This window comes from Engystomops pustulosus, chromosome 6 (assembly GCF_040894005.1).
Source record: "Engystomops pustulosus chromosome 6, aEngPut4.maternal, whole genome shotgun sequence".
NCBI classification, from domain to species: Eukaryota; Metazoa; Chordata; class Amphibia; order Anura; family Leptodactylidae; genus Engystomops; species Engystomops pustulosus.
In genome coordinates, this window is record NC_092416.1 from 79,684,157 (window position 1) to 79,756,245 (window position 72,089).

At 41.1% G+C, this 72,089-nt stretch overlaps 1 protein-coding gene and 1 pseudogene across 1 annotated transcript; one reads left to right on the forward strand and one right to left on the reverse strand.

Annotated features, from left to right (window-relative positions):
• Nucleotides 1-10,617: 10,617 nt before the first annotated feature.
• ADAMTS15 (ADAM metallopeptidase with thrombospondin type 1 motif 15) lies at nt 10,618-43,741 on the forward strand. The gene is made up of 8 exons (XM_072156733.1): nt 10,618-12,041; nt 28,924-29,056; nt 32,686-32,853; nt 34,145-34,428; nt 37,503-37,680; nt 38,392-38,567; nt 39,251-39,426; nt 40,002-43,741. The coding sequence occupies exons 1-8, from the start codon at nt 11,079-11,081 to the stop codon at nt 40,741-40,743; spliced, it is 2,820 nt and encodes a 939-aa protein (XP_072012834.1). The 5' UTR covers nt 10,618-11,078; the 3' UTR covers nt 40,744-43,741.
• Nucleotides 43,742-47,964: 4,223 nt separating this feature from the next.
• Nucleotides 47,965-57,938, reverse strand: LOC140065943 (kinesin-like protein KIF22-A; annotated as a pseudogene).
• Nucleotides 57,939-72,089: the final 14,151 nt, after the last annotated feature.

Here is a 72,089-nt window from a genome sequence, read left to right on the forward strand (position 1 = left end):
CACTAGAGACGGAGAGAATAGGGGCCTCATTCTTACTAACGGTTGGAGCATGCATCTTGCTAGTATGGCATAGTTCAAAAAATTGGGCTACAAATATGGAAAAGGGTATAGATTCGTAATATCTAATATACATTGTACCAAGATAATCTCATTCTATTTCTCAACCCTTTCTATAGCTCGGTCAAATCATCTGATTGGCTTTTTTTGAAAATATACACCTACAAACACAACACTAAGCCAATTTTATCCAAAAATATACAAAATCTTTATTACATTTCATTAAAAATTACATATTCCATAAAGGGGGAAGGGGGGTGGGGGATACAGGTGGATGGTGAGGATGTCACACAGGAATAATTAAAAACATAGGCGACTGGGAGAGTGATAAATGTTAAGACAAGGTAATCATACAGTTCATACAAAGATACTGTATATGGCAACGAACATGCACAAAGTGCTAACAAAAAATTGTTCAGGCTGACATTGCAGCCTTTTAAATGCATAAAGTGCTCAGTGCATGTACAAATATTGCAATGTAAACATACCCATGTTTTAATTGTATCTCCCGTCTGCCGTGGATGGATTCCCTGACGCGCGTTTCGGCGCTAGCCTTCGTCTGGGGGTATGAAACGCGCGTCGGGGAATCCATCCACGGCAGACGGGAGATACAATTAAAACATGGGTATGTTTACATTGCAATATTTGTACATGCACTGAGCACTTTATACATTTAAAAGGCTGCAATGTCAGCCTGAACAATTTTTTGTTAGCACTTTGTGCATGTTCGTTGCCATTTTATGCATTTAAAAGGCTGCAATGTCAGCCTGAACAATTTTTTGTTAGCACTTTGTGCATGTTCGTTGCCATATATCTTTGTATGAACTGTATGATTACCTCTAATCCCATGTGATATGATGTCTTAACATTTATCACTCTCCCAGTCGCCTATGTTTTTAATTATTCCTGTGTGACATCCTCACCATCCGCCTGTATCCCCCACCCCCCTTCCCCCTTTGTGGAATATGTAATTTTTAATGAAATGTAATAAAGATTTTGTATATTTTTGGCTAAAATTGGCTTAGTGTTGTGTTTGTAGGTGTATAGTATGGCATAGTTGCAAATTCCTGAGCACAGCACAAGGCTATCTCCAGCACTCCCATTTACTATCTAAGTGAGTACAGGAGATTTCCTTGCATCGTGCTTGCCAATTACCAATACTTCAATACAATTCGATGGAGAGGTAGGGTGCAATCAGGGTGATTAGACAATGGGACTCCTGTCCAGCATTTGGATTCTCATTGATCAGCTTGTTATCCCCTATCCTGTGGTTATCTTGTTAACTCATTTAATCATTTCAACTAGAGATGGGCGAATTTGTTTAAATTCAGTTCGACCCAATTCGCCAAATTTTTCGAAAAAATTTTGATTTTACCCGAATTGAATCATGACGAATCACGTTAAAAAACAGGTATTTCCTGGCTTCAGAGAGCCTGTAGGGTGTTATAAAATGTTGTGCCATGCTCAAATATACATAGGGAGCGTGGTTTGGTCTTCAAACAATGCTGTATTTTAGTATGACACACAGATGACAGCCGCCGCTCTTAGAATCGCTTCACTCTTCAATTCCATGGGCACTTACGGGGGCCAACTTCACCAAATAAGTGAAGCGGGAGCGCAGCCTGACAAGGTACTGTCTGTGCCAGCTCGCAAGGACTGAGCTGGGGGCCAAGATCCCAATATAACATCAAAGAGTGCACTCTTTTTACACTAACATCAGATGATTCCATAGATTACAACAGAACCTGTTCTGTTAAACGTGGATACATGTAGAAACCCCCCAAAGGATTGAAGAGGTTTTCGGAAGTAATTTTGCATTGGCGTCACTGATCATTTTCCCCTTCTTTTCATCCATCAGTGTCTGCTTTCAATCGGTCAATAATCCGTCAGTGTTGCTAAAGCCACAAACAAACAGGAGTGGATCCAAAACAGAGATGACCAGTAAATGGGATATTTGCATGTCTTCTGTGTTCTGTATCCACTCCAGCTTCTGGCTATCAACCCTGAGGCTTTTTATTCTTTCTGACAGATGAAATGAAGGGAAAAACCAAACACAGTGGCAACGTCATAGAGTGGTGTAGGGTGAAAACGGCATTATGGAAACCACAGGGTGTTCCAGGGAAACAGCAGTCAGTTGGAAGCAGGCCACAGAGTGGCACAGTGACAAATTATGGGGGTGGCAGAAACATGGTAGGCCACAGAGTGGCACAAATACAGAGTGTGGAGGTGGCAGCAACATGGTAAGCCACAGAGTGGCAGAATGTCGAAGTTTGAAACGAATTTGAAGTTGAAATTTTACAGACGCCACATGCATCCTCCATTACATTTTTCCTGAAAATGTCATGTCTTTGCCAAAAAAGAACTGCAGAGGTGGCACCAGCAGCAGCATGAGGTCAGAGAGTGAAGAAAGTTGCTCATTAATTACTCCAAACTTAAGCTGCTGCTGATGGAGCTGCTACTGTTCCTACCCCCCCATCTCCCCACAGTAGCCATGGCAGTAGTACATGAGCGTTCACTGCCAGGTATCCCCTGGTCAGACCTGACAAAGGATGGAAATGGCAGCGGCCAACTGTCTTTTCAGTATTTCTTCATAGTACACCAGTTGTTTCTCCCTGAAAAAAAGTCACCCATTTTTGACCGGTAGCAAGGGTCCAAGAGGGTGGAGAGCCAAAACTTATCCCTATGCCAGATGTAGACAATTCATCTGTCACTGGCTAGGCAAAGCAGCATGCTGCTGGCCATCTGCGCAAGGGACTCTGAGAGACTCCCGGCCTCCATCTCCACTATATACTGCCACGGTGCTTCTGGGTCATCTGCCTTGTCTTCTACCTCCTTCAGATGCTACTGCTCCTCCTCTCTTGTCACTTGAGTGGAAAAACCACTGATCCAATGTCCTCCTCCTCCACCTCAGCCCCCACCGGACTCATGTGGCCATGAGATGTAGTCCCCACTTTTCCAGTGCCCTGACCAGACAGATTTTGCAGCATGAGTTCCAGGACATGAAGCAGTGGAATGACGTTATTCATCCGGCAGTCGTGCTGACTGACAAATAACGTGGCCTCATCAAAGCACGGCAGGGTTACAAAGTTACACAGGGGAGTACTCCGGTCTGCTTGCATCATCAAAAAATCATTAATGGCTTTTCTCTGTTCATACAGGCGGTCTAACATATGAAGGCTGGAATTCCAATGGGTTGAAACATCGCATATCAGACTATGTTGGGGAAGGCTGCTCTGCCGCTGCAACTCGAGGAGGGTGTGCTTGGCTTTGTAAGAATGGCTTAAGTGCATGCACAGTTTCCTGGCCATTTTTAGAATGTCTTGCAGATGGGTGAAAGACTTGAGGAACCTCTTGACAACCAGATTGAACACATGCGCCGTGCAGGGCATATGGGCCATCCCTCCTTGTTGCAGCGCGGACACAGTGTTCCTCCCATTGTCTGTCACCATGGTTCTGATTTTCAGTTGTTGCTGCGAAAGCCACAGATTGATTTCTTGTTGCATGACACGGAACAGTTCCTCCCCTGTGTGACTTTGTTCGCCCAGGCAAACCAGGTGTAGAACTGCGTGATACATCTGTGCCCTGCACATGTGGTATGATGGAGCAGCACTTTGACTTCTGGAGGCTGAGGTGGTGGTGGAGAAGGAGTAGGCGGCGGACACTGCACATGAGCAGCAGTTTGACAATGTGGAGGAGAAAGTGGAGTCTCTTGTTCAAGTTGTTGGTGTGGCTGGGTGGGAAGCACATTCACCCAGTGGGCCGTAAAGGACATGTACTGGCCCTGACTGTAGTTACAGAACCACATGTCCGCACTGCCGTTCACATTTGAAGAAACCGATAAGCTCAAGGACTGGCCCACCTTCTGTTCTACATATTTGTGAAGGACTGTTACTGCCTTTTTGGAAAAAAAAATTCAGCTTGGAACTCTCCACCACGATTTGGCACAAGCCATTAGTTTTCTGAAGGGCGAAGAGTCCACGACTTGGAAGGGGAGAGCAGTACCAACAACTTGGACAGGAACACGGTCAGCTTCTGTACCTTAGGATGGCCGGACCAGGAGATGACGTCAAAGACAAAAAGCTCCCTTTGGCAGAGGTGCTGGAGCCTTGATTGGCTGAAATGGCATGTGTGCAACTAGGTGCTGCTGTTGCTGTGGTGGCAGGATGGACCTCCATATCTGTTCCACGTTTCTTCCAGGACTTTGGATGGTGAGGCAGCATGTGTTGACCCAGGGCTGTGGTGCCAACGTTAGCTCCCTGGCCACGCTTCACTTTCTGCCCGCAGATTCTACATATACACACCCTTGGCTCCTCTGTTGTCTTAACAAAAAACTGCCACACTGCCGAGTTGGTGATTTTACTGCCAACACTCTGCACTGAGTGACTACTAACGCCACTGCCTCACTGAGCCCGTGTGCCACTTCTTACTAGGAGCTGCAATGCGGGTTTGTACCCCGCGGTCGTTTGGCGCCTGTCCTCGAACTGCTGCCACCTTGCTAACTCACGGCCACAGTAGCAACTTGCTGCCTGCTTTGCTGCCTGACACGCAAGCTAACACCCTCTTCTCCTGAAGATGATGATGAATCCCTGGCTTCACCCGACTCCCAAGTGTGATCGGCTACATCACTATCGATTTGTGTTTCCCTGTCACTGCTATTCTCCTCAATAGTCTCAGTATGCACAGCCCGACTACTTGCAAGTGTAACATAACCTCCCGTGCCACTCTCCACATCTGTACTTTCTCGCCTACTGCACAAAGCAGTGGATGTCTGCCCACCTCTTCACTGCCAAGCAGCTGCTGACTGTCCTCAAGGAGTTCGTCCTCGCTGTATAGTGGCGCTGAACCCAGACCACCTAGTAGATCTCTGGCTGAGTGAAATGAACAGGACAGAGGCTGGTTGAGGACAGGTAAGCACCGCTGACCTGCTCCTGGGCCATGCCAACTAAGGGTTGTATCTGACGAACGCACGGACTCTTGGCTGGGGTTGTCAGATGTCATCTGGGAGGAAGTGGATGACCTAGTCAACCAATCGACAACCTTTGGGTTGTTTATCAACAAACAGGCCAGTTCTGGCCTCACATATCACCCCTGCCATGACGTCCCCTTACTGTGTTGCGACCTGTGCCTGCTCCACCTGCCACCTCTCTGTCTGACATTGATTAATCAACTATGTTGATTGGACACAGATCTGCTTTATCTACCAAAAAAACTTGAAATTTGGGGGATACAGAAGCACAAGAACTGACACCCTGGAATATGAGCAGAAATCACAATAGAAATTATGTGGATTTTACACAGAATTCTTTCTTATTTACTTCAGCAACAAAATAGAACTGCTATTTGGGGTATACAGATCCCCCAAAATGGACACCCTGGGATTGGAACAAAAATCACTACAGCACAGTACATTACAAGCAGCTAGACACTGGAGACAGCACATGCAGAGTGAAATGCAGCGATTGGAAATGGCTGCCTGTTTTTATAGGGTTGTGTGACATCACATAAGCCTGCCGGTCGCTGATTGGCTTGCAGGTCTTCACATGTGATTAAGGGTGTTCTTTTCTTCTTCCCAGAGTTCTCTGCCCCATGTAACATGTTGTGCCCGCGCCCATTATGGTTAAGTTTTCCTGAAATTCTAACCAAATTCCGATTCGTTAGAATCGATTCGCCCATCCCTAATTTCAATCTCATAACTCAAATATTTTTCTTATGAATTTAACGGATCAATTTTTTTCAGAAAGAGGATGCAAAAACATCCATTTGAAATAGCTATCAACTTCTTAATGCTTGTCACCTTGCTTGAAAATGTCATTCAGTCTACAGGCAATTACAAAGAGTGAGAGCTGAACAGGCTTAGAAATGAGAAAACACTTTGAATGTTTTTGTTTTACATTTCTGCATATGATATTAAACATCTTGTCATTATAAGGACCTACAGGAAATCATCATGAAAATGAAGGTCACAACCACCAGAATTGGGACAGAATTGGGGTAATGTTCTTCTATATACTTGAAGGTTCATCATTATACAGAAAAAAAGATTGCTGCATTCAAATGACCTGAAAAGAATCACAATCAACAAAATCTAGGCCAAAATGCAAAAGCAGTTTGTTAAAATCAAATACACCCTTAATAATCCCATGGGATTAATAGGTTAAGATGTACTTGGTAAATTGATTGTCAGTAAGTATAATTATCTTGCATTGTTCTTGCCTGGAACATTCAGGAAGGCATCAAATATGCCTTAGAAAAGCAATTGTTGCTGCTTATGAATCTAGAAAGGTTTATACAGTATTTCAAACTATTTGTCCATGATGCTACAGTCAGAAAGAATATCTCAAGTTGAAAACATTTAAGATTTTGCGGTAGTTTTGCACATGGCTTCTAATTTTTGGCTTTGGCATTTTTAGAATCTGTTGTGTTGTGTTTGAGGGTATAGCCACCTAATTTTAAAGAGAACCTTTTATCAGGACACACATTTCACCTAATGACAGGTTCACATAGACTTTTTAATACTTTTAAATACTGGCTAATACTTGTAAATACAGCTAATTTCTAATCTGCTTTATAAATAACATAACTGCTTCCACTCTATCAAGTAGATGAAAGTACACCTGGCTCCCTGCCAGCAAACTGTATAAAGTCATGGGATATCTGAGTCTCTGTATCATCACAGTTATCTCCTCACTGGTCTTCTAGCTCTACCTCCTTCCTTTATGCAGCTGTTAGCTGACCCTATGCTCCAAGCAAATCTCTGCTTACATCTGCAGGAGGTGGGGGGAAGGGGGAAGATAACGATGATGACGACTTAAATACCCCCATCTAGATGCCAGGTATAGAATTGCCAGGTATAGAATTGAGTGGAGCCAGTAATATTAATTATAAAAGAAGACAGATGAATAGTATTAAAAATGCTATGTGAACCTGTCATTAGGTGAAAATATGTGATCCTTTAAGAACTTCTGAGGAACAGATATTTGTTATTATCTTCTGATACATAAAACCATAGAAGCTTATAAAATTTCTTTTTCTCATGATTACAGTTTTGTATCAAAAGATTTTGTTCATCTTAAATATCCATTAATTATTTTCTCTCTTAAAGGAAACCTACCACTTGTAGTGGCAGGTTTCCGATGGCAATACCGAGCACCAGCTCAGGGTGAGCTGGTGCCGGAGCTTATTCTAGTTAGTGTTTTAAACCGCGATACCGCGGTTTAAAACACTAACTAGAATAAGCTCCGGCACCAGCTCACCCTGAGCTGGTGCTCGGTATTGCCATCGGAAACCTGCCACTACAAGTGGTAGGTTTCCTTTAACACTGTCCCTATGACTGGATTGATTTTCCAGTGTTTCAATATTTATACTGAAATATGAAAAAGTGTACTAAATCTTTTCCCTTAAAAATTATATTAATCTGTTCACATTCTCCTCTTTAACATTCTGATTGCAGATATGACTAAATTATTATTGGAGAAGGTTTTCCTTGATCTACAGTCATGTGATGTCACACAGGTGCACGGCTCATTATAACACACAGCTGTGATTACTATCTATGACATAATGAGCCATGCACCTGTGTGACTATGGACAGATTAATGCCCATTGCAATCGAACATACACTGGAGATCAAAATTAGTGAACACATCATTTCCTAAATTTCAAGATCAGTTTGTAGTGCTATGTTAATATATACTAACATGTGTAAAATAACTGCATTTTAAGCTTATTTTATAAATTGTATATATTTTAAAGCACATAGTAAAAATTTAAATGAGGTAATTGTAAAAGAACACTGATCAAATTTGGGTGCAGCCACATATGGCGTTTGTATTGCGTTCACAAGAGCAATGCTGGAGCGGGGCTCGGCCCGATGGCATATGTATTTCCACAGAAGTGCTTGGAATCAGTAACCAGCATCCATGTTTTACATTGTTACCGATCTCATGTGATCTCATATGTCTGCAGCAGGTTGTTATGGTGGATATTTTGTTCATTTTCAAGAGGGGTCTGGCGTCTTTCTAGAGAACAAAAATATCACAAATTATGGGGAAAAACATTTTATTGGACTTTATGGACCTGGGTCTTTTTCCAACCTTATCTACTATGATACTATGATGATATTGCTGAGCCCATTAATTGGCTGCAATGGTAACAGGTTAGTACAGAAGGTTAGTACTGTTTGTGATTAATCCCTCTCTGTCCATATTTATTTTTTTGTGTTTAAAGAAACACAGCAGTATCCCAATAATATAGCTTTTTTAAGTTTGAATAATTTTGCTGAATAAAAACGCATTTGAAGAAAAATCACTTGTTATTGCATTGCCATCTTCTAAGAGGTGTAACAATTAGATTTTGTGTTAAATGAGCTGTATTAAGGCTTATTTTTTGCATAATGAGTTGTACTTTTTAGTGGAATCATTGTGGTGTAAATGTTACTCTTTGAGTCGATTTCTTTACATGTTTTTTTTTTATTTTTTTCATTGTGTTCACTATACATGTTTAGTAATGTTTTTATTTTATTGTACGGGTTGTTAGTGACGTGGCAGTATGTTTTATGTGTGTTTGCGTTGCAATTTTTACTTTTATTTTTACTTGTAGGAGGTTGGCAATTTATTGGGCTTTCAGAGGACTTTTATTACAATTTGTATAATTTTTTTTATTATTATTATTTATTTTTATTTTTTAATTTTTTTTACATTTTTTTACTGTCCCACTCTGAACAACCAATCATTGGATCACTTGTTTAAAGTAATACACTGCGATGCTGATATATGGCAGTGTTTTACAGAGTCAGCCTATACAGATGCATAAGCTGACACATATTGACTGTATTGACCGTGGCACCTATAGGATTAAACAGTTGGGATTGCGGCTATCCCGATCAAAGCTGTTACAGCGGGAGCCCACCTGTCGCATTCAGACGCAATTCAGCATTCAGCCGCAATGCTGTAACTGCTGACCGCAATGTAAGACTAAAATGTACGTCCAGGTGCACATACTAGACGCCGACCTGGAGGTACATTTTTGTCCAGGATTGTTAAAAGGTTAAGTACTGTCCTAAACCCTAATCAATGTTTACCTTATCCTAAAATACTTTCTAAGTTATACTTTATCTAATTTGCTAATTATCATCAGTTGCTAAAATCATGTTTAACCCATCATCTGATTTACATGTCTTATACTTGAGTAACATTCTGAACTACGGAATGCTGCTTGTGCTTGTTGCATTGCCGTTCCATTGTAAGGAGGTGCTGACTTATCTAGTTTTTTACAAATGAAATCCAGAGCTGCAGTCATAATTCTGGTGGTTTTATGAGAACAGAGCACTGTGGAAACTTTTAAGACAACCTCACAGCTAGAGTTCAGCGTTTAGGTCACATGACCTGTCAGTGAAGTGTGGATAATAAGGATTTAATTGTAATTCCAGCCCTGGGACTAAAACCCTGTTCCATACAAAGATTAACAAAATAACAAAAAGTTTTACAATTTTTTTTACAATTAAATAAATTAAATAGTTCAGGTGAAAAATGTTTGTAATACTGTACATTATTTTTTATATATATTGTATTATAATATTTTGTGTTCGTTCCCTAGCTTTTTGCATTTATCCCTTCAGTGTGGCAGAACTGGCAATTACTCAACCCCCGGAACAATGAGTAGATGCCCTCACCCCCCCCCCCCCCCCAATGAGGGCAGCAGGGGTTGCACAATATATGGAAGAGGGATGGCAGAGGGCACTATATTAAGAGCAACAGGGCACCCACTATATAAAAAGAAGGGGGGCACTATACATGGAGGAGTAGCTGGGGCCACAGTTTTTGGAGGAGGAGGGGGTCACAATTTATGGAGGGGAGTACAGAAGATAAGGTAGATGGCATTATATTAAGAGGATAACAGTAAAGGGGGATAGGATTCTACTCTATGGCAATGCTAGGGATAAGGGGCAAATGACAAATTAAGCCCTGTTACATTTGTACATGAAGACAAAAATATAATCCAATTCTTAATAAATAAAATTGTGGCAGGAGTGTTTGCTAATCATACTTTAAAGCACAATGGTGACACGACACGCATAATAATGTGACATGACTGTAGCACTGGCCACTTTAAATTTACAGTCATCCTTTGATCACATCTTTCAGGCTGGATTTCCATGTTCAGGTTCTTGCATGCAGTTATTGAAGCAACAAGCAGCCTAGTGACACAAATAGGAGTCAAACTTCCCTTTTGTACATTCTCTACTTTTTTGATCCAGACACGGTTTTAGCTTCAAAGACTGCAACTAAGGAAATGTGTGCACAAACCATACAAGTCGATCAGCAGGACTATAAGAAGTTCTGCCCTCTTCTGATCAACCATCTCCAGAAAGACTGTGACTGTAAGAGAGGACATGACACTGGCTCAGCTATCACATACCCCTGGGGGACATCCGGCAATCATCCTCTCACACATTGCAGATTCCATTGCTGGGAAATGTCCTGCAACTCTCTAACTCCAATGTCAGGTCTAATCACTGCAGAGGGAGAAAAAGCCTCGAAATTCTGCCAGTGCATGAACATTGAGCGGGGAGAGGGAGGGAGAGAACAGCTGCTCCTTAACAGATGATGTAGTTTGCTGGCTCTTTAAACCCTGCCGGCTATGGAGAGGGAGGCAGTGTATATGTGTGTTATAATGAGTGAAGGCAAGTCCAATGAGTTCTTACAGCACCTCCCAGAAAAGAAAAAAAGTGTTTGCATGGGGCAGCGATGTATATAAAGCCGTCCAAGAGGTTGATGCTGCATGTGAGCTGACAGGTAGCACAGCAAAGAGAGGTAGGGACAAAGTGCAGCCTGAACAGCTGCACAGCCCTCTCAGGCACCCGGTGAATGGGCACCACTGGATAAACTTCACATATTGCTTTTTTAATCTTATTGGGTTTTGCAATTTGGCAGTTCTGTGTCCATGGATTTCTGATCTGCCTTTTCCCCTTTAAGTAGACTATTTTCAGTTTTTTGGTTCCTGGTGAATGAGTCACAGTCACCATGAACACACATCTGGCTGTCACCTTGCTGTTTGTCCTGGATTTCAATCTTCTAAGTACTACTCTGTGCACTTCTTTTGACGGGGTCCTCGTCACCCCAAAAAGGCTGGATCCTGATATAAATGGACGGCACTACTTTAAGGAGGGAAATGAACAGACTAAAGACTCAGGAGTGATTTTCCAGATTTCTGCTTTCCATGAGGATTTCTACCTGAATTTGAGCCCTGATTCACAGTTTATTGCACCAGCTTTTTCCATGCATTACCCTGGCACTCTTCCCAAACCATCACCTAGTGTTAGACATTGTTTCTACTCTGGTGATGTCAATTCTGACCGGGATTCCTTTGCAGCACTGAGCCTCTGTGGAGGACTCCGCGGTGCTTTTGGCTACCAAGGGGTGGAGTATTTTATCAGCCCTTTGAGAAATAGCACTTTGGACCAGTTTCCAGGTAATCAACAGGGGCCGCACCTGCTACAGAAAAGGAGAGCATTGTTTCCAACATCAGACACCACATACAGGTGTGGGGTTGGCTCAGCATTAAACCATGGCATCCTGGATGCTCTTCAGCGATACAAAGTTTCCAAGCACCGCAAAGGTCATGTCAATGGTACAAGGTCCCGGGGTGGTCACCGCTCTAGGCGCTTTGCCTCTATAACAAGATATGTGGAAACATTGATTGTGGCTGATGAGTCCATGCTCAAGTTCCATGGAGATGACCTACAGCACTATTTGCTCACCTTAATGGCAACAGCAGCCAGGTTGTACCGCCATCCTAGTATCCAGAACCCCATAAACATTGTAGTAGTAAAGTTCATGGTTCTGACAGATGATGGGAAAGGTCCAAAAGTGACCACCAATGCAGCGATGACCCTGAGAAGCTTTTGTGCCTGGCAGAGGAAATGGAACAAAGTGAGTGACAAGCACCCTGAGTACTGGGACACGGCCATCCTCTTCACCAAGCAGGTGAGTACACAGTGAGCATCGGTATATACATTATTTGCAGTTTGGAGTTTTACAGTAAAGCTCAACCCCAACAATTACAATTCATCCAACATAATGTGCAAACAAACTGAAGATTATACCAGTAAATTATGGTTATTCCCCCAATGCTGTCTCTTCATTTGCTTATATGATTCATTCTAATAATGCACCTACAGCTTGGGGCCACCAACAGACTTCACCATGTTCACTTGTTGTATAACTTATGTGACAGCTTTATATATTACTGTTTTATACCTTGCAAACAAAATTTCACACAATTTACACCCCCCTTCCAATCTAGCCTAGAATAGTTAAATGAAAGTCCCATGCTAACTGGACTTTTTCCGAGGTGCAGAGTACAGCAATTACTGTTCCGTGGACCATTGGCACTGCAATAGAAAATTTATTTCATAATATTACAAATAATGCTGAACATAAATGTAATGGTGAATGTACCTCCGACCTACAGTTTCACTTCTTCAAGAGATATAACTTGCAATACAATATTGTTAAGGGGCACTGCCAGGTGCCAGGCTGCTGCTGTAAAAGACCAGAAAATTGATGAGTGGCAGCAAAATGATTCTAGGTTTGTATACTAAGAATGTAGCAGAGTTTGCAGGGGTTGAAGTCCTCAATTAGAATCTGCAGCATAAATCATGATGCATAAATCCCATCCACTATGCTGCTTATGATAATTGCTGCTGTTTAGAATGCTATTTGCATTATCTATGCATTTTTTAATTATTAAGATAAAACTGCAGCTGTCCACACTGGCAAACTTTACATTCTGTTTAAACATTCTGCCACATTATTAGACTATAAGATTTCTCACTCCCTGTTATTAGTCTTATTTTACTCCAGAAATTACACTAATTGCCATTAGTGCATTACACAAGGCTGCATCCACTATCCCCAATTACATGCCTTTCCCTGCAAAGATACTTCCCTTTTTGTACATATTGTATCTGGTAGTTTACTCTGCAGGTTTAGAATCACAGATTTCTAATGTTAATAATGGAATATGTACCCAAAGCGGCAAAACATAGGTGTGAACTTAGCCTTACACGTTACTATTTTCTTCATGGAAATTATTTTTTATCATGGTTCTGACTCCTCCAGTTCTGGTACAGAGAGGGTACTGTGACGAAACTCAATGAAGGAAGACTGATAGCTTTTGGGTTGGAACATGACTTGGACCCAGATATTCTTTCATTTCTGGGTGACTGAAAGTGTCTCCTAGAAGGTTGAGGCCTCTATTATGGAGACAAAGTCAGGACTGAAACTCTATTTAGTAAGATTATTATGTAAAGACATAGAAGAATGTTTATTTTAAGAGCTCATAAGTGAGTGGTTGAAGATTTCGTTATCTAGACAAACGTGCAGAGACAGAGAGGTTTACAACTTTCCAGTAACAGGATCCTGGAGCCTGAAGTAGACTTGTAGCCGATTTGTACAGATCTGTAATGTAAACACACCATGAAATACTGATACAGGACTGTAACACTGGAGCGCTGGGCACCATCAATAGGTTCTGCTGATAACATCCTGTTTGGTCACCTATCGACAAACTGGACCCACAAAACATTCCCTAACTATCATCCATCGTCTTCCTCTTAATTCTATGCCCCCTACCACTGATACTGGGGGACAACCACTGGGGGCCTATTGCTCCACATTCTAGAGGTCCACGTAGTGACATGTACATCTACAGTTTTATCTAAAGCACATTCCCATCTATTTATTCTCTTCTGTCTTTGTGTAACATCTTAGTTTAATAAATGAGTATAAAATTGTGGCAGACTATGATAGAAAGAGAATTAATCTTGAATCCTTGTAACATTTATGAATTAATTGTTACTTTCCACAACAGTTGTATAAACAGAAATACTAGAGGATCTGGACATTTGTAATGAATTTTTCATTAAAACGTAGTATTGGCTCTGATACTTTCTCACATCTGGCCTAGCCCAGCAGCAGATACATTATTACATTATATCCTGGATTGCTCGCTGCAGCCGTGTCTCCTACCTCCTGTTGAATAAAATGCTTCCCAAAAAATAGTCTGAGGCTTTCCCGGGGTTTATAAAGTTCACACTGCACAGTTCTTGTTACCTTTCTCTTCTCTTGTCCTTGTTTGGCCTCCTGTCCAAAAAAAATCTTCCCACTGAGGAATAATGACAAGTCAGTTCATTTCCTCTCTTACTATGCATTTCCCTTACAGACAGCAGCTTATTTTCCAGACCGTCTGCTTCCCTGAGAATCCTAAATGCCAGTGATCATTAGTAAATGGAAGCAGTGTACAATCCCTGTATAATCTTATATATGATGACTGCAATTGATCCAGTTCTAGAATCTATCAACATCAGCTCAGTCAAGTCCCAAAAGGTATACACATCTGTTAGAGAGGTCAGGAAGACAACATAGGTTCCCTTTAAGATATTATGATTCCTGTACAAAGGGCTGGATTAAGGTAGGTGAACCAGTGTTAGGTACTAAAGGGGTATCAGGTGTCCCTCTGCATGCATCGGAGCTCCTGAAAAGCTCTCTGTACGGCTGGACGGCACATGACAGAGCCTGTGAGTCACTGTCACAGCTTGGAGGCAGGAGCACGTGGTGGCAACGCTGCTGCACATCACTCCCAGAGTGACTGTCAAACATTGCTGGTGGGGGTCCCCTCATGAGTAAAGAGGTAGGGGCCCCTCCCCCTATAATCCGGCCCTGCCTGTACAATATAGGTCCTTATGGTGATAAGTGACTGTGAATTACCACTAGTTACAATGATTTACCTTTATTTGCTATTGCTAAATGGCAATTAGTGGTGATTCACATGTTTTTCATACTAATGCCAAAGGATGTGCATTTCAAAGTGTGACATTCATCACCCATTTGTTGCTCATCAGTCCTGCAATTCATTACGTCAATCAGAATTTTGCTGTCTTTCCCAGTCACACCACTGGAGATGCTTCATTAATATTTTTGTATATACTGTAATGTCATTTTAGCTGGTGACAGGTTCCAATAGCCTTTGCTATGCTGATGGAACATGTGGAGATTCCCTGGGGAGGGAGCATCTGAAGCCTACATGCCTGTGTCAGTCTCCTCTACTCCACACTCATCCGACTCCCGCCACCCCTTCCCTCTTCCTGTCGTGTACATTGAGCAAGCAGGTGAAGGGGATGGTGTGGAGGAGAGGAATAATAAATGTGGAGACTGAGAAGCAGGCACACAGGCTGCAGCTGCTCCACTCCCCGGGACCTCATGCTGCTGCTGGCACGGAGCCAGGTAATGTGAATTTTTTTTTTATAGTAGTGGCAGTATTCAGAATGCAAACAAAGTCATTTTTAAAGTCAGCATAGCATAGACTTTTGGAACCTGTCACCAGCTAAAAATTATATTCCTGGCGACAGGTTCACTTTAAGAAGTACTTCTATAAACTTGAAACTATGTTGAACTGAATTCTGGATGGGCAGCTAAAGGTAAAACTGAATTGTGAGCTTTTTGTGATGTTTCATTTGTAAGCTAGATATAACTGTTAAGATTTACCAACTTTATGACCTAATTTTGCTTCTAGTATTAAAGAGGTATTCCCATGAAGACAAGATTCTTAAATATACTTAGGATAACAAAATAATGCATTCTCTAATTCACTGTTATTAACAAACATACAGAATTTCACAGATATAATTCCACCTGTCTCTATCTGTCCTGGTGTTTACAATTTTGGTTGTCCCTAAATACGACCTTAAATCTTCTTAATATGGTTGGATTCTTCTTAAGAATAGCTTCTAATGTCTGCACAATGCAGTGCTCTCTGCCTCCTGCCCCTCCATCCTGCATTACAAGACCACCTCAGACACAGGCACTTCCTGCCAGCAAGCGGCGCAGAAACTTACTGTGTCAGACAGATAAAGTCTTTATAGCAGAGCGGACTGTGTGTAATATTGATTAGGTGAGGGATCAGAGTTGACTCTGTGTGTGTTATAGGTGAGTTAGCAGAGCTGAAGTGTGTCACTGTGTGTTGTATCCATCTCATGGATCTCATCATCTCTGATCTGTCTCATCCCTCTTTCTATTTTTTAGATACTATGTTTAGAAGCTATATAAAAGTGTAGATAAACCCTGTACCCTGATACTCTAAGGACATTGTCAGCACGTCCACACACTGGAATCTTACACTGACCATCACTGAGTTATAGGAGCAAAAACAGTAATAAAACTGAGTAAAATTGTAAAAAAAAAAAAAAAAAAGTAAAAATGACCTTTATTGTGTAAACATCAGTAGGGGATTAAAATTGAAGGACTTTCTTTCATGGGAAAACCCCTTAGATCTACAGTGGAGTTAAACATATAGCTACATAAACAGTATTTCTTTACCTATCATGCAGGTGCAACTGCAGCACTCACTTGTCTGATAGTGTAAATGCATATACAACATACTTGTGCTTATCCAGACTTACATCCTTTATTATACATTCTTCAGCTGTTAGACTAACTGGGGGGATTTATTGAGACTGTTACATTGTGCGTTAGTCTTAAACCCTTAAGACGTAGATGTATATCGGGAAACGCAGTCTATTGCCGCATCCGGATGTGCATGTACGTTTTAGGGATCGCACGGGCTTAGAAGCAGAGCTCCTGTGATTTCTGCTGGAGCTTGACTGTGTGTGATAGCCGAGCTCCCGCACTAACAGCAGGGATTACGATTCTTGTGATCAAGGCTGTTTAACCCTATAGACCAGTGATGGCAAACCTTTTAGAGGCCGAGTGCCCAAACTACAACCAGGACCCGCTTATTTATCGCAAAGTGCCAACACGGAAATATAATGTGTGATTTATACTTCCTTCTCTGTCACAGTTTTCATTGATACCAGCCCCTGAGGACACCAATAAAGCAGAAAATAGTCCCAGGTAGAGCTGTCACTTTAAAATAGCTCTGTGCACAGCAAGTCCTGGGCTGTCTGGGACTGCAGGAAGATACCTGGACTCATCTCTGGTGATGGCCTGAGTGCCCACAGAAAGGGCTCCGAGTGCCACCTCTGGCACCAGTGCCATAGGTTTGCCATCACTGCTATAGACCCTCTAGTTTATAGGGCAGTACCAGGTACTTTCCCAGCCAACTGGCATCCTCCGTGCCATGCACAAAGGTTTGGTCTGCTTCCATGGCAGTCCTGCGGTCCTAAGAATAACACCAGGGCTGGCTTCAATAGATGTCTGTTAGAACATTTCAGCATGATCTAACAGTGCTCCTGCCAGAATGAATTCCTGCTGAATGCAAAGGCTGACTAATGTAATATGCTTCAAAACATTAGTATTGCAGTATATTATACTGAACAAGTGATAAAATAATGGCATAAAAGGGTTAAAAAAACAGTTTCAAAAGTGAACACTGTACCCTCAGAAAAACAGGATAAAAAGGGATCAAAAAGTAACATTTACCCCGACATGATACCAATAAGTACAGCTTGTCCTGTAAAAAACAAACCCTAAAACAGCTCCATAAACAAAAAAATTAAAATGTTATGCCTTGTAGAATACAATGCAATATACAAGCAAATTTCTTACCAAATGGGCTGTATATTCTGCAAAACAAGTCATTCATAAAACAACTATACAAATGGGGTATCGCCATAATTGTGGTGACCCCTAGAATGAAGATTATATAAGATCTGGTATTTGGCATTTATGGTACAGTAATCGGCACTGCTGGCGGGTGTTAACCATGTAAATGCCCTCGGCAAAGCTGCTGTACGCATTTAAATCACAGCCCTGCATAGGCGCCGCCATATTGGATTTGATTGCTGCCTCCTGTGAGGTAATCGGGCCATCAGTTGCAGCCTCAGGTCATACAAAGGCTGAGGCGATGTTCACATTGTGATAAATGATGTAGTAAATCCCCAAATACTGTAGTATGGCAGTATATGGTAGGATCAATCGGAAAACCTAGGGTTAAAGTACCCTAGGGAATCTGAAAAATAGTAAAAAAAAATTATAAGATATAATAATTTATTAGACACATTTTTTTAGACATGTTATTTGGGATGCACAAGAAAGACTACAAGAAAATGGTGCAAATTCGTTTTTTCACCATTTTCACAAATTTTTTTTCCCGCATCACAATACATGGCATGGAATATAAAATACAGTCACTATAAAGTGCAATTTGTTACACAGAAAACAAGCCCTCACATAGCTCTTTGCATCGAAAATTTAAAAAAGTTATAGATTTTTGTAGGTGGGAAGTAAAAAATGGAAAGCAAAAATGAAAAAGGGCCTCGGCGTTAAGGGGTTAAATTTTAGGAGTTCTGCAAGTCTCAATCCATACATATTGGCATGCATCAGTGGCAGACCTATCTTCACTATCCTCTTGTTTCTGTAAGGCATTGATAACATTGAAGCGACTGTCCACGCCTTGGAAACTTCTCCTCTTAGGTCAGACATCAGTTAATCTCCCTTTAGAATTACAAGTTATTGTCCTGTTACTTTTTTTGTGGGAAAATAGCTAAGATTATGTTGGAATGTTCAAAATCTTGGGCTATGAGCTTTTTTCCAAACACCACTGAACTCGAGTTAACTTTATCCCGCAGGATGTGATGCTCTTGTCCTGAGAATGGGTTCATCGGCCCCCAAAAATCTCATTTAGCCGATTGTAGCTATAAAATGTCTGTATTGTGGGTGAGTTGGGATAAAGATAAAGAGTTAAATAAGGAGAATGGCGCTTAAAACATAGTTCGGCACAGGGCAGATGTGTGTATGTTCTTGGCCGTCTTTCAATAGTAAACCAAGAGCAGGATTGGACAGGCAGATGAAACAAGAGATGCTAATTTCCAGCACACTGCCATGCCATTCACTGTGCCAGCCACCTACTGCTCTGAGCATGACTTCATGTGAGACTAATGAAATTTATTGTTGGCTAAAATTTTTGTTATTCGAGTTTCTATGTTCATGCTTGCAAATTCACAGAATAAAGGATAATAAAAAATTACATGCAGCTGATGTGCTTAGCTAATAGTGGATTATAGAGCTGCAGAACATTTTATTGCACAATGAAGGGAAACCTGACACATTGGACATTCAGTTATGGAGCTAGATGACCACAAATGGAAATTCGTTTCGCCATTGCAAATCCAGAAAGGGTCTCTGTCTAAAAGTTAGCAAATATGATTTTTCTAGTTAGAAAATAGTATATAATATAATATCCATGTATTTGACACAAAAGCTTACATCGTTGCATTATTTACTGGATAAAATGGTATCACAATATTTGTTATATGTAATCTTGCTTGAAACGTCTCCAGAAGTGTGATTCTATAATTTAAGGTCTTTTGAGACGTGTCTTTGTCCATCCGTAGTATGAGACACTGCGTATGCATAATACCACTTATCTTGTCCTGTATAATCCATGGCTATAAGACTCCACATGCCTACATGGTGGCCTTAATTGGCAGTCTCCGTAAGTAGAACTTTTTCTTCCCGACCCTTGTCCTGTATACTGGACACTGCACAGTACCACTTCTATTGTCCTGTATACTGGATGTAATTCTCAGTATCTTCTCTTATTCTATATATATGGACACTGCACAGTACCACTTCTCCTGTCCTGTATACTGGATGTAATTCTCAGTATCTGCTCTTATTCTGTATATATGGACACTGCACAGTAACACTTCTCCTGTCCTGTATACTGGGTGTAATTCTCAGTATCTGCTCTTATTCTGTATATATGGACACTGCACAGTACCACTTCTCTTGTCCTGTATACTGGGTGTAATTCTCAGTATCTCCTCTTATTCTGTATATATGGACATTGCACAGCACTACTTCTCATGTCCTGTATATTGGGTGTAATCCTCTGTATCTGCTCTTATCCTGTATATATGGACACTGCACAGTACCACTTCTCTTGTCCTGTATACTGGGTGTAAATCTCATTATCTGCTCTTATTCTGTATATATGGACACTGTACAGTACCACTTCTCCTGTCCTGTATACTGGATGTAATTCTCAGTATCTGCTCTTACTCTGTATTTATGGACACTGCACAGTACCACTTCTCTTGTCCTGTATACTGGGTGTAATTCTCAGTATCTGCTCTTATTCTGTATATATGGACATTGCACAGTACCACTTCTCTTGTCCTGTATACTGGGTGTAATTCTCAGTATCTGCTCTTACTCTGTATTTATGGACACTGCACAGTACCACTTCTCTTGTCCTGTATACTGGGTGTAATTCTCAGTATCTGCTCTTATTCTGTATATATGGACACTGCACAGTACCACTTCTCTTGTCCTGTATAATGGATGTTATTCTCAGTATCTGCTCTTATTCTGTATATGGACACTGCACAGTACCACTTCTCCTTGTCCTGTATACTGGGTGTAATTCTCAGTATCTGCTCTTATTCTGTATATATGGACACTGCACAGTACCACTTCTCCTGTCCTGTATACTGGATGTAATTCTCAGTATCTGCTCTTATTCTGTATATATGCACACTGCACAGTACCACTTCTCCTGTCCTGTATACTGGGTGTAATTCTCAGTATCTGCTCTTATTCTATACATATGGACATTGCACAGTACCACTTCGCTTCTCCTGTATACTAAAACTATCACTATAACCTTGAGGCCGGAGAACCGCTGTCTTGGGGTTGTGCTGTACTCTGGACTCTGTCCTGACCTCTCAATTGCACTGTATATTCAATCTGTAACTCACTCTAGCCAGATGCACATTAAAAACTAGAATCCAACCATTTCTTACAATTTAAACCTCTAAAACACTAATTGTCGCTCTCAATTAGACTACTGTAACCCCCTACTAATCATTTTTCCATTTACTAAAATCTCTCCTCTACAATCCATTCTTAAAGGAAACCCACTACTTCCGATAGTGGGTATAAGCAGCAAATGCCGTGCACGAGCTCAGGGTGAGCTGGTGCCGGCGCTTACTTTCGTTATATTTTTTAACCGATTTAAAGCGTTTAAACACTTTATTAATCTTTATATACAAGTACCTTTTTGCACCGTGGTCCGCGCTCGGCGCACCACACGCGCGACCACTTCCTATTCAGTCGCACAAAGTGGTTGCGCACATGGTGTGCCGAGCATGTACCACGGTGCGGTGCAGCCACTTCAAATATAAAGATTAATAAAGTGTTTAAACGCTTTATATCAGTTTAAAAACATAACCAAAGTAAGCGCCGGCACCATCTCGCCCTGAGCTGGTGCACGGCATTTGCTGCTTATACCCACCATCGGAAGTGGTGGGTTTCCTTTAATGCAGTAGCCAGGCTCGTCTTTTAGACCAAAAGGTACACGGATGTCCCCAGTCTATACCGTTCACTGCACAGGTTGCCAGTCTCCTTCTGAACACAGTTCAATTAATCACCCTCATCCACAAAGCTCTGCAATGCAGCACCTCCCTACCTCTCCTCTCTCATCTCATCTAGTATCCAACCTGTGCTCTTTGATCTACCAGTGATCTTAGATTATTCTGTTTCTTAATTTGAACCTCCCACTCATGTCTCCAGGACTTTTCCCAAGCTGCACTGATTCTCTGAAATGCTTTATCTCAGAATATCAGACTATAGACCTCTAAAGCTTCAAACGTGCTCTTAAAACCCATTTATTTAGGCAGGCCTATCACACTCACTCACTGCATGCAACTTTAACTCTCTCTTTATTAACCAACTCTGGGTACTCTCCCGTCTGTTATCTGGAAAATGGCAGGTACCAAGCTCCAGGCTTCTCTGTAGTCCCATTGACTTTGGACTTTGTATATAAGATGGCGACTGATGGCTGGTTCAAGCTGCAGCATTTTTATTTATTAAATATATGGATACTGCATGTGATCTTATTCTGCATCCATAGACATAGCATAGCTTACAGTGTCCTGTATTATGGAAAGTGTTTGATATTTAGATATTTATATTTAGATATTTAGATATATTAAGATATATTTATATTTAGATATTTAGGTATATTTAGATATTTATATTTATAGATATTTATATTTAAATAATATTTATTGATCCTACATACAGAATTGGATCAAAGATCATTTGTTTTATTTTCTGGTGATACAGAAATGATCAAATGTAAGGCTGTAACAGCTGCTTTTCCTAGGAGCATGGAGCAGCAGTGAATCGTAGGACAGGAATCTGCACTGTGTACTGGAGCTGCCGGTGCTATCCCTTCTCACCATACAATGAGTATAAGCTGAAGAGACTTTAGTCAGACTTCTGGGAAAGAAAACAAATGATTGTATTCTCCAAATAGCTGCAGGCAGCGGAATCAGGAATGTCAGGAATCTGTACAAGATGATGAGGATGATCCTGCACCCTGACAGCAAAGTGCCAGCACTTCTGGTGCAAGTGTCATGTCAGCCACCTAAAGGTGTAGAACAATCAGGTCATGGCAGGAAGTCATTGTCACAATATGAAATGTCCTCTGAGGCTGCAGAAATGGCCACCAGCCTAGTTCTATACCTTTCACTTACTAAAGTTTCTTGCATCTATCTTTTACATTTCTGCAAGTGCCTAGTGGCTGCCTGGTGTATGGCCGGATGGCTGGAGTTGTGCTGCTGAGGATTATGTGCACTATATGATGTTCACTGTAATTTATTGTTTGGTGTATTGGCCGCCAGGGTATTCCAATAAATGAATGAATTAATTAATGAATAATTCATTATTTACAAAACTGCCTGTAGTAGAATACTAAATCATTGTAGTCAGTTTTCAGTGTCCTATGGACTATTGCTTGATCACTCTGAGTTTTTAATGCAATTTAAGGCAGTTTTGTCACAATATGTTCACTGCTGCCAAATATTTATTTGTAAATTACATTGCTGGCTTATATTTTTGTGTAGAGTAAGGTAATGACAGAAATATACATATTGACATAGAATTAAATGTTTGTACTAATATAAAATAATTTTAAATATTTTTTTATAGTGGTGGTGCCAGTTAGAGTTCTTTATTATACGGTTGGCTAGGCTCACATCTTGTTATAAAGCTTCACAATATAGGATTAAATGTGGCAGCTCAGACATCAGAGGCTAAATTACTGTTCAAAAGGTGAATGTGCAGTGGAGGATAAAGCAGAATGTCAGTGACAACCCATCATCATGCATGCTGAACCCCCTGTTAATAATCATCCAACACTTAGCTTTCACTGCTGAAACTGTCAGCAACATAACTGAATGAAATGTTGCAGGGGATAGACTCATTTAAAGGAATCAATCAACCCAAAAGAAAACCCCTCAAATAATTCCATATGAGTCTGGGGTTGTTATATGAAGCTGCTGATTGGCCACGCAGGGTGACATGACCCCATGACACTGCTGGCCAGACATCTAAAGCAGGTGCCAGCAAAGAGTAAGTACACTTTGTTTATTTTTGGCAACTCTCCTCCAAGCCCTCCTTAAGGGGTTAAGATCCCGCCACAGAATTTCAATTGAATTGAGTTCTGGGCTTTTGACTGGATACATTGGAACAACTTGATTCTATCCTAACTATTCTTTGGTTTATTTGCTGGCATGCTTATGGTCCATATTTCATGTGGTTTGGTCCAGTTTTGGCCAAGCTATTGCTGTGATTTAAATAGCCTCACATTTGACTTTATAATGCAGGGGAATCCTCATAATGAAATTAGGGGTTTATGACCTTTTTTACCTTTTTAGTATGAGGTGTTTGTGCTGAAAAGTTGTGTTTGGTTTTAGACAATTTTTGGAAACGTTTGTGGCTTTCCAAAAATGGGTGTATGACGAGGGTGAGAAAAAGCAGATCATGATACATATCCCCCTTTGTTCTAAAATGTGCTTGATTTCAGACCAGATTTAGTTTTATATTATATTATGTTTTCATATATAAACACCTTGAAGGATGGTGTACTTTATCTCAAAGACTTTATGAGAATAATCAGAGATTGAAAGACCCTGTATATAAGTATAATGAGCAGGGTTCCTTCTAAATATCACTTATGATTAATTGTGTCCCGGATGTTCTGCAGCTCAGCACTTGAAAAGTCTTGCCATCCCTTACCTCAGTACCTGCTGTTAGCCTTCAATAGAGTGAGTGGGGGTCAATTAATAATTTTGGTGCAGGGTGGCGCTAGAACTGTGCTATATTTTTTAGAGGGATGTAACTTTGTGGGGCAAGGGTTTAATTAATTGACACAAAGATGAAAAGGTTTAGAACTCCCTGGACCAGCTTTTAGCTGCTCTCTTTGTGCGCCACAAACGTGGCAAAAACGTGTCGGAATAATAGAAGCACCAGAAAACTGGCCTCTATTATGGCTACTCTTCTGGGGACCATGGGAGCTCCTACAAATTGAATAATTGGGTTTGTTATAGTTACAATAGGATTTGTCTTTTTAATTCCTTCAAAGATTGATGCTAATTGTTGTACCAGTGGTTCAGTTTGATGCTGAGAAGAAGAGGCCAAGAAGCAGGATGCATGTTGTAGTCAAGTTCACTTCTGATTGATAAATTCAGTCTATACATATGCCAGTAACAAGATCTCAAATTTTCAATTGCACTTTTCATAACAAAATTCCAGTAGGGTTTCTTTCATGGTTTAGATAAATTGTTTAGATGCATGCCACCATATGATCCACTGTGGGGCTGGGTTTGGCATTGGATTTAGCAGATTAAGGAAGCACCTATATCATGTCTGCTGATACTTGTCAAGCTAAATCTAGTTTTAATGGAAACTTACAATAAAATATGCTTGTGGACATACACAAGAAGATTCTCACAATAATCATGACTGTCAACCTGACACATCCTAGGCCTGGACTGATGTTATCAGGTGCATGACGGATGCTTAACCCCATGAAGCACAGACCTGCTGTAAATGGCTACAGACACCACATTTTGAAGGGTGCACTCAGACGTGTAGCGTGCCAACACAACAAGATGGAAGGAAATTCTATCTTATAATTGTGTATTTAATTGTTACAATGTAAAACATGCTTCCACAAAATCTCTGGCCTGCCTAGGAGAGCTGCAGAGCATCAGAGCTGTAGGAAAAGAAGATGCAGATTATGATACAGAGAAAAGTGCTGACAGACCTGGATGAGCGTGGAGTGACAGTCAGCCGTGCCTCAACCTGCCTATGTCAAATGATACAAGAGCCCCCTAAGTCATCCACGGGTCACAAGCAGCCCCCCTATCCTGGCACTCCCCTAGTGTAGAAGAAAATACAAGGTTAACTCTTTACAAACTGGAGACACAGCAATATAGAGAGTCCTGTGCATTTTACTTTATTTGCAGCAATATCAGAATATTATGGATAAGACCCTGAACTAGCCTCACTAGTTTATTCAGCCTCACATATGTCACAGGAATGACACCTGGAAGGCCACCACCAGATGACTTACTGAAATGCTGTGGACTAGTCTGTATGAATCAGCCAGTAAATATAGAAGAGGAATTGCTACGGTTCTGCTTTTATTTCATGATGATTCCTATGTAGAAAGCTTAATGTGGTCAGACCTCCAGGACAGACCTTCCTGTCCTTCTGTGGGCAGTGATGGGACTGCTGGTCTTCATACCATAAAAAAGGATCACATAATAAGCACTTATAGTTTACCAATGCTATAGATGTCATTGTAGGGGCATCTGACCAATCAATGGAACTACTGCCAGTACACAGAATGTCTTCTCTTTTTCTCTTAGGAACGGCTCAGTAAATAAGCCCCAAAAAGTAAAATCTGTGTCTCCACCTATAAATGAACCTTTTCAAAAGCCGCCAGAAAGGAGACAGAAGAAACTTAAGATCAGGATGTTATCCCATTGTGCTGACAGCATAATGACACTTTACTGAAGGAAAATAAGATTATCCCCATCATAGGTGTGTAAGCAAAATGACAGAGGCTTTTCTAAAGGCAAAGCAGCTCCAACTTGTACCTGGTATATGCAAGGAAGATGTGACAAGTACCCCATTAAAGACAAGAGTTTCCAACACATGCAACTCCAATGCAAGATACAAGAGCAGAACAAAGATTGAAGCTCTGGAGTACAGTAACCCTTATTGTATAAATCCCATTGCAAATTAAATTCATTAGCGCAATTTAAAAAGTTTAAGCTGTTTGAAATTAAAAAAAACAAAAAAGGATCATTTACAAAAGTTCATTGCAACTAACAAATGCACAACTTAACGACAACTTAGTATGCATTGCATGAAACCTCAGAATTCCATACAAAATGTCAGGATGAGAAATGCAAATATGATGATGGGACAATGTTTACCTCGCACTCTGTTCCTCCTCTTGCCTTTTTCTCACACTTGCTCTACTAACTCTCACATTCCAGCTTGTTCATTGTGATCCAGGATACATGAATAATTCCATTAATTAGGGATATGATTAAATGTGTCAGTCGTGCAGTGCACCAGAACAGCCGCTGGTATTAATTCTTTAGTTTAAGAATAATTGTCCCTTTAAGAAACAATGGCCCCCAGCCTATACAGGTGGTAGTAGACTATGTCTTGTCCTGTTTACATGGATGGGGGGTTGCCAGGACTTGCTGCCATGCAGGAATGTATTACCTGTAGAGGGTGGGGTTGTGCTATGGCTGGTCTGGAAGGTCAGCCAGAGGACATTGATATGTAGAATACGCCACCCAGGGCATCCTCTAAGGGGAACAGAGCCTCCAAATACAGACCAGACAGGAACTAAAGCACAATAATTACAGGGTGAATCTCAACGAAATGTTGTCTTTTTTTTACCTAGTGCTCATTCTACATTACTCTGCCTTTAGCTCTAGTCACATTGAGGGCTTCAAAAATGTATGTGATGGCATGCCTTCTACTCAAGTCACATCCTGAGCTGCAGTTACATTTGACCTTGTGTGCTGGGAATGGATCCTTGAATGTGATCATAATATAAGACATGAAGTTACTTCTTAGCAGAAGAGCAGAAAATGATTACTCAGTTTCTGGACTCCCGTTGCATCCACTAAACTTGACTCTTCTCATGTGAAAATGAGATTATAAGAGTCATATTTGCCTGACTTTGGGGGATACTTTTTATAGGAAAACAGGAGAGATTTCACATAAAAGAGGGAATTTAGAATCTAGAAAGGAAATTTCATACCCTACCTGAGGGGTCTTGTAGTTTAATGGGGTAAAACCTGGTAACAGGTTCCCTTTAAATCTGAACTGTATGGCTTTCCTTACAAGACAATAAATGGATCTTTATTGGATACCGGTATCCCATTTTATCTAGGCACCAAGTTGTCTAACTGTTCACAATTTACTATTGGTTTAGTAGGAAATTGTTACCTATGTTTATGGTGGTCACCATTTGTAGTTTAACATAGTGGTCGACTATTTCTATGGGTCCAGGCAGTTATCACTTACTATTGTCCTGGTGGTTACTGATTGTCCAGGTGCCACCATTAAATATTCGTTTTGGTTTTCCACTTTTCCAGGTGGTTCTCCACATTTACATTTTGTCCAAACTTTGGCAAAAGTTTTAGAAGGGATAATTGTTTTACCCCATTCCCAGAGCTAGGTTGTTGCAGGGCCCTATAGGCAAAGCTCAGGAATACTCCTTAATAGCTTGCATGCTTAAAACTGGACTCTGGCCACAAACAACAGAGATTCAGCCAAAGAGCAGAGGAATTCGAACAATGAACCTGGCAAAAAACAGAGTATGAAATTCCATAGCGTGCCACGATGCAGACACACTATTATATTCTGCTACACAGGAAAAGACCATACGAGAAGGCACCTACCATCTATAGCATGACATGCAGCAGAGGTCATTGATATGTAACAGTCACATTAGGTACATTTATGAATACATGTAACTGGAGGCATAAATTAAAGCTGCCCCCGAACTATAATGTATTGATTCTAGAACATAGATGATAATAAAATGTACCTGTACAATGAAGTGTTGCAACTTCTTTAATACTTAAGCAGCCTATTCTGACCACATAGAGTACAAATGGTCAATGTTTTAAGAAAAGGGTCTCCTTTTTTTTACCATTGTAACCAGACATCATACAACCGTACTGCCAAAACTGCCCTGATGTCAACCCTAAATCTGAGTACTGTGCTGTCACGGTGATGAACCGTGCACCTTTGTGTCCATCACATAACCCATGAACTTGTTTTTTAACCACTGGAATGAAACAATGGAGGTTTCAATTGAATGACAGCAAGAAGAGGTCTAGAAAATGATCTGTGGGCAAGCTAACTGGCCTCCACTTGAGGGCATAGACTGACAGACATTTGTCTCTGCCCATTTCACCTCTAATGAGAAATATTTTTGTCAAACACTTTCAGAACACAAAATGCCATAACTTTGGAAAGAAAAGGGTGAGCAGGATAAAGTAGGCAATATTCTGTTTTTTTTTCAAATGGGAAATCACATATTATAGTTGTATAACTTTTCACTTTACAAACAATAACACGTGCTAAATCACTTTAATTATTATTATTATACAATAATTATGCAAATAGATGTTGCGGCCATGACCGTGATTAATTTGTGATGCTTACGGTCTCATCAATTAAAGAACTGTGACGATAATTCATTAAAAAATGTTATTATCTAGTGACAGGTACATGAAGTGTTAACATAAAACTGGCACTAAATAACCATTTTGTTACAAATTATTATTATTACAGTTCCTTAATTAATGTAGCCAGCAGCCTCCTCAATGCATCTCAGTCGCATCATGGATTCGACATCTATTCACACCCTTAAACATTGATGGTTCTTGTTTTTTAAATGATTTTTATCAGTCCAAAATGAAATTGTGTGAAGTGAGAGAATCGGCTGTATTTTTCTCTGTTACCAGACTTTGCGAGACTTTACAGAACTCAGCAATTTTCTATTCCCTCCATGCAGGATCTATGTGGCGCCTCCACCTGTGACACTCTGGGAATGGCAGACGTGGGCACCATGTGTGATCCTAAACGCAGCTGCTCGGTAATAGAAGATGACGGGCTCCCTTCAGCCTTTACTACGGCTCATGAGCTTGGTGAGTGCCCCCAAAACAAGGTACATTAGATAGGGAAGAGAATGCAAAACAAAACGTTTGGAGAAAAAGTAGAGCATCCCCACAAATATTCATGTAAACACATTTCAATAATCTTTTGCTTTTAATGCAGCCAACATCTAGAAGGGCCACAAACTGCTGTTACTAGGATATGTTGGGTTGAGTGGATACAGTGTATAACAGGTCCTGGGGCTAAGTCTAACTGCACATAAAGGTGTGTCGGGCCACAAACATTGGACACAATGGGGTAGATTTATCAAGCTGTCTGAAATTCAGAATATTCCTAGTTGCACATGGCAACCAATCACAGCCAATCAATATTCATGAGCACTGTTAAAATGAGAGCTGTAATTGGTTGCCATGGGCAACTATGAATATTTTGACTTTCAGACAGGTTGATAAATCTGCCTCAATGGGTCTAATTTATCAATTGGTTGGCTCCTTGAGACATTTCTATGTATATCTTTGGAGCTCCACTGCCGTCAGATTCATTACCCTTGATAAATCTGCTGGCAGTGTTCTTCTGCTATGGGGGCTGTTTGCGGCACTCACATAAAAAGTTGCAAATACTATCAACAGTCACAGAATGTACACCAGGGTGGGGACTGGCGTCAATTTGCGCCGAAACATGTGCCTAAATGGAAAGTCATAATTCATTAATTCAGTTCTATTGTGAAAACTAGTCTATGCAAATAATGAATTTGGTGCAAGCAGGGTCTATGGGGCCATTTACTATGGCCTGTGTTCCAGTTTTCTGTCAGACTTTGCACATTACTTTTAACTCCTTACCAACATGTGACCTAGTGTTACACCACATGTTGGTGGTGGGGGTATGGAGTGAGCTCACGGACTGAGCTCTCTCCATACAAGGTGGGCGTTTGCTGCATATTGAGGCAAACACCCACCGCTAACACCTGCGGGTGTTAGCCCACAAGAATACGGCGCTGACGCATTTTTTTAACAAATTCTGAATCTGGCACCCCCTGCACACTACACAGGCAAACTGCACATAGTACAGACTGCACATTTCTTAGTAAGTGTGCCCCTATGTCTTGAATTTGTACTGTATAAGTCGTTCATGAGCATGTAACCCAAAGGAGAAGGAACATGAAAATCCCTTCCACTATAGCCAAAATTTCTTGTCACTGTAAAACAATTATCGTAGGTTATAGTGAAATGTAAAAGGAATGATTATACATTGGAAAAAAAATCAGATGTAGATAATCCAACTCAGTCCTAGTCTTAAATCTGGGATTTTGCTTCCACTGATAAATTGTAGCAATTTAAATGGTTGATGTGTTCTACTCACAAAGAATTTCCATTGGGCTATGCACATTTAGTAACAGCCTGAATGCAACTAATCAATATTACATCAGAGTTTTATGAACCTTCTTATAAGAGGTTCTGCAGTAGCTGCATTTATGGTTTAAATCTTTGGCAATATCTTCCCCAATGGGCTAGGTTATTTTCGGTAAATGACACAGTTAGGGAGGGTGCTTCCCTGAATGTTTAGAAATTAGATTTCAAATCCACAATTTTAAACAGGGTCAACACAGTGTACTCTTATTCTGAACCCTTAGGGCTCTGGAATTTGTGATTGTAAATCATAGATCTGTTCAGTTCAGGCACATATGACAACAGTACAAAATGTACAGTGCCTAAAGTATTCACACCCTATTAGAGAATTAATATTATTAACTCCCCCACATAAAAAAAATAGTTATTAGAATCTCATGGATTACATCACTTATTAAACCAAAGTTTTTTTTACCTGTGTCATTTTGGCGGAGCTGAATGTGAATTTGGTTATTTTGTGTTTAGTAGTTGCAATGGTTGGGAAATACAAAGTCCTATGGTAAGGGACTTGGAGGATGCTGTTTATTTAAGGTCTTGACAAGTCAGCAGATTTGGAAAGAAGAAGTAAACAAAGTGTAATAAAGTGAATTTACTTCTTGCTGACATGAAGGGGTGAATAGTTATGTATATAGTTATGTTGTGTATAGTAAATGTTATCAGTTTTCATCACGAAAATAAAAACAGTTATACAAATAATGTAAACTATTTAATAAAAGGAAAAATAAAAGGAAAAATCACATTCCTTTCTTTATTTTTTACATTGTATAATTTAAAAAATATTTTTTTTATCACAAAAATGGGGGTCCATTGAACTCTTATTGCACTGCCAAAGTAATGGAGTGCAGGCTGCTTCATCGACTGTCTATGGAACAGATAGTGATAGCCAAGTATGGTGTTCTGCTATCTCCATCAGTGCCACAGAGATGAATAATGCAGTAGGGCGCATGTGTGACCGGCTGCTCATTTCATTTGACATACAACAGGGGTGCAAAGGACCCCTGTGGTCTGTAGGAGTCTCACCACTGGGACCCTACTGTTCAGCATGTTAGCCTCTATCCTGTGGACGGGGGTAACTTGTTGTGACTAGACAACCCCTTTAATTAATTGAAAGATTGAAAGGCTATTATTACTTCATGGTTGGAGACTAACAATACTAAATCCTGGCCAACCCCTTTAAGAAAATATCCTTATTCATGGAATTGTGTTTCTGTAAATGACACTGATGTGAGCTCCCTACCATGATCCATAGCTGTATAGTGATGCTGACTTGTCCAACACACATGGAAAATAACAAGCAACGCAGAGTCGCAGATGAATGTTTGGTATTTTTACGTAGTGAAGAAACTCTGTAACACCTCACAAATATAGAGACACCTCCACAGATCCCCAAGTACAGCAATTGTAGCTTATTTTATAGCGTGGATTTTGATGGACAGGAATTTACCCATTTTTAAACATTTTACTTAACTGTGTAAACCTCTAAACAGAAGTTAGATAGAATCTCTCCATTATACATCTAATATTACAGGCGGTCCCTGAATTAAAGACACTTGACTTACAGACAAGCCTTCGTTACAGATGGACCTCTCTGCCCACTGTGACCTCTGGTGAAGCTCTCTGGATGCTTTAGTCCCAGGCTGCAATTTATCAGCTATAGGCTGTCTGTAATGATTATTGATCATCCTTGTTCATTAAGACAAAAAAGAAGAATTGGCTGAGCAGATCTGTATTTTTGGGGATGCTTTTAGTTTTGGGTAAGACTGAATGTTCCTCCTTTAAACGTGTGATGATACTGAAGTTATAATAAGGGTTATAGGTTCACAGATGATGTCATTTGCATGGAGTGTTAATGTTCTGCCTGTGCTTGTAGTTTCCTCTTTGTTTTCAGCGTTTAACCCCATACCATGTATTGTTGGATGAAGAACAACCTATGAACCAACAGCCAGATTGAATAGTTGCTTATTCTCTCATATTTCACAAATGCTTTGTTGTCCTTGATTTGTTATGTGGACTCATCAACCACTAATAATGTACAGAATTCCTCTTATCTCCTAGAGTTTGGCACCCCTCCCTTTCTTCCTCATGAAATGAATTACACATGTTTGTTCAATTTAAGAAATAAAATAACCCTGGGATGGGAGGAGATAAATCACAATTGCTCAATATCCTATCTTTTCCAATTATCAGTGCCATAAATAAGGCGACTGTAAAACTCTCACTGTCTCCTTCCCTGACTGTGTTCTCCTCTGATACAGGTCACGTCTTCAACATGCCACATGACAACGTCAAGGCCTGCGAGGAAGTGTTTGGAAAGCTTAAGGAGAACCACATGATGTCACCTACACTAATACAGATTGACCGGGTCAATCCATGGTCTGGGTGCAGCGCCGCCATCATTACAGATTTCCTTGATAATGGGCATGGTAAGAATTATATTTTCCTTTATTTTTGAGCCACAGAACCAGAATCGGTGAAACGATGCTGCTACAGATTTAATAATACCAGACATATTTTTATAGGAAACATTTTATAACACAAGCATGTCATAAAAATGTCATGGAAACGTGTGTAGGCTTTATAAATTTTAATAATAATAATAATCTTTATTTATATAGCGCCATCAAATTCCGTAGGGCTTTACAAATCATAGGGGACATATACAAATATAATAAGACATTACAGAGCAATAACAGTCATATGGAATAATAGGAGTGAGGGCAATGATCACAAGAGCTTACATTCTATGAGGACATCACATGAGTGGACGGAGGGTCTACACGCATAGCTGTCATTATATAGCTATGGGACTTCTGATGATTGGTTTGGGCCTGTGATGCCTGGGTTTAGAGCTACATCATATTTGCATTAATAGCAGTATGTACACAGCTGCCCGATAAGTGAAGAGTGCACTGACAGCTGGGTCCAGTCTCTAATGATTTCCACAGCTGAGCGCTTTAGTCCCCGCTCTGGCTCAGTTCTGCCGCCTCTTTAAACAGTTTACTCTTGGCATCCGGTTGCATTTGTAAACTTAACACGAGATCTGGATTTATTCACTGACAGGGAGGAGTTTCTGGAAGCACAATGGTATTGGGGTGTTTGCGGTTACATTCTAGGGTTCATGCGATCTCGACACCTTTTTCGCTCTGGTTTGGCTGCATCACATGAATGGCAAACAGATTTGCCAAGCAGTTTCCAAATTCATTCCTAGGAGACAGTTCCACAGAAATGAATTGGGAAAATGTGTTGTGCTAAAACTAAAGAGGCAACCGATTTAAAAAAAAACTGTATTAATATATCTATAATAAGAATAAATCTTTTTTTATATTGCGTCATCATATTCCGCATCACTTTACAAATCATGGGGTACATATAGAAACAAAATAAGATATCAAAGACTAATAACAGGGTCATATGAAACATAAGGAGTTCACAAGAGCTTACAGTCTATGAGGAGGAGTTAACATTGTGTCACGTCATGTTTATAGACTTAGGATATGGGATAGAAACTGATAGAAACAGATCTATTTTATGCATTGCATTAAAGTGCTTGACCAAGCATTATACAGAATTAAGTTATGTGGTAGCCAAATACAGTAAAAAGCATAGATTTTTGACAGGTTTCTGGCCCTATGTCACCTCTCATCTGTATTATATTACAATATTTCTTATCATTCCAATTTTCTGTGTATTTATTAATTTTTTTCATTGGTTTAGGTGAGTGTCTCCTGGATGAGCCAGCAAAACCGATAACATTGCCTGATGAGCTTCCAGGGGTCACCTATACCCTTAACCGGCAATGTGAGCTAGCCTTTGGTCTGGGATCCAAGCCTTGTCCTTACATGCAGTATTGCACCAAGCTATGGTGCACAGGTCGAGCCCGGGGGCAGCTGGTGTGTCAGACCCGACATTTTCCTTGGGCAGATGGGACAAGCTGCGGTGATGGAAAGTTTTGCCTAAATGGCATGTGTGTAGAAAGACACAACACCAAGCGATACAAGGTGAGCCATGACATGGCCATACTGTACAACCATTATTTTAGGTTCTATATACTGTTTTCACCAACCAATGAATCACTCTTATACAGTATATGTTTGCTTCAATTCTCAAAGTAAATTTATTGAACAAAACATAAATAAGAGACAGACATATATTTAGAACATTACAGTCATCACAGCGGAATATGAATTGCAAGTTTATATTGTTATTGCAATCTTCCCATAAGCAGTATATAAACAACAGTCATCGGGGAGGAAACAATGTTTAGAAAGACAAATCATGTAGAAAAGAAGAAAAAAGGAAAAATAAATAAAAAGAAAAAAGGGGAACAACACATCAGGAAAGCATGATTCATAACATTGAAAATAAAAGGTAAAGCAAAATTCCCAGGTCCCCAAGTATTATAGTTGTAGTCTGGTTTTGAAAGTATCTCAATCTAGATACTTTGTGTATCTGTGCTGCCATCAGAATGTAATGCAACTCTCTGAGGGAGACATGATGAAACCCAGGCAATTTGTGACCCAAAACAACTGGACATATGTATATACTGTTACATATTAATGTGACAAGAAATATTGCTACAATACTGCTGGGAAAAACTGTTCTCATGTTGTCACATTGCTTAGGATTCTGCTACACTGTGTCAAATTACAACCGTGAGCATTGTATTTAGTCCGGATAGCAGACTGATTGATAAGGTTGGATACAGTTATACAAACCCTATGCCAGCTCCTGCCAGTCTGTGTGATATACTGTGTGAATGTACTGGAGAAAATACCAGGGAGATAAATGTGATGTGTCCACCATGTCTTGGCTGAACACACCGTGGAAATCACTGTCCGGAGAGGCAGCTGTCTCTGCCATGTAGAAACACTGAACCCCCAATACAACAGGAACTAACATATTTATTAACATTTCGATGTATTATATAGAAGATAGGGAAGAATATTTGAAAAATCTTGTTATGGACCTAAGAACCAATGGGCCAGATCTATTTAACTGGCTGCATGTTTTCTGTCAAAAATTGCACAGAAAAGAGCAAGCAAATGGTTGCACATGTATTTATGAAGTGTCTGCACCAGTTTTGTGGCACGGCTGCACTGTGTCCACCTCATCACAAAATCCTGCACCTATAGGGCCTGACAGAAGTGTGATGCGTGCCAGTATTAAATAATCTGGCGCATGCTGCACCAAGTGCAGTTTGCTTCCCTAAATCTGGGCCAGTGAGCCCAATGTGAACATGCACATGCAGCAGGCTCAAGAAATCTGTTACTTTTATACTGTAGTGGAAACAACTGCTGACCACTTGGTTTTTGGGTTAATACAAAATAGACAAGTAAAAGACTTCTGGGCCCTTATGTAACCCAGCCAGATACATGGGCACCATAACACCAAACCAATAGATAACAAGTGGTAGTGATTAGACACCAGTAATGTATGACCTTTGGCCTTCAAACATGACCTGACTGAAGCTGGTTAATGACAGATGGGGCAAATGAGAGTGGAAACAGAGGAGGTTCTGAAAGATAAGATGTAGCGAAAGCGATCTGTGTGGTCATGTAATCTTGTAGATTTAATACATTGTCCAGTGGAATGAGCAGTTTATCTGAACGTCACATATGTCATATATAAAGGGCATGTATCGCTGCAGCTTCACATCTGTTACTGTTTGTTCAGAGGGTCGTTAAGATGAATGATGAGAGTTGTGTAACTTCTATGACACTCATCCTCCCATCCATAACATCGAACGTGTTCACTGTTGAAGGACTCATGCTGTGGTACATTCGTGTCAGTGGTTTTGTGACAGTGGACATACATAGTGAAAGTGAGATTATATAATGAGAGGCAAAACAGGCTGACCTGTGACCTCCAGTGTAAAGAGACCATGCATGAGGTCTTACCCATCCCAGGTAATTATAGCTACTCACATTACAGGTTTCATATAGAATGTATGGTATAGGGAGGGTCAAGTAATATAGAGGAACTATTATTGGCTATAACCCAGTAAAGACACAGCACAGATGCACATCTTAAATAACTAAGCAGATACACCAAACCAATAATCCAAATATACCCGAGTAAACACAGACATCCCAGATTTATAAACAGCTATGCTTTATAGAGTAATATTATAGATCAGCATTCCTCATATCATGATATATAAATCATATTACGTTTTAAACGTTCCAGTGACAGATTGATTCATGTCACATGCAATTGCCCTCTGTGCAGGTTTGTGTCATTGCTGTATATTTTTTTTTATAAGAAGAGTAGAATTCCTGCATAGGTTCCACATTCTCTTCCTGATATGGATGGGTACAGGGAGTCCTGTGTATGGGCAAATCTTAAAGCACAGGTATTACCACATCTCAGATCATCATGTTCTGTACCTTGGCATCCTAAGATGCATACCTGAAGCTAATCCTGCAGCCCATCCCCTGGGGATCTTTGTAACCGTTTGCATTATTATGTGTAATTCTAAGCCTGGAATATAATTCAGTACCATTACATAATACTCCTAGCACATACAGCATACATAATGGTGCTGATAGTATATACAACAAACAGATCTTGTATAAAAAAAAAGTATAATAGCACTGTGCTGGTAATTTCTATCTTTATACAGTACATTGTTTACATATATGAATATACATATGTTTATGCAGGCATGTATTCAGAAATGTGAAGTTTCATTAAGTGCAACAGAAAAGTGTGACACATGGGTAAAGTGGTATAAAGGGGTATAAGGGGTAACCTCCAGTTAGAGATGTAAGAGGAGAGTAAAATTTTAGGTAGGATATGGAGAGATTTGAGCTAGCATAGACATTTAGTGGAAATAAATGGTAATGGCAGTTGGTCCCAAATAATCTTTGGAGGGAGATAAGAGAAACATGGTTAGAAAATAGTTCTTATGGCTTATTCACATGACAAATATGAAATGTAATAATTCTTGACATATTTTTAACTGACTGTCCATTTTATTAATATCAGGGCATGTGATGTTTAGCATCCACTCCTTTATCAATTATCAATTAAATTTGTTCAATTTTTATAGTTTTTTTCTATTTCTCCAAAGGTGGACGGCTCATGGGGCAAGTGGAGCCCATATGGACAATGCTCCAGGACTTGTGGTGGGGGGGTGCAGCTTGCCAAACGAGAGTGTAACAACCCAGAGCCATCCCATGGAGGAACCTATTGTGAGGGTCTACGAGTGAAATACAGATCATGCTCTCTGAACCCTTGCCCCGATACTGGTGAGTGATTATATTATTATATGATGATTATATTATATCTGTCCCACTACAAGGAGTTATCACATTGGTGTCCAGCACTGTGTACATTACAGGCATATATGTCCCAGCATAGAGGAGTGATCACACTGGTGTCCAGCACTGTGTACATTACAGGCATATCTGTCCCAGCATAGAGGAGTGATCACACTGGTGTCCATCACTGTGTACATTACAGGCATATCTGCCCAGCATAGAGGAGTGATCACACTGGTGTCCATCACTGTGTACATTACAGGCATATCTGTCCCAGCATAGAGGAGTGATCACACTGGTTTCCAGCACTGTGTACATTACAGGCATATCTGTCCCAGTACAGAGGAGTGATCACAGTGGTGTCCAGCACAGTGTACATTACAGACATATCTGTCCCAGTACAGAAGAGTGATCACAGTGGTGTGTAGCACTGTGTACATTACAGCCATGCATGTCCCAGAACAGTAATCTACCATACTCCTGTTTTCATTACAAGCATCTCTCCCAATACTATAGTATAGTATAGAGTGACTATAATGGTGTACCATTCTGGATACAGTATATTACATAAAGGTCTGTCACAATGCTGGTCAGTGATCACAATGGTGATAATATAGTATTACCTGATATATTTGCCTTCCTCTGCTGGCCTGTGTAATATTTGATTGATTCTCAATATAATTATGTTCTTTGCTGCAGGTAAAAGTTTCCGTGAGGAGCAATGTGAAACATTCAATGGCTTTAATCAAAGCACAAATCGCCTAACATCAACAGTTGGATGGGTCCCCAAATACTCTGGGGTGTCACCAAGGGATAAGTGCAAGCTTATCTGCAGAGCCAATGGCACCGGCTACTTCTATGTGCTTGCACCAAAGGTTAGTGCAGCTGGGAGTGAACTGTGAGTACTGGGAAAGTTATCACAGTATCTATTCAGCAGTGACTGATGCCTCAGACAAGATTCTAGGTGTCAATGGGCTCTTCCATTCCTTTCTGCAACCCAAAGATCAAGATCAATCAAAAAAGACTACACCTCACATTTAACAAAAGCAGTGCCAACTGCACCAGGTGCAGTTTGACTGTGGAGTGGGCAGAGTGCGCCAAATTCAAGAAAAGTGGTGCACGCTCTTTATTAATCTGGCGCACCTTGCACTGCTCTGGAAGTGTGCACCAACTTTTTTTTAGTGCACCTTTAAAGCAAAGGCTTTAATAAATTTGGGCCTATGACTGCATTCCCATGTATCTGTATAGTGTACCTCTATATACTGATTTACATATCAGACTAGTTCAGTTCAGGCATATTGCCCATGAGAAGATGCTGCTCTGTCAACCAAACATTCCCTCATATTAGCACGTTGTTCCTGTGCCGCCTGTTCTTTCAGTGTACCGTATTTTACATAAATATTTAGCATATTTTTGGCAACCTCTATGGGCATGTCATTTATTTTGCTGCATTTCATGGCAAATTTTGCTGGCAGCTTCAGTAGAATAATCACATTAGGAACCGGAATTAGTTTTTCATTTCATTCCTGCGTGACACTGTAATTTCTCTACCACACAGGTTGTTGATGGGACTCCATGTGCCCCTGACTCCACTTCTGTTTGTGTGCAAGGCAAGTGCATCAAAGCCGGATGTGACGGTCAACTTGGGTCCAAGAAGAAATTTGACAAATGCAGAGTATGTGGTGGGGACAATAAGAGCTGCAAGAAGGTTTCTGGTCTTTTTACAAAACCCATGTGAGTACTGCGTATAATCTCATAAACTGCATGCACCTGACATGAACCATGGAGGAAGGATACTGTAGCAGAATTTAAAGAGTCCCTTTCTTGTTGTTGCCTCCACAAAGAAACTTCTCAATCACCCTATACACCTTAGATTTGTAACAATGAGTAATGCATGTCATTTCTTGCTTTTCACGGTTTTGGACTTTGGACTAAGGATTTTGTGACTTTTTATTAAAGCGTTTAAAACTCTTTTGCAACTTCTTCTAAAGTTTTTCCTACGTCTGGTCAGGACTGGGGTTTATTTGAGACTTTATTGTGACTGGATATAAAAGATATATCAGGCGGAACACAGAAAAATTCTTGCTAGGAGAGCGGAAAAGTTGCCAAGTGTATTAAATGTACAAAAAAAGTTGCAAAAATAAGATAGAAAAAAAATTAGAAGATAAATGATCTCTTATGTATGCCAGCTAGGAACCATTTATTTCCACATTCTGTCACAGTTAATCTTTTCTTTTTTCCACTTGTAATTATGTGTTTACACCATAGAGTTTGTCCTCAGTAACCTACATATTCTCTTTTCTCTGTAGACATGGCTATAATTTTGTGGTCACAGTTCCGGCCGGTGCAAGTAATTTGGATGTGAGACAACGTGGGTATAAAGGACTCATCAATGATGATAATTACCTTGCAGTGAAAAATGGACAAGGTCGCTACTTGCTGAATGGGAACTACATAGTGACTGCAGTAGAGAAAGACATCCTGGTACGTGGGAGCCTCCTGAAGTACACAGGCACTGGCACTGCAGTGGAAGCCTTACAGGCTGTTGGCGTGATTCATGAGCCACTGACTATAGAAGTCTTATGTGTTGGAAAGATGACGCCTCCAAGGCTAAGATATTCATTTTATATCCCAAGGGAAAAGAAAGACAGTAAAGCTGTACAAATAATAAGCAATAGCCTTGCTGCCCTCGCACCTCCTCCACCCCGACCTAGACCCCAGTCTCACTGGACAGCAGGTAGTTGGGGGTCATGCTCAGTCTCCTGTGGTGATGGTCAGCAGACTCGAAAAGTAGAATGCCGTGACCCTTGGGAACAGCTGGCATCAGATTGCCAAGCTTCCCTCCGTCCACCTGGAATACGGACCTGTGGTGATCCATGTCCTGTATGGGAGGTTGGAGAATGGACATTGTGTTCAAAGACCTGCGGCCGTGGATTTAAAAGACGCCAATTGCGGTGTAGTGCTGGAGGTGGAGTAACCTTACCAAGAGAACACTGCACATTAAAACGAAAACCTCAGGAACTAGACTTCTGTATTGTGCGCTCTTGTTAACCCAAAGAAGTGAGATAAGATAAGGCAAATAATTCAGAGAAATGTAAAGCCACGCACAGAATTATGGGGCATGTGCTATGGTCAGACCCCCGGGGGTAGTGACCCAAATTTCATGACCAAAGGGATTATTTTTAGTCATAGGTGGCAAAAGTTGTGGACATTTGAAGGTCAATGCTTTGCACTTTTATTAGCTGTGTTTTTTTAAATATGTTTCTGGCTAATCCTGCAATGTGTGTGTGATATTCACCACCGTTGGCTTCCATTTCACAGCCGCTGCTGTGGAGTGCAAGGATGACTTTATGAAGAAGTTTTTTCACTATGTGATCAGTCACGTCTCTATGCTTTACTGCTTAGTATGTTGAGATCTAGAATCTAACATAATCAAACCAGTAGATGCAGCAATAAAATCCAGACCACAGGATAAACCAAGGGTGATCATACTATAAGGCTAGCACATGTGACTATTATGGAGCTAGTTGAACTATAGACTGCACCAATCTCAGTCTATTTAAGGACCCTACAGGTCTGTGTAGCACTTCCCAATCCTTTAGTACCGCAACATGAACAAAAAAGGAGGTACATCCAGAGGACATGAAGGTTTCTCTTCTATGAAATTGTGGATACATTTTATATCTGTTGCAGAACAATGGATTGTAATTGGGTAAGCAACACCCAAGAAGGTTCCTTTTTTGTTGTATTTTCCATGTATAGCATTGGCATAGAACAATTGCTTAGAGACATGACTGGGAAACAGTTATATGAAGGAAAGTCATGTAGATGGGTCAGACCCAGTGCAGCTATTTACTAAAATGTTTACCCAATGGATATTGGGTCTTATATGGTGAAAGAAAAAAGAATCCATCACATGAAAAATGTTTTGTAAAATGCAGATAGCATGTTATAGAGCATGATGACCTGTCTGCAGATCATTTTCCATGTGATATCTTCTTCAATCATAAGATAAAGACAAGTTTATGGTGCTTGAGGTCCTCCTTAATAGTGACATGTTACAAAAAGAAGATGATAAAAAAAAGAAATGTGAGGACCTCTCATCACTGTAAGACATTCGCACATGGACTGTAATTGTACAGTTAAAACAAGCTCTTGAAGACTGTTACATTTTGATTTATGACTCTGGATCCATGTCAGTGCTAGTTAACAACAGGGCAGTTACCAGGTTAATAAATCTACAGATAAATCTACCTCTATGTATCACCTGAATAAGATGAAGGGAAAGAGGCTTTAGATATCGGTATGAATAATTCCTGGCATTAAAATAGATGTGCAGCTTGTCATTTAGTATTTGCAGCAATGAGCCCTCTTCTCTCAATGAGTTTACCAGGTGCTGAGACTGGACTGTCCACCCAGGGTCCTCTAGATATACAACAGTCATAGGTAGCCCAATAGCCAGATACCTGTCAGGAATTACCACTGTTAACAGTGGGTGCATTGGAATTCATGTCTTCCTGAATAAATTACAAGCACTGATCAGAATAATCATCTACAAGTCTCTGTGCAAAACAAAATTGTCCTCCAATATGTAGATGAGTCCCTGCCTCATGATGGAACAACAGCACCGAACGGTAATCATGTATGTCATGGTGTCTGGTCTGTGAAAACCTGCCACCACACAGTCCAGGACCATTCATTTGATTTTAGCTTTATATGGTAGCTCTGGTAATTATTAAGTCATTTGCCTAAAGGGAACCAGTCATCAGAAAATAAAACCAGATCCAGATCATGTCTCTTTCATGACCAACTGGAGTGGAATCATCCAGAAATTCAACTTTCAAGTGACATGAAAGTTAGTTACATAAAGTCATGGTGGCAGAGACCACCAATCTAAAGTCAAGTTCCAAATGTCCTGTATGCTTGAGGAGTGTTGACTAGTGACATCTCTGGATCATCATAATAGATGATGCGTTCTGCGCTCTTGCCTCCATGTCTTTATACAACTATGTCACTTCAAATTACATTTTATGAATATGGCTATTATGCTTAGGGAGTTGATAAGGTACTGGCAGTGGCTTTTTAAGTTAACTTCTGTTGATAGGTTCCTTTAAGGCCCCTTGCACACGTTGTTGGCTAGCTATTGTTTTATTGCCTGCATATGTCACCATGTATTTCTATGGGAGTGGTTTTCATGCTCCCATTTTTAATGAGCCGACAAGCTGCAAAACTTAGAATAGATTCTATTCCTGCTGGTGTTTGTTTGCGGCTTTGGCTGTATTTTCTGCTGTCATTGGTGCAAGAGTGGACCACCCACACGGAATGACACAATGGCCACAAACAAAAGATCATCGTTCATAGTTTGCGGTAGATGAAAATCCCATCCGTGAAAGTAGGGAAACATTGATACTGGGGATTATCTGTTAGCTCCATTTAGAGGCAATGGTGATAATCTAGTCACTCCTTTATAGATGTTCCCTAGATGCTATGTGGTCAGTCTGTTTATTATACGTCTGTTGCCGCACATAGAGTATGTGATTTACCTGGTCATTGTAATGGCTATTTATCATTTGGTCATTCCATAACACGGGTAGTTGTGTTATCACTTCCTAGTACAGATGAGATTGTAGTAATCTGGCCGTCCTGTAATATACTGCAGATGATCATTTCGGCAGTGACTATTGGTTCATTTCCTAATATGGAGTCTATTTGTGCTATCTAGAGAACCAGGTTGGACAAAACAGTTTATTTTCCTGTACTCTGCAAAGTACAAGTCGTGATATAACTGAGATTTTGACACTGGTGATCTCACCACCAATCTTGCCCCGTAAGGACTGATGTTACTAGGCTGTAATTATGTTATGAGGGCAGGGTTGATTGTTCCCACATTGAAGATGCCTGTTCTGTATTATGTATTTGTTTTTGTACATTTATTTTACAATATTTTTGATAAAGCAAAAGACAAGCCAAAGTAGTGGCTGCAGAGAACTGTATACTGTGTATACTCTGTATAGGCATGAGTGATCAAGAATAAACACTTACAGAAACCTCTAGCTGTTCCTTCTTTAATTAGTCCAAAGTCTTTCTTAAAGCATAATCCAAAGACATCTCTGATACCATATACAGTGGGTATGGGAAGTATTCAGACTCCTTTAAATTTTTCACTATTTGTTGCATTGCAGCCAATTGGTAAGATCAAAAAAGTTCTTTTTTGCTTATTAATGTGCACTCTGCATCTCATCTTGACAGAAAAAAATAGAAAAACTGAAATATCACAAGTATTCAGATGCTTTGCTGTGACACTCATATTTAAAGGAAATCTACCCCCAGGATGAACAACTGCAAACAAAGCACGCTGACATACTGGTGTGTGCTCCCTCTGGCAGGAACCACTTTGCTTTAGGCTTCTTATTCCAGGGAATAAGAAGCTAAAAGAATTACGGATCCCACCAGAGGGTATATACACCAGCATGTTAGTATGCTTGGTTTACAATCCTTTATTCTGGACACACATGCTGTCCATTTCCTTCTGATCCTACTTGAGATGGTTCTATTCCATTATTGGAGTGTTTAATTAAAGTGATTGGGCTTGATTATGAAAGGCACACACCTGTCTATGTAAGACTTTACAGATCACAGTGCATGTCAAAGCACATGAAAATCATAAGGAACTGCCCAAGGAGACAGAATTGTGGCAAGAAACAGATCTGGCCAAGATCTTCCTTGACCTGGCCGTCCAGCCAAACTATGCAATCATGGGAGAAGAGCCCTGGTGAGTGAGGTAAAGAAGAACCCCAAGGTCATTGTGTCTGATGTCCAGAGATGCAGTAGGGAGAAAGTTCCACATGCAGCCCTCCATCAGTCAGGGTTTTTGTAGCACACTGCGCTGATGAAAGCCTCTCCTCATTGCAAGACATCTGAAAGGCTGCATACAGTTTATAAAAAAACATATGCCGTACAGACTAAAAAGTGCATCTCGTAAAAAAATAACCCCGTATTTGCCTAGATTGCCAAAAAAAAAATTAAGATTGCCTATAAACCCCTTCCACACGCGTGCCATAATAGAACGATGCAGCAGGAAGTGACTTGCCAACAGGGTTCAGACACCATGATCGGGGCAAGATGGCATCACAGGGGTTAATGGGAGCAACATATGATGATAATTGCTGCTGTCTAGGACAGCACTAATCATCAGAGGGATGGACCATTTCTGGTGGCATCACGCCATCTCCCAAAGAGCTCAGATTGACCCACTGTGCACCCACTGCTGGAGAAGGGTTACCACCTGTATGTGGATAACTTTTATAGCAGTGTTCTACTATTCCAATCCTTTAATTCTAGAGGTGCTTTCTCCATGGATCCTTTGTTAGGCAGCCACTTAGAAAGGGAGGCATCAAGGCACTCAGCAATCAGAATATGGTGTATGTCAAGTACAAGGACAAAAGGGATATCCTTGTTCTGGCCATAACTCACCCTCACCCCTGTACGAGGTAACATCACCGCTGCCCCCAAGCCAGACGGTAATACCCAAACCCATTCCGCTGCTTCTAAAGGAAGGACTCAGGAAAGAGTCTATTCCAAAAAGATGGTTCAGAAGGACACTATGGGGTTTATTTACTAAGTGTCCCGCAGCCGGATTTCCGTTGGGTTTTCTGACTTTTCGGGGATCACGCCGCCGGTACATGGATTTGGAAGGGCATTTACATGTACCAGGAAGAAGAAGAACTCCATCAGACTTGAGCGGGAAAGCGACACATGCAGGATTTTGGGCGCACGCTCGTGGTGAATCGCGGCAAAATCCATGTTCGTCGGACATTCAGGATCAGGGATCGCGACGTGGACAGGTAATAAAATGTGCCCCATTATACTACTACGAGACCTGTAAGAACTCCAGAGTGAAAAAATCTTAGTTGGTCCCCTGGTATATTCCACCACCTATTATGGAACACATATACAATTTACATCCAACCATTCTTGTGAATTCATTTCGGTGAACGGAAATATTGTAACAACTGTTAGGTCAAAATGAACACTATACTTCTTGATTATTTCCTTGAGGGCTGTAGTTTGCAAACTAGGGTCACTTGTTGGATTTTTAATTTTTGGTTTTCTATTTCCCCTCTAAGCCTCTGGATTTGTAAGCGAAACCTTTGTAATTCTCCAAGTTCTGCCTGAATTACACATGGTGCTTTATCAGTCCAGAGCCCTGTTGTATTTTCTGGCTAGCAGTTAGGATCACAAGTTGGGTTTTCTCATAGCAGGAAACATGGGTTCATAATCCGAGACCTGACATTTCACAGTGGCACAAACTGGGCATCACATAATGGGCACTGAACTTTCCAGAAATAATTGTAATTTCCGTCTTGGACTCCATTGCTCATCATATTTGGAAACCACCTGTATGTTCAAAATGCTCACTACACCACTTGTTTCATAATTTTTCCATTGTGGCTTACAAAATTTTTTTGGGAAAATGTTCACCTTTTTCTTTTTGATTGAATGAAACACCTGTTGGGTAAAATAAACATATTAAACCTTGCTAAATTCTCCAAGGGGTGTACTTTCTAAAATGGTGTCTCCTGTTGGGGCTCTCCAAATGCATCCTGACACATGAAAACCTTTTCAGCCATATTTTGTCCTCCTAAAACTAAACAACGCTCTTTTCCTTCCAAGTGCCAACCTGTGGCCATTCAGCACTGTACAGTGACAAAATGGGTACTGCCATTTTCCTTATTAACCCATTCTGAAGATGCAAATGTTAGTGCTCAATGAATACGTGTATTGTTAAATAAAATTATATAATATTATTCACCCTCATGAAACGCTCATAAGGTTAACAAACTTCACAACGGTTGTTTTGAATATTTTGAGGGGTGCAGTTTCTAAAATGGTGTCATTTGTAAGGGTTTTCTATCATATAAGCTTATAAAGTCACTTCTAACTAAATTGTCCCTTCAAAAATAGGTTTTGATGATTTTCGTGAAAATCTTAAAAATTGCACCTATAGTTATAAGCCCCCTAACATCCTAAAAAAAATATGCCAAGTTAAAGCAGACATCTGAAAAATGTTAGTTATCAAGTTATTTTAGTGATATGACTAACTTCCCAACAAGTAGAACATTTTGAATTTGAAAAACCTAATTTTTTTCAAAATGTTCGCCAAATTTCAATTTTATTCGTGCACTGGATGGGAGGAAATTCACATGTTTCTTTCGTCTGTGGGCCGGCCTGGAGGGACAACAAGGAGAGGAAGAAAGAAGATGGAGAAAAGACTGACAGATCGCCATTCAAGAAATGAACAACGCTGGAGAATTCATAATAAAGGTAAATTTCAAAATTGTTGATAATCCTGCCTCCTACCAATGTTTAATTTTTATATTATGTGACACCTTTAAGGGGTTTAGAAGAAGCTGACAAGGCCAGGGCCTCCACATTCTTAAAGGGGCTGTTGACCGCTCTCCAACCCACGATCAGTTTTGCCTTCCTGTCCCTTCAGCTCTTTTACATATCCATTGTTCAGCAGATGCAGGATCTTCTTATAGCCCCTTTGCAGCAGATCTGTTCTCATATTCACCTCCCACCTCGGTTCGTTCTCTTGGCTGGTGTGGGCTCCCCGTGTCTTATTCTCCCCTTATCATGATGATAACGTCTTTGTTAGCATTTTGATTGAGCCCCTCAGCTGTTGAGTTGTCAAGTTTCTTTTGCTGCAGTGGCAGGATACAGACCACTTTCTTGCTCTTGGCAGTGGAAGTGGCGCAAGTCCTGAGAACACAAAAGAAGGGTGTGGGCCCTGCACAGCCAATATGCACCAGTTGTTTTATAGACACAAAAATGCCAACAATTGTATACAAGAAGAAAGCGTGTCAAGACCAAAAACCAAACTATAAACAAAATATCAAACTTTATTTACACATATGCAATTTTGACAAACACTGACCAATTTAAAAACACTTAAAACGTGTAACAAGTACACAAACAGGACTCAATGGGATGAAAAAGTGTCCAAGTCATCCCAAGAAAACCACCCTGGCTACAACAAATCTTATCTGGTGTTGATGAATATACAATAAGAGCTCCCAAAGGGAATCAGCTACATAAAGTACATGGTAACACAACAGTATAGTAAACTTTTCCTACATAACAATGATCATAAGAAATAAGGCACTGTGTATCACCCATGTATATACAAAATCATGGTAGTTTACCAGACAACACCAGAGACAGCCAGGGGGTCGTGATGCCCCACGCGTTCCGTCACCTAAGGTGACTTCATCAGGGGAGAGCCACCCACAAGGTGCTCTCATTCACACTGGAATTGGAAAACTTGAAGTCAGAACTGTTAGATTTCTCCATAGGAGCCAAAACCACCGAGGCCTTCTCCTCCTCCAGCTTCTTCTTCAGCCACTCAATCTCCACCTGACTCTCCTCCAACTTCATCATCAGGGCCACACGCTCCCATTTGGGGGTGCTGAGGATCTGGGTTTCCAGCTTTGCCTTCTCGGTCAGGATCCTGTTCAGCTTCAGCAGCCTCTCTTCTAATGCTGGCTCTAAGAAGGCCAGCTTGATGTTTTTATGAATGGGAAGCTCTTCTATGGAATCCATTTTGGGTATTTTTATGATTAGACAGAGCTTAATTCTCCATATCTTCTTCATGGTAGGTTGTACTGGTGCCTGTTTAATCGTATAGCTGAATGGCTTGTAGATTATATGTTTAGACTAGGCAGCAAAGTTGAGGGCAGTGAGGGCAGTAATATTTCTGCTCCAGACTGATGTTGGTGATCATGACACTATATGTGGAGCTTCCCAGTGAATCCAGCAGGAGCCGGGTGAGCTTGCTGTCTCTTGATGGTATTCTGGGGAGCCCCTGGTTAAAGGCATCCACCATCTTGCTGAAAGAGAGCCGAGACGAGTTGATGCTGCACCTCTCTCTCCAGGCAGATGTACTCATTCCTGGTGCGGTGGTTGTCCTCCAATCTATTAGGTCTTTCTGTTCAGCTGCCATTACAGAGACGTCTTCTGAGTCTTCTGCACCTTAATAAGCAGCATGGCATGGCTGCAGAGAGAACAGTCATTCAGTTTGGTGCTTGCGACTCTGTGGTTCTTGTTGGTGCAAAACAAATACTCGTCATAGTCTGCGCGGTCACTGCTCCGAAGCCGGGGCTGCACAGGCGCGGGCCTGCTGTTCTGCGCGCCGAAGATGGTGAGTAGGAGGAGAAAATAGGCTACCGGGGCGTGGAGTAGCCGCCTCGTGTAACCTCAGATGCGGCTACTCCACGCCCCAGTAGCCGCATAATAAAATTAGCATAAACGATTGCTAAAAGTTACCAAAAAATTGCGGGGACGTGTGGATTAGCCCTTAAAAGGGCTATCCTCACGTCCCATTGATCCACCTACCACCCAATCTACCTTTATAGGTAGATTTGTGGTGGTAGGTTCCCTTTAAATGAAGTGAATTAAACATCACCTTTTGCTTCCGATTCAGTGCCTGGAGCCGTTTTTAGTACCACTGCTGTCAATGTCTAATCTTGTCCTCATAAGTCACTACAACTGATTTTCTGTCTTATTTCCAACATGTCAAATCATTTTTTTCGGGGGGCATCTATACATTGTATATCTCATTTCTCCAATTATAACTAGATCTCAGTAACCAGCTATGAAATGTGTTTGACCATCTTCAGGACCTACCTGCCTGCAGATATTGGCCTATGAACTTTCCCTCAGCTGATAGAATAAGCTTGTCTTTTTGATCAAAACCTCATGAGACTAGAAAAGAAGAGGCACCAAAGTGAAACAAAGCAGAATAGCAACATGACTGATGTTTTGTGAGAATTTACCCACAGGAGAAGGTCCTTAGAGAAGTGAGATCAGCAGTAATCTTTACTGTCTCATTGCCTTAAAAAGTTATCTTCTCCAGAGCTCCACATGCAACATATTGCATAGAAGTCTGCTATACATTATAATGTGTTTTGTCATTTGTGTACTAACACATTGGGGATGGGGCCAAGACAAGGTATTTTGATGAACAAGCAAAACTGTCCCTCCCCCCTGCAAAACTGTAGCAAAAACCTGACAAAATCATGGCCAATCCTGAGGGGAAAAATGAAATGCCCCCCACCCAATTAAAAATCAGGCCAACTGCTATGGGATCATCTACAATAAGGCCTACTAGCAGTAGGCCCACAGTATATAGGTAACCCGTAACCTGTATAAAAGTAGCTTAGAACATGTCACAAGTATATAGGTAGCCCCAGCACATTTTACCAGTATATAGGTAGTCCCAGCACATTCCCCCAGTATATGGGTAGTCCCAGCACATTCCTCCAATATAGGTAGTCTCAGCACATGACCCCTTTATGTATGTAGTCCAGAACATGTTTCTTGTATGTAGGTAATTCAGCACATGCCCCCAAGTATGCAGGTAGTCCAGAATATGCCCCATCTTTATAGATAGCCCAGCACATGCCCCATGTATATTGGTAGAACGGCACCAGCACTTATCCCTGTATATAGGTAGTCCAGAACATGCCTCCTGTATATAGGTACCCCAGCACATGCATCTTTTATATAGGTAGCCCAGCGGACACCCCCTGTATATTGGTATTCTAGAACATGCACCCCGTATATAAGTAGTCCAGCACATGTCTCCTGTATGTAGGTATTCCAGCATATGCCCCGTGTATAAAAAGGTAGTCCAGCACATGCCCCCATGTATATAGGTAGTCCAGAACATGCCCCCTCTATATAAATAGCATAGATAGCCCAGCACATGCCCTCTGTATAATAGGTTGTTAAGAACATGCTCCATGCATAAAGGTAGTCCAGTACATGCCCCCTGTATAAAGCTAGTCAAGCACATGCCCCCTGTATATAGGTAGTCCAGCACATGCCCCTGTTTATAAGTAGTTCAGAACATGCATCTTGTATAAAGGTAGAACAGCACATGTCCCGGGTAAATAGGAAACTAGAACATCACTTTCATCTTCTTTCAGTGTCACACAATGCTTCTTACAAGGCAAATCTCCTTAACTGATGGAGAGGGGAATGGTCCAGGCAGACACAGCAGTGCTCTGAGTGCTGAGGATGCAACCTTGGAGCACCAACTTTCTCTTTAGCATACATAAATAGAATTTGGCAAAAATTGCTAAATTAAGAGAGAAATAATAAAGGCATTTTTGAAATCTTAGAACATTTCTGTACAGCATGCTGTAGCAAGGTGTATTATTATAGTTAAAGATGGTCTACCACCTCCCACAAGCTTTGAAATCTAACTACTATATTGCTATCTACAGAATATAACTACTCCAAAACCATCTTTATGCGTAAGAATATAATTTCATATTGTATCCGAGATACATTTTTGTATGAAAAACTTCAAGTGATATGTGCTCTTATAGTCTTTTGCTATTGATCATGGGACAGTAATTGATTTGGAAGGATCATAATCATTTACACTCTTAAATATTCCATGTAAAGAAAGCGGTTACCCGCTGAGATATCCTGGGTCACATGTGCTGCAGGGCAGAAAGGCTCCAGATCTCACATCTCTAGCATGTCTGATAGATGTTGTCACATTCACTTTGACTGATAGGATTATCGATCATTCAGGAGATTATGAAGCTCTCAGGATAGACAAGGTCACATCTGGTGGACAGGGGACACGTAATTTGCTGAATACCTCATTCGACTGATATGCTGCTAAATTAAAGACTCCTTAACCTACTTAATAATGTACAGCACATGTGTAAAAGATTAGGTTATTGGCTGTCGAGTTCCAGAATGTAGGACCATGTTCTTTCCTCTCGTGTAAGCACATCCAGGTGGTTGGTGGCATGTCCACTTATCAGCTAACTATTAATTTTATTTTGTTATTCACATGACCCCCAATGTTCAGTGCCTTTAGGGTGCATTTACACTTTGTGTATACACTGTGTTAATAATGTGTTAACACGACATTTACATAATTTGGTGTTAACATGATGTAAACTATGTGATAATGTGATATTTGCATAATGTAAACACTATTGAATTGAGTTTATAAAGCGTCACAAAAGCAACATGTGAATGGAAAATAGAAAAAATAGAAAAAAATCAGCTCAATATCCTTTGGTTTGGTGCTCCTGTTCCTGGTCTATTGATTTAAAGGGGAGTTCCCATTTCAGCAAATACATACTACTATTTGTGTGATGAAAAGTTATACAATTTTCCAATATACTTTCTGATTTCACAGCTTTATAGATCTTTGCTTGCTGTCAATCTACAAAATGTTTCTATGAGTACTTAAAGTGAACAGAAATGTGACCATGGATAGATTTCTATCTAGTAGAAGTAAATGTAGAAGCTGACTATACAGCAAGAACAGAAAGTATATATTAAAAATAATATCTATTTGATTATAATGTCTCTCACAGTAATCAAGAACACGTCCCAATCCCTAGTTCCAATGGTTTGCAGCTCTGCTATGCTGTGGTCCACTGGTCCCTGATTTTTAGTGTTTTAGTTTTTTAAAAGTGTTGTCCAAACTTTGCATGTTATCCCCATTTGACAGCATAAGGGTTACTAATTTGATGAGGGTCTCGCTGCAGGGATACTGACCAATAACGATAGTGGACCCCCAGTGAACTGGAGAACAGGGGTCCTTTCTCATCAATGAGTGGAGCAGCAGGTGAAACATGCATCCTGCCACTCCAGTCAATAGTATGGGATTATTGGTAAGATTGTTTGCTATCCCCTGTCACAAAAACAGACCCAAAGCAATCCAGAGAATGGGAGTCCTGTTCTCAAAAATGAATGGAGCACAGGTGAAGCATGCATGCTGCTGCTTCATCCAATAGTATGAAACACAGTTCTCCTCTACTCTCCCCCACTCCCATTCACTTTTTGACTGCCAGAGATAGTCAAGCGCCCACTGCCATTTCCAGCACATCTACACTCACCGGCCACTTTATTAGGTACACCTGTCCAACTGCTCCTTAACACTTAATTTCTAATCAGCCAATCACATGGCGGCAACTCGGTGCATTTAGGCATGTAGACATGGTCAAGACAATCTCCTACAGTTCAAACTGAGCATCAGTATGGGGAAGAAAGGCGATTTGAGTGCCTTTGAACGTGGCATGGTTGTTGGTGCCAGAAGGGCTGGTCTGAGTATTTCAGAAACTGCTGATCTACTGGGATTTTCACTCACAACCATCTCTAGGGTTTACAGAGAATGGTCCGAAAAAGAAAAAAACATCCAGTGAGCAGCAGTTCTGTGGGCGGAAATGCCTTGTTGATGCCAGAGGTCAGAGGAGAATGGGCAGACTGGTTCGAGCTGATAGAAAGGCAACAGTGACTCAAATTGCCACCCGTTACAACCAAGGTAGGCAGAAAAGCATCTCTGAATGCACAGTACGTCGAACTTTGAGGCAGATGGGCTACAGCAGCAGAAGGCCACACCGGGTGCCACTCCTTTCAGCTAAGAACAGGAAACTGAGGCTACAATTTGCACAAGCTCATCGAAATTGGACAGTAGAAGATTGGAAAAACGTTGCCTGGTCTGATGAGTCTCGATTTCTGCTGCGACATTCGGATGGTAGGGTCAGAATTTGGCGTCAACAACATGAAAGCATGGATCCATCCTGCCTTGTATCAACGGTTCAGGCTGGTGGTGGTGGTGTCATGGTGTGGGGAATATTTTCTTGGCATTCTTTGGGCCCCTTGGTACCAATTGAGCATCATTGCAACGCCACAGCCTACCTGAGTATTGTTGCTGACCATGTCAATCCCTTTATGACCACAATGTACCCAACATCTGATGGCTACTTTCAGCAGGATAATGCGCCATGTCATAAAGCTGAAATCATCTCAGACTGGTTTCTTGAACATGACAATGAGTTCACTGTACTCAAATGGCCTCCACAATCACCAGATCTCAATCCAATAGAGCATCTTTGGGATGTGGTGGAACGGGAGATTCGCATCATGGATGTGCAGCCGACAAATCTGCGGCAACTGTGTGATGCCATCATGTCAATATGGACCAAAATCTCTGAGGAATGCTTCCAGCACCTTGTTGAATCTATGCCACGAAGAATTGAGGCAGTTCTGAAGGCAAAAGGGGGTCCAACCCGTTACTAGCATGGTGTACCTAATAACGTGGCCGGTGAGTGTATACTATAGATAGGACAACCCCTTTAAGCTTTATTGATCTCATTTTTTACCTTTGTGTCTATTTGACATACTGGCCCACATTTATTGAAGCCTTTTCTCCATCTTTCTGTCAGGCTTTGCACTAAAAAGAACGTGCAAACTGCTTGCACATGTATTTAAGAAGTGTCCGTGCCACATTTATGTCGTGGCTGCACTGTGCCTGCCGCACCACAAATTTCTGCAGAGTCGGTTCATGCGCCGCATTTATTAACGTGACTGGACACAATTGTGTTGCACACTCTATTTTAAAGGTGCAAAAAAAATAGGTGCACACTTCCAGAGCAGTGCAGGGGGTGCCAGATTAATGAAGAGCGTTAGCCTCTTTTGTCAAATCTGACACGCCCTGCACAATCCACAGGAAATCTTCATGTAGCGCAGTTTGTACTATTTTTGATAAATGTGGGCCACTGTGCTTCTAGTAAACTAGAAAAAGTTCACTGGCCACAACCCTTATCTCAAGCATTGGGGGTCTTTTCTATCCACACTGTTTTTTATAGAATTAAATAAGAAAAGGAGGAGATGATTTCCTTATATCTAATATCGCTGATCATGCATGGTCTAAACCGCACATCTTGCTGCTGCCCTTATCCTCACCTCCTGTATCTACTTCTATACTGGGATACACTGAGAACATCCAGAGAATCAGCAAAACCTCAGAGTCCTGTGATCAGAGACATGTGAGAGTGAATCAGAGAGCAACTCACAAACCTAGTAAAATCCCCAAATGATGTTTTATTCTGCTGGCATAGACAAAATGTATCACATTTCTCTAGTCCATCACTATCAAGTGTGGTTTTGTTGCCATTTTATAAATCATGTAGTATCACATGTATCATTAACATTATAGGAATAATATATTAATAGTGCATTAATATCAAAAGATATAAGACCCACAAGAATGTATGTGAACACATCCTGCTGTTTTGTGTCTTTTAATAATATTTGTATCCAAAAGCACAAATACACAGGATCTTGTCATTGACCTTCAATATGATACAAAACAGGAAGAAGAGAAGAATTTCCAAGTTCAGGGCGATAAAATTCTACAATAAAACAAAGATTCTAAGGTTATTGTCCCTTAACTGTTCAAGATGTTTTGTAGAATCACTGGGAATCCACGGACAGGACAGTTAGGGGCTCCATGGATCTTAGTGTAGCATATGGCACACATTACACAGACACGCTGTTCTGACATTGCTCCACTCTGCTTTTCTTGGCTGCCCAGTATCATCCGCAGATGTTTTGGTGCAGACCCAGCTCAATGTGCACAGCAAAACTTGATCTTAGTCCCAGTAAATTGTAATATGCACAGCACTGGCAGCAGTAGATGGAGGCCTCAGCATAGGCAATACATGGTCAATCAGGAATACTTGGTAAGGATAGAGCAACACTGGCCATAGGATTATTCACTGTGGGCTCTAGCAGCACATCACAACATGAAGCTGCTGCCCTAAAGACTAATCACTGTGGAGTTACAAGGGTTTTTATTTTTTTCTTTACTGTAGTTTTATATCAAAAGTAACCCCATTGTACCATATTCATTCCTGGCCTGTTTGTACGTAATGCATTTATCCTATATCGCTGTGTATGCCTCTAACTTCTGCTTTGGTTAAAGTTCCCTCGCCATGACACTATTAGGATCATAGTATTGTGCTTGGGGTAAAGAGGTTGCAGTTGTATGTGGCCTCTGATGATTGAAGGTCAGTAATTCAGGATGATAGCTGCATAGATAGGTGTCCAAAAGTACCCAATATCCGTAATACTAGGCATAGAATATGAATTAATAATATTTGATAGATTCAGGTTCAATGGGGCAGATTTTTTTCAGGACCTTGTGCCAGTTTTCTGTTGGACTTTCCACATTCTTTCATGTGCACAACTGCTTGCACATGTATTTAAGAAGTGTCCGTGCCACATGTGTGGTGCATGTGTGGTGCATGTGGTGCAACTGCACTATTCTTTATGCAACAAAAATGTTGTCATTGAAACAGTCAGACCGTCCACCACACTTAACATGCAAAGTTCGAAAGAAGTGTGTCGCACGCCCCATGTTAAAGGTGCACCAAAAAAAGTTGATGCACTCTGTCGGGGCAGTGCAGTGAGTGCTGTATTCATAAAGAATGGGTGCCACAAATCCTGAAAATGGGGCCTTCTGCACTATACACAGGCAACTGCACATGCACGTGCAGTTTGTACTGTTTTTAGTAAATGTGCCCCAATGTGTTAAAGGTTCACTGGCTGTAGACAGTTCCCTCCAGAACTGTCCATAGGTTCATACGTTTCAGTTGCTTTGCATTTAGAAACCCAAGTCAACCAGAATGGGGAGGGACTTGGTAACAAGCACCTCCTGTTTTGCAATGTTTTCACGTTGCGCTGGTTACCGATCACATGCGTTTCAGTTGCCACGCATATGAGATAGGGCCAAACACCTCCCCGTTCTGGGGAAATTTGATTGCAGCCTAAGGGCTTTCAGCAAATTCTTTTTTATGACAATTAGTTGCTTGCATATATTTATACATCTTAATATCATCCTTTATGTAGGTGTTACTTTTCTAGGCCAGGTTTTTCCGTTCTTTCATCATTCTTGAAAACTCTTATTCATTATAATAACTCTTTTGCCACTTTGGAACTTCTTGTGCTTCTGTAGTCACAGTATGGTGCCACGAAACATTGCCCTGTGTTAAAATGAAGCCCTACAAGTTACAAGTATTTCTATTTTATGCTTTGCAGCTGTCTGGCATGGAGAGCTGTTACTGAACTTGTTGCCACATTGGATAATGCTCTCCCTGCTTATTATATGTATTACTGCAACCACTCTACTTTACATCTATATTTATGTCTCATTAATATTTCAATAATAAACTGAAGCCATCAGCAAAAAAAATCAGTTTACTTTCTATTACATGGTTCACCACTAGGTACATAAAAAAACCCATCTCAGCTCAGTAAAGAACATAGAAGTGTAAATTTGTACCGTGTTAGCCATGGAGAGCAGAAGAAGGGTGAAAAAATCAGGTGATACCTTTTTGAGGCTAACTTTTGAGAATACTAGTTCTCTTCGTCAGACATGATGCTAACATCATGTCTGACGAAGAGAACTAGTGTTCTCCTAAGCTCACCATCAGATATACTCAGCCTCAAAAACATATCGCCTGATTACTTCACTCTTCTTCTGTAAAGATCCTTGCGGTCAATGCTGCAAGTGTAGTAATTTGGGAGTAGAGTTGGGATGAGTGGGATGTAGTCGTGAAGTGATGGTTGATGGTCTGACTGCTGATTTAGCATGGTATCACAAGTCCTATTCAATCAAGAAATAACATTCAAACAATTCATAAAAACTGAAGACTAACTGAATGTGGAAAAGTTGTGGTTTATTATTGAGTAAACAAATGTATTAATAAATAAATGTTTATTGATTAGCTGAATAATATAATAAATGAATAATAAATAACATTTAAAACATTAGCTAGGAGATAAACCCCCTAATAACAAAACATTGATACAATGGAAGACAACCAATAAGGGAGGGCTGGACGAGACGTCCCCCAGGATCTGAAAACAGTTGCCGCTTTGAAAAGTGAGTAGCTGGTCTAATTAACCAATCAAAAGGGTGTCTGCAAACATTAGCCTGGAAACAGCATTTTTACCCGTCCAGCTTGTGACCTATCAATGCTTGCTTTTTACTATCACTGGGTGGGGAAAAAGTGTGTGAAAAACACCAGAAATCACGTCATAAAAAAACAATTATTCATCCTAAGGTAAATTCAAGTGGCATTAGTAAGAAAAATAGAACATCTTCAATAGTTTTGGAATTATGTGGAATTTGTGCTTCTAAACCTACTCCAGAATCCATATGAATATGATTTCATGGCTCATATTTGGTAGTAAATCTTTTCTGTGTAATATCGGGCATGTCACATCTCTGAGGCAACATTGTGCTGTGAGGGAACACTTAGTAGGTGGCAGAGTCATGTGCCACCAACCTACTGCGACACTTTACAGTCATCGCTCGCTGCCAAGGTGCTAGATTTGGAACTGGAACTGTCCAACAGCTGCATATTACTAGCGGAGTCTCCGACAACAAAATACTTAAAGGTGAAGATTTATCACTGCTTCTACGCCAGTTTTCTGGTGTAGAAGCAGTGAAATAATTGCAAATTCTTGTTCAGTGCAGGGGGTGCGGTGGCCAGTAGAGAGGTTGGGCATAGGGCATTCTTTTAAAAAACAGCAAAGTTTCATTCAATGGTTTTTATGCAGGTTTTGCCCGGCGGCTGCATTGCCTGCCGGATGCATCAAGAGGCCATAACGCCAACGTATGATAAATCTCCGCCTGAGTGTTTATTGTAAATCGGTATGAACCACCTCAGGGTCTAAATTGGAAATGCAATAACTACATGGTAATGCCACAATGTAAGGATGCATAGCATATGTGCTCACCGTTCCAATTCCTTATAGGAAGTCAGGGCGACACTTGCTATAATCATAACTTTATTCCTCATCCTGGCGGCCATCATGCATGGTTTGCTCATACAGCAAATCAGCACAACAATGGATTTTTATAAATATCTGATGCCTTTAACTATTGCATCTCTACTTCAGACTGCTGTCTCAATGATACCCCTGTTGCAAGGACCTGACCTACACTAGATCATAACCTCTGATCCATTCTTTCTCCACATTGTGTAAGTTTTTTTTGTCTCCTCTCACATACCTCATTGTTGTTCTTGCCAGAGGCAAATCAATTATCCAGAGACAACTCATAAGGCAACAATGAGCTGCATTGTTATCTGACAGACATGACTGTTACTACTCATCTGATGCCTTCTGGACCTGGGTATATGCGCAGGTCTATCACTGTCTGTCTGGGTCATGCCAACTCTTTCTGCTAGGACACTTGTTCATTGTGTTTGCTTCGATCTATCCCCTGAGTATTGTTTTAGTATTGTTTTATTATTTAATGTTGTACATTGAAAATAAGGAGAATAAATCATCTATTGTCAAAAAAAAAAACACATCCAACAATTATTCCTTTACCAAGTTAGAGAAACATATAAGGGAACAATCACTAAAAACTGTGCAAACTGCACTATGTGTAGTGTGCAGAGGGCGCCAGATTCATGAATTATTGCGCCCGTTCTTCATGAATCTTGCGCTCCCTGCAGTGCATGAACTTTTTTTTGATGCAGCTTTAACATTTGGCGTGCAACACATTTCTGTCAGACTATGCATGTTAAATGTGGCGCACTGGAACGCCAATTCAATGACGAATTTTGTGCTGCATGAACAATAGCACAATTGCAACACAAAAGGGTTGTGCCACACAACACTTCTTAAATACATGTGCAAGCAGTTTGCACATAAAAGAACATGCAAAGTCTGCCACAAAACTGGTGCTAGCAAGTAAACGTTCCCTATAACCTCTGTATTTCTACCTTATACCATAGCTCAGGTCAGAGCACAGACTTTATGCTATCTGTATGTGTTAGAAGATTTCTCTGGTGCTCAGCATCACCCTCTGCAAAGTGATCATTACATTTTTCAGTTAATGTTGCTGCATAAGCCACAATGTTCAATTTGGAGAAAAACATCTTTTCTTCAACTCCCTGGGGACAGGCATCCTCTGAAAACATGAGATCATCAGCAAGATGCAAGTCAAAGTTCTATCTGGCCTAGGGCTAAATCTGTCCTTGTCTAGTAAATGCCATCATAGGAATGGTGTCTTGCCTCCAGCCAAAGGAAAAATGTGGGAAATTAATTTATTCACCATCTCTGGTGACACCTTAATTTCATGGTGCTGAAAAGGTGTTCATTCACATTGCATGAAACCAAGCACAAATATTTACAAAAGACACAAAATGAGACTTTTTTGTGCAAGGGGCTCACAACCTAAGAAACTAAACAATTAATTAGCAGTTTCTTTTTTTAGTTGTCTCAGTTAGGAAAAACTTCTTCATAGCAGGATAACAAGAAGAAGCTGAGGGGCCACAGACTCTTCCTCCTTGTATATATCACTCTCCCCCTCACTGTTCTAGGTGATCGATGGTATAATCAAGCTTTTCTCATAACTGATTGTTCTTTAAGATAAATTGGTAAATGAAAAGGGACGAGCTGTTTGTGATGAAATATCTGTGACCTAATAGCTCAATTATTCTTCCAGCTTGTTTGAAAATCATTCCCATTAGATTGTTAGCTCTTGTGTCATGTGATTCCCAGTGTCCCAGCTGATACAAAGTCTTCAAACAATCCCCACCCCTGGGATACAGGGGAGATAACACACCCGGCCTTCCTCTCGCCTTTATTTTTCCAGCTGTTTTTAGTCTCAAAGAAGGGGGGGGGGTGAATAATCACAATAACTTTCTCCGAAATCTTGAACTTTCCCAGAGCCAGAAAAACCTCACATTGGACCTTTTTTATCTTCAGCACTGTGACACTTGTTCTGATGTTTCCAGTCTCAGGGGCTAAATTATATATTTTAAGGGTCCATCCTGGTGAAAGTAATGGGACCGTCCACTTTTGTGACTGTCCAATTTCCCTGAATGCAGATTTAGGAAATGCATGTTCTCTGCTAAGACAACCCGATTTATATTAATAAAAATTATTTTCATTCTCAGAAAGTTCAGCAACAAATCTGCCACGTGACTTAGTCTAAACTTTATATTTGAACTGTGACCCTGAAACACCAGTCATTATTATGTCCAAGAGCTGCGCTCGTTGTTCTACTGGTGAAGTCACTTGGGGATATGTATTAGGGCTTGTTGTTTTCTCAACAGGCACAGGTTAAAGCCTATTTGCGGCTTCGTAAGGAGGGGGGAAAAGTTTGCATAGGCAGTTTGAAAAGGGGTTCACATGGACATGCTGTGTGAGAAAAGGGGGGGGCATGGGGACAGAGAAAGGAACGGCTATAACGGAGGGCAGTTTATGTGAGAAGGAGCTGGCGTATGCGTTTCCTGTGTGAGAAGGGGAGCATGTAGTTGTAGGCTTTTTGAGAAGGACAGGGTAAAGGGAAAGTGAGAAATGAAAGGAAAGGAAACATGGAGACATAGGATTTGTAAGAAAGTAGCATGATGGCGGGCTCTGAAATGGTGCGGTATAAGGGCGGTATAGGGGTGCAGGCTGTGTAACAACAAGGGACCCTGAAGACAAAAAGAAAAAACACAAGATGACAGGCCCAGCAAGACTCATGTATTGGTATATACAAGATTAGCAGGGAATAATGGTATTACCCCCTAAAGAAAATTACTCACCTTAGATAAGCTATCAACAAAAACTTTTAGTATACCATATAGCCTTGACATATCAGACCACAGTTCACCAGATTCGCACACCCCAGGGTAGTCGCAGACCAATATGCTCCTTGAGGTGGTATCAGCTCTCTGTAGAATGCCGCTTCCACATAGCAGAGGGGGTGAGCTGAAAAGCCCGTAACAAGTAAAAGGAATATCTGTATCCGTCTTTACAGAATTAAGTTAACCCCATAGTCCTGTGGTCAATAAATAGTAGTAGTAATACCTGGGTAGGTGCCTACTCAAATTGATAATGCTCCTGAGCTACACCATCAGGTACCTCTAGTCCAGGCTTTAGATATGAGGATGGTTCCCTCTCTAATTAAAGACCGGGCCCCTTATGCCATGAATATAAGCTATAATTGAATTCACTTGGCAGATCAGCCAGATTCCTCAGACAAAGATTTTGGCCAAATTGTAGATAGGAGACTTATGAGACCCAGCGCTTCTCTTCAAATCCATCATATTTGTTACAGTACAAGATGTGTCCGTGGGAAAGCACAGCCCCAGGGCGTTTCCTTGGTACATGTAAAGTAGTGTAAATAATGGGATCTATTAACCCCTACATCTATTCTTTGTGAGCAACTTAAGTTGATGAGGATCATAGCATATGATAACACAATTATAGGAAGAATATGAGAACTTCATCTTAAAGAGGACCTGTTACCAGATTTTACAATGCCTGCTGATAAAGGATTACAAGTCCTCCCCATATCACCTAAAATTAGCTGCCAGTGAGGCACTGTACCTAATTACAGACATTTTCTGATATGAAAATTAGCTTTTCTGACTCATGTCTGGTGTTTGTGACTCTTCCCTTTCTCAGGCTGGCAGTGAACCACACCACATTATTTTGCCTGACAGCTCTGTGTCTCTTCAAATCCCTGCTCCGCCTCCTTGTACTTAGGGGCTGTCTGCTAATATTCAACTAAAGACATTTAAAGCTCTATGTACATATAGGAAATATTATGTCAATTTACACGGTACCTTGTGTTACATTAATGACATGTGACCAGAGTGATATCATACACCATGTATGTGATTACATGAAATCGCAGCAGTCTCCATGGGGGATGGAGAGGAGTAGAAGTCCATGGAGGCTGCTGTGACTTCATGTGGTCAGATACATGCATGGGGTACAGTTTTCTATTATTAAGAGGCTAAAGTACCTGATATGATGTCACTCTGGTCACATGACATGAACTGTGACCAGTAAGGAGGCACAAGGCATTAGATGGGAGGGGCTGGACGAGCAGGACACGCCTTCTATGTTGGCAGGTAATATAAAAGGTGATTTATGTGGATGTAAGCAAAACAATATTTAGCTAAAAGAAGGCTGTTGGTCAGTTAATAGGACTCTATAGGTACCTGTCACTGGCTGTATATGTGAAAATGTGGTGATAGGTTCCCTTTTAATACCAAATGAATATAAATAATGTTATATGAAAATGATTAAAGGGAATATCAGGAAAGGAAGACGTGTGCTGGGTTGAAGCCTTTAGTGAAGGCTGACCCTTTGTAAGATTTCTGCTTGGTATGTTCTTTTTTACATCAAGGGCCCAAATACCTGTTCTAACCTGTAGCTACAGGTCCGTTACAATTGTATCCAGTTTTGTTAGACCTCTTGGATGAGTTACAACATAATGCTCACAATTCTTTCGCCATGCACAAGGAATTGTGACTTTTTAATACCATGTATGCCAAAATACTGCAAATACACTTCCTCAAGGTAGCATCTTGTGCCTTCACCTACCGATCCCTAAACCTCATGAAGGTAGTTTATTGCACTTTCACTCACTAGACTTGAGATTGCTCCGTTACTAAATGCGAATAGCTGCCTAAAGGAAGCATCCCACACCTTCACTGGGTCCATAGACTTTCAACTACCGGACTTGACTTCTAAACAATAGTATAAAATAATAAAATATATAAAATAATGGCAAAATAATTTTCATATGCAGACTTTATTCATCATCACAACAATAACATAATGTTCATATAACATAATGTTCTGAATGTTTATGTAAATGGCCTGCTAAAAACAAAATGACCTCCCTTTATGTTACTACCTCTTACATGTATAATGTAGGGGCTGAAATGTATAATGCATTTACTGTAATTATAGATTATATATATATTACTGGAAGCTGATACTGGAGTTTAGTGTCAGACAGGGATGACAAGGGCCTACCAGTAAAAATCCTTCTTGGGGCAAACCCTAATAACTACTGTATATGAAAATATTATCCGACACACATGCCAAAATTCCAAAATCATACGGACCCCAATGCATGATAAATAAGATGGAGGCTGGGAGGCATAAACATTGGGTGGCTAAAGGTGACCGCACCTAGAAATTATCATAGTATTCCAATATATCCATCATATCTAAATATAATTGGAGATTTTGTTACATAAAATCATACAGATTCATAGGTTGGTTACAATGTATGTGGAATATTTTGACATACAATGAGGGTTTTCTACCACGCACCACTCATGAAGGGCTAAGGACCACATGACTAAGGAATGAACTGGACTTTGACTTTTACATTGTATTTGAAAATAAAAATATTTTGTTGAGATTTTCTTACACATCATTTGTCTGACTATTACATTTTGAAAGTATGTATGTGACTAATACATTGTGTTATAATACACATAACATTAATAATAATCTGTTATAATAATGCATTAATCCATAAAGGGATCCCATCTGTTTAAAACAGCTTTGTTCCGTCTCTCATCCTGTGATCTTAGAAACAGTATTTGTTTCTGTGGTCTCTCATCAACATACCTCAGGTCCTTGGGCAACGGGACTTCTCATTTTCTAGAGTGTTCAATCTGCATTATTATATTGATGGAAAGTCCCTGATATCAGACTTTAATTCTTATTTTCCCATAATGCTCCACGTGCCAATACTTCTACAGCTGCAACTTTATCCCCATCGAAGAATCATATTTTTTCATCCTTTCCAGTTCCCTCACCCAAAAATATTTAGAGCGAATTTGGAAGAGTGGAACTTAACATATGATTCATGGGGAAAACTACAGGCCTAAGAGATTTAATCATGTCCATATTCCGTAAATATTGTGAAGCTAAAACATGAACAGTAAAGGTGAAGATGCAGTGATCAATGAAATAAAAAAAACAAGTGCTGAAGACTTACAGACAGTAGACACACATCTATGATGATCTTGTAATTGTGTCACTTTGTTTGGCGACACCTTGCTCTTGTCAATGTATGCAGAAAGGGAAGTAGTAGTCTCAATATTTACATGCATTTACAATATTCCCAATTGTCTAACCATGTAGTGAAGGGGGAGAAAACTGAAAAAGCAAAATAGTAATCAGTACTAATCAGTATTTTTATCTTGTTTAGCTACAAGTAGCAGCACCTATGATATGCCTTTATACCTAAAATTACCCCTTTGGTATATTCAATGGGGCTATGTAACCCAATGACTGGATGCAGCAATTACAGGGTGTATGGGCGTTTACATTACTTATCCCATAAATATGCTATACTCTGCAATTGAACTCACTATTATGTTGGTGTAGCCATAATTACATAATTGAGTAAAGTATTCTACAAAACTAAAACTGCACTTGCTATGTTGTGCACATAAGTAATTGTGGTGCAGCGGATACAAGAATGGGTTAGATTAAGAACAGTGTGCAAAGCATTGTGTACATTACACATCTTATACCTCAATTACAACTTCTAAAACCTGCACTCAATAGGTTGTTACTGGATACAGTCAGCAAGAGTACTGCCTGAATGACCCTGACAGTTTAGGTGAAGTGCTGTAGAATAAGGGGCAACAGGACATGAATAGATCTGTGAGCTGTATTCCTTCTTTAGTAATACATTTTCTGGATCTCAATGGAACATCTGTTTTTAATTTCAATGTAAAATGTAAAAATGTTATTATTGTGACCAGGTTCACCAAAAGAGAAGACAGAAGGGTTAAGGAAACTACACCTAAGTCTATTCAGAGATTGGCATGTACACAGATTGCAGTACAGGCCAACTCCCTCCCTGGTCGTGTGTGTGAGCTAACGCATTATGAGTCCATAAGGGACCCCAGGTCTTGGCTTGCTGTAGCACATGTGCTGCTTCCTTGCTGTTAGATTTGCTGGACTGGCGTTTGTGTCTTGGAAAACTCAGTATTAACCCCTGCACCTCTATATGCAGCAGAACATCTGCTTTCCTTGGACAAGGGATCTGTATAAATGCCTGGGAGCTGCCTGTGAAGGTGTGGGTCATACCCATCTGCAACTTTAAGGCACTGTCCTCACATAACCTTCATCCAATCCCCTCTGGGCTCTTAATGTAGCGTTAGGTGTTCAGTGCCAGACCCACCCAAATGCCTTCAATTACTCTGGGGTGGTCAAAGGGTGATGAGAGATGGATGATGCTCTGTACATGGGATACTTCATGTGGATTGTCTGATCTCATGAAAACTAACGATTATTATGACATGTCAATCACACAGTATAAGTTCCATGTGACGCCACCACACAAACACTTTTTTCAATTTTCCTTTCTCCTGTAAGTCTATTTGGTGTCTTGGACCAATAAACGATGTCCCACCCTGGTTTGTATTAGAGTCAGCCAAAACTGACTACAGGTCCTTATGGACCATTTTGAAGTCTGTAGAAGGTGAAAAACGAAAAAAAAAAACTTTAATACTTAAAAAGATGTGAGTCCGATGAGAAACGTCAAACTCACATTGTATCCTCTCGCTTGCACACCGAAGCTGGGGTGTAATAGAAACACACAGGCACTGAGGGAATGAGGTGAGTATTAAGTTTGTTTTTCTTTTTTTGTCTAAATGCTTAAAAAATCATAAGGTGATTTGGGACACTAATTCGTGGATCCATAAGGACCTGTGGGTGGTTTAGTGTCCCAAATGACAGGTTCCCTTTAAAGTTGAGCTCCACCTGGATACAACTGTGCACAGCACACACAGCACTGTGGCATCTGAGGCTGACATAGCAGAGATTATATCTAAGGGTTATATCTGACAGCTCAATATACTGTAACAGGTCATTCCTAGAACACACATTTATCTTGCTGAGGACTGGCATAAAGAAAAGGTGATTTTAGAGTCTTTAAAAAGTGATGCTACATGTTAAAGATACTTATTTTATCACAGCCAAAATCAGTTATGCACACTATATTAATAGCAAAACTGTGATGTCAAGTGACACAAAAGACTGTGTGTTACCAGAAAACTCACAGACTTGTGAATGTAGCAGTGGAAGTGAAATATAAGTGTAGTGTCCCAAAGTACACCTTTGGGCCCCTCCACATCAGTGAAAGGGTTAATGTTTATTAATGTGATGTTATGTACTGAAGTGCACTGTTTATAATGTGATAACACTGTTCCCATTGCATTATCCATGTATGCTATGTAAATTGGTTGTACCACTTTAAGGTTCAAGCCCTGCTAGGTTGGGAGGTAGAACCTGTATATGTAGGAGTTACCTAATATTCTGAGTGTCAGAGCAGAGTATATAAGGAAGGGACCACCCCCCAGACATGTGCTCAGTGAGTGTCCTCAGTCAGTGAGTGTGTGCTGAGGAGAGTGTCAGCCTGACACAGCAGCAGGAGCCTGACCACAGGCAAAATACCATCATATACAGCTCACAGAGAGGGAGAGAAATATCACCCCATCACCAAGGTGAGAGACTAAGGTCCCCCAAGTCACCCAGTCTCCAGGAGCAGCTGGATGAATGTCCCAGTATACAGGCCACGGCCTACAACAAGGAGACCATAGAGAAGCCAGAGGAGCTTAGGCCCAGACATAAGGGTCCAGAGAAGATAGAGAGCACTGCCAAAGGAATAAGAGGAGTGCAGCAAAGTGACAGTTTTGGGGCTTGGATCTTAAAGATACAGAACTGCATTGGAATAAGTGTAACTGTGCTCCCATTATATGGACATTTGTAAGCATTGAAGTAAACTGAGCCGTGAGCTGGGCCTGTTGGATCATCACTCCTGCCTCCTGGTTCTTATTTTACCATCAAGGGCACCCCGATTCACCACCTATAAACCAGGAGATTATAAGCCGGGTGTTTGCCCCGGGGTTTACATCAATCCATACCCCCTTCCGACGCTACAGTGAGCCCCACATCAGCCAGCAGACTGCAGAGATTGGTGGGATTAACCCGCTAGCCACTGTGACCCTAAAGCTAGCCAATCACCCTAAGAAGCAGACCGCCACTCGAGGGACCCGCCATCTTGAAGCCTCTGCGTGGGCCGCTACGGTGCCCGCGTTAACCCCTCAGCTGCCACCTCACATGAGAGGGGTTCCTGCATCTGGCCTGCTGACTGTCGCCCACGGGCAAAACAGTGGTCCCGCTCCCTGCATAGCGCCGCTTGGCGTCACGAACAGGATCACCGCCTCTGCGCCTGAGAGGTTGGAAGAGAATAGAGTGTACTGTAAAGCATCGCAGACAACGTTGGAGCTGCATGACCAGTGGTGAAAGAGTTAACAGCCAGAAGTTAGCTACACCAGCGAGTAAACCAAGGAAGAAAAAGATCGAGAAAAAGGCCTCAAGTTGCCGCCATCTTGAGAAGGTACTGCAAGGACCGCTAGTGCTGAAGTTGCTGAGGAGCATTCCAGTGAGCTTCATAGAGACAAGTGTCCAGCTAAGCTGTAGAGAGTGGACTTAACCGTTCATCTGCCGTGCTGCATCCTGAGATTGATTGTGGTGAGTGTCCACTGGACAGAAAACAGGGTACAGGGAATTAAAGAAATAAATAGAGACTGTGTAACAGAGCAAGTTCCGGGTAGGGGACCCGAATATAGTGATACCGGCAAGTTTAGCTGCCGCAGAGTGAAAATACTGTACTGTTGCTAGGGGCAACCAGCAAGTTAAAATTATAGAAGATGTCTAATGATGGGGACCGTGAGATGCCCAGCCCTAGTGGATCATCCCCAGCTATGAATGCTATGCCATTTGCCTTGCCTTACTATTTTGGAGCACCCTGGCTCCCACGTTACAAGGGAGATGTAGGCACCTTTAAGGACTTTCAGGAAAAGATCCGAGCCATGTTCCGGTTGTTTCCTGTGAATGCTGAACAAAAGTTGGAGATATTAATTGGACAGTTAGAGGGCGCTGCCCTGAGAGAGGTCAAATCCTGGCCCAGCACAGAAAAGAGGTCTGTGGAACAAGTGCTTGAGAGATTGCAAGCTACATTTGATGTAAGAACTGTATCTGAGTTGAAAATGAGATTCTTTGGCAGGAAGCAAATGCCTGATGAGACTTTACGTGATTTTGCCCTGAGTTTGCAGGAAACCTTTAATGCTTTAAAGCAGGAAGACCCCAATGAAGCAAATGATTCAGATAAGACCCTGCGAGATCAATTCATAGAGGGAGCTAAAACAGAGAATTTAAAGACACAGTTGAGGATGTTATCCATGCAGCACCCTAATTTCTCCTTCCTGGACTTTAAAGAAACAGCCATCCGCATCCTTGGAAAAGAGACTGGAAATTGCCAAGTGCAAACTACAATGTATCCTGCAGAAAATTATCCTAGTACAAAGCTTGTGTACTCCACGCAGATGAGGACAGGAGCTGAAGTGACTACTACTCCAGGGGAAGTAATGGCCCAGTGTTCCCCTATGCAAGTGCCAGATCCTGTACAAGAACTTAAAGAGCAAGTAGCTGCCTTATCTAAGAGTTTCAATGAGTTATGCCAAGAGTTCAAGCATCGAGAACAACAGCGCCCCCGCGAGGAGAGAAGTTGGTACTACAGGAACCAGCCAAATGATAGGCTCAACAGAGGAAGCTATTATCCTCCAGGTAGACGACAGTCAGATCAGTTTGATGCTGGTGGAAGGCCTATATGCAGAAGATGTGGAAAAAAGGGCCATATTGAAAGAGAGTGCCGTCAGTTAAACGGGAATACCCCAAGGCCAAGGACTGCCCCTTGGGAGGATGACCCAAAACAGCAAGTAATGTTTGCACACCAAGCAGCTGTTTTGACCAGGAACCAGAAGAGGTTCCCACCAAAGTCCAACATGCCTGAACCATCTTCACTGCATACTGATTGGATTCGCATCCAGAGAGAAAGTAGAGTTTTACAAGACCTTGTAGCCCACCTAGATTCAGGTCAAGAGCCTTGGAAAACACAGCATGGGAAAAGCATCCCTGAATTAGTCAAGCTATGGAGAAGTCGTGCATACTTCTATAGAGAAAAGGGGTTGTTGCTACGGAGAACACAAGATCCCATTACTGGTGAGCGTATCCATCAGATAGTAATCCCACGACGTGATGCAGGAGTTGTGCTAGAAGCATACCATGATAAATCAGGTCACTTCGGTGTTCAGAAAACAGAAGCCACAATCAGGAGAAGATTTTATTGGATTGGAATGAGAGATGACATAGAAAGATGGTGTCGTGAATGTCCCTCCTGTGCCACCAAAAGAGGTGAGAGGCAAGATCAGAGAGCTCCGCTGCACTCTATTGTGAGTCACAGACCACTGGAGCTAGTTGCCATTGACCATGTGAAGCTAGAGCCAAGCAGAACAGGCTATACATATGCCATGACCATAATCGACCACTATACGAAGTTCACAGTGGCCATTCCTGTAAAAGATTTGACAGCGAGAACTACAGCAGAGATCTTCTGGAAGACTTTTGTGTTACCGTATGGATACCCAGAACAGATCTTGACAGACAAAGGTGCTGCATTTGAATCGCAGTTATTTCAAGAGATGTGCAACCTTTATGGATGTAAGAAGCTTAGAACTACATCATACCACCCACAAGGAAATGGATTATGCGAAAAGATGAATCAAACATTGATTGACATGTTAAGAACTGTTCCATCTCATAAAAGAGCTGACTGGCCAAAGCTATTGCCAGAGCTGGTGTTTCTCTATAATAACACTAATCACTGTTCTACGGGGTATACTCCTTATTACCTCATGTTTGGTCGTCAGGGAAAGCTACCATCTGACATTGTCATGGATGTACAGATACCAGATGAAATCAATCCATTGCCACAGACAGATTGGGTGTCCGATCATCAGCGCCGCCTGAATGAAGCTAACGAGATTGTGGAAAGTCGTATGGAAAGTGCCAGAAGAAGACAACAAGAGGACTTTAACCAGCGTGCTAAAGCTGAACCATTGAAGGTTGGTGATAAAGTTTGGTTGAAAAATAACCACCGCACCAGTAAACTTGATAGCAAGTGGGAAAGAGATCCCTACATTGTCAAGACCATCCCACGTCCTGGTATTGAGATATATGAGATTGGCAGAGAAGGCAAAAGTACCCAAGTTGTCCACCGTAATCGTTTGAAACCCTGCCTAAAAGAAGTAAGTGTTCCTGTTGTGAGGTCCATCCCAGCTGTGAAGCCTGTTAATACAGCAGATTCTGATAACCTACAAGAAATGATGGTACAGCCGGATCATAACCTGTTCCCTCCAGGCTGGCCTTATGCACCTTGTTTGCCAGTCTACCTGCCTGCTGTTGTTGTTCCTGAAAGAAGTGGATTACCAGGAGAGTCTGCATCCCCACCAGAGGAAGAAGAAGACAGGAGAAGAGAGTCCACAGTCGCAGATGAGCCATTGAGGAGATCTGAAAGAGCCACTAAGGGTAGGACGCCCGCCAGGTATCAGGACTGAGGGACTAAACCTGTTATTTGTTTTGTTATTTCCAGGACATTGATGGACTTAAAAGTTTATGCTTATTGAGAGACTGTTTGAGAAGGACTTTAATGACATTTATGTGGTTCTTATGAAAGAAGAATTATTTGCATTACTTGCCACCGCACATTTGAAATGTTTCCAGGTTGCACTTGAACAAGTATGATATATACTATTTTTCCTGTGCATGTTGTCCCTTTGTTCTCTCTTACAGGAGTTCCAGAGAGGAAGACGTCGCCGGGACGGCTTATGTCAACAAGGGGGGAAATATGTAGTGTCCCAAAGTACACCTTTGGGCCCCTCCACATCAGTGAAAGGGTTAATGTTTATTAATGTGATGTTATGTACTGAAGTGCACTGTTTATAATGTGATAACACTGTTCCCATTGCATTATCCATGTATGCTATGTAAATTGGTTGTACCACTTTAAGGTTCAAGCCCTGCTAGGTTGGGAGGTAGAACCTGTATATGTAGGAGTTACCTAATATTCTGAGTGTCAGAGCAGAGTATATAAGGAAGGGACCACCCCCCAGACATGTGCTCAGTGAGTGTCCTCAGTCAGTGAGTGTGTGCTGAGGAGAGTGTCAGCCTGACACAGCAGCAGGAGCCTGACCACAGGCAAAATACCATCATATACAGCTCACAGAGAGGGAGAGAAATATCACCCCATCACCAAGGTGAGAGACTAAGGTCCCCCAAGTCACCCAGTCTCCAGGAGCAGCTGGATGAATGTCCCAGTATACAGGCCACGGCCTACAACAAGGAGACCATAGAGAAGCCAGAGGAGCTTAGGCCCAGACATAAGGGTCCAGAGAAGATAGAGAGCACTGCCAAAGGAATAAGAGGAGTGCAGCAAAGTGACAGTTTTGGGGCTTGGATCTTAAAGATACAGAACTGCATTGGAATAAGTGTAACTGTGCTCCCATTATATGGACATTTGTAAGCATTGAAGTAAACTGAGCCGTGAGCTGGGCCTGTTGGATCATCACTCCTGCCTCCTGGTTCTTATTTTACCATCAAGGGCACCCCGATTCACCACCTATAAACCAGGAGATTATAAGCCGGGTGTTTGCCCCGGGGTTTACATCAATCCATACCCCCTTCCGACGCTACAGTGAGCCCCACATCAGCCAGCAGACTGCAGAGATTGGTGGGATTAACCCGCTAGCCACTGTGACCCTAAAGCTAGCCAATCACCCTAAGAAGCAGACCGCCACTCGAGGGACCCGCCATCTTGAAGCCTCTGCGTGGGCCGCTAC

What these genes read in the sequence shown, in the direction of transcription:
- ADAMTS15 (XM_072156733.1), top strand. Translation starts at nt 11,079, where the DNA reads ATGAACACACATCTGGCTGTCACCTTGCTGTTTGTCCTGGATTTCAAT. An exon ending in TACTACGGCTCATGAGCTTG is followed by an intron (nt 29,057 to 32,685) that starts GTGAGTGCCCCC and finishes CCTCTGATACAG; the next exon opens with GTCACGTCTTCAACATGCCA. An exon ending in TTTCCTTGATAATGGGCATG is followed by an intron (nt 32,854 to 34,144) that starts GTAAGAATTATA and finishes TCATTGGTTTAG; the next exon opens with GTGAGTGTCTCCTGGATGAG.